The sequence below is a fragment of the Spermophilus citellus genome (genome assembly GCF_964194105.1).
Source record: "Spermophilus citellus genome assembly, chromosome: 6".
NCBI lineage: Eukaryota > Metazoa > Chordata > Mammalia > Rodentia > Sciuridae > Spermophilus > Spermophilus citellus.
This window is the reverse complement of record NC_138187.1, coordinates 105,565,985-105,638,073: the sequence shown is the minus strand read 5'-3', so window position 1 is coordinate 105,638,073 and position 72,089 is coordinate 105,565,985. Positions and strand designations below refer to the sequence as shown.

The 72,089-nt window shown below is 37.6% G+C and overlaps 1 protein-coding gene across 2 annotated transcripts; it reads right to left on the bottom strand.

The window, feature by feature from the left end:
* Positions 1 to 31,898: 31,898 nt before the first annotated feature.
* EXO1 (exonuclease 1) lies at positions 31,899 to 69,030 on the bottom strand (the record flags this gene model as incomplete). Of its 2 annotated transcripts, none has more annotated exons than XM_081299995.1 (14): positions 31,899 to 32,034; positions 34,664 to 34,857; positions 35,952 to 36,053; positions 38,799 to 39,179; positions 39,294 to 39,480; positions 42,215 to 42,461; positions 45,847 to 46,072; positions 58,261 to 58,357; positions 59,022 to 59,209; positions 61,994 to 62,206; positions 63,252 to 63,389; positions 65,097 to 65,220; positions 65,682 to 65,801; positions 68,870 to 69,030. In XM_081299995.1, the coding sequence occupies 14 exons, from the start codon at positions 69,028 to 69,030 to the stop codon at positions 31,899 to 31,901; spliced, it is 2,514 nt and encodes an 837-aa protein (XP_081156121.1). The 2 variants fall into 2 exon arrangements, with proteins under 2 accessions (XP_081156121.1, XP_081156122.1); XM_081299996.1 differs by having other exon boundaries at positions 38,799 to 39,191; positions 39,306 to 39,480.
* Between the last annotated feature and the right edge of the window lie 3,059 nt (positions 69,031 to 72,089).

Here is a 72,089-nt window from a genome sequence, read left to right as displayed (position 1 = left end):
CCTACATTAACTCCTTTCTCTCAAAGTCAACAATTTTCAGGCTCTTCACTACTTCAAAAACTTACCTTCTAGTTACATCCTTCCACTAGATTCTTAAAACTGACCTCTACCGTCACTGGCTACATATTCCCACTCCCTACCTGGAGCTCTGATTACTGCTGGGCTTCTTCTCCATGGTTTGGTGAAAATTCTTTGACAAGATTCACCTTGATCTTCCAATTGCCAGCATCTTCTTCTCTTGAACTTTCATAGCTACCCCAGTGTTAGAGCAATTGTTTTGACAGACTCTTTCCTTTCCCAGACCTTCTGGAGCCTGGTCCTGTTGTCCAGGCTCCCCAAAGACTGACCAACTCTGGCAGGTACCGCTCATTTCCCATCCTGAGGTCCTCCGTGGCCTTTTCTCCCAGTTCATCCTCTGTACTGCTTCTACTGTGCATTTTATTTTTTTATAATCCAATTTTGCAGATCTTTTCCCATAGCCAAATCTCTTGCTTTGTTTTAATTTGCAATCATAAACCTGCTTTGTAATAATGAAGAAGAAAACCTGCAAAACATAAGTTTCATAGTTTAGGAATTTTACAGGAAATGTGGCTATTATTTTTGGTGTGGCACAATAATTTCCTAAAATGTGTTTCAATCTAAACAGAAATATTTTGGGGGAAGGGGTGGCTGGGATTGTGGCTTAGCGGTAGAGAATTTGCCTAACATGTGTGAGGCACTGGGTTTGATTCTCAGCACTGCATATAAAAATGAATAAGGATAAGTCTAACCTAAAGCCCTTTTCCACCACCTTTATCACTCTCTGCTCTCTGTACTGCCACCACACAAGTGGAGTCCTACCCTAGCTAACCCACTCTTCTCTTTACAGTTCACACTGCCCCTTTATGCTCCATTTGTTCTCTCTACCAAGAATTCATTTCTAGACCCTTCAACATCTTCAGTTATCTCCTCACCTTGGAAGATTCTGCTCAAGCATCATGTTCTACATGAAAACTCAACTGCCTCTCTACCCAACTCCAAGCCCAGGTAACACTGGCTGCTTTTTTCTTGGAGTCCCCCTCCCAGTCCCCTGTCATCCTACCTAGAACACTACTGCAGTGAGCTGATGCCATGCTTGTTTTCTCCACCAAATACAGGAACCCAGCACAGATACTTAGGCTGTTTTCTGCTACCATAGCCTATAGTAAGTGCTTAAAAATGGATCTTTCGGCAAATGAATCAATGAGCATCATTCAGCCAGTAATCTAATAATAACACCTTTTGTGTGCTTCCTTGCATATCAGCTAGCCTGCCTTCCCAATGCTGATCCACCTCCTCCTGGCTGTCAGCCCCTTTGTCTGTTGACTTCTAGTTGAGTCAGAAGCTCCAGAGGAGGATCAGAGACTGGCTGTGGGGCTGCCATCCTCCTTCTTCTGCCCAATATATAAACTACTGGATTTCCCCATTCCATTCCCCAACCCTCCCCAATACAGTAGTGACTCTCTTCCAGAATAAATTTAGGTCTGTGAGCCTTCACTCAGTTTGGTAGAGGACAAAGTTCACAGATTCTGTTAGTTAACCAAAGCCAGGAGGATTTACATTGTGGGCTTAGTCTATAAACAATAAGAGACTTCAGGCAAATGTCCTCACACCCATCACACACAGTTCTGTAAGTGGTGTGTGTCCCTGGTGACTAGCTGGATCCAACTGTCCCACTCAGCCTGTGCCAGCATACATGTTTTCTCAGGTGCCCATGCTATGATTCTCATCCAGTGTACACTCATGAAAATAAAAACCAGACTTGGATGGATCTTTGAGTGTGACAAGGTCCTGGTCTGATGTAAGAGTCCCAGAATCACTTCATTTGCAGGAGTTATCAGGTAAGACCTGGGTGTGCCTTGTCCCCATTGCCATCCTGCTGTAGAAAGACCGCGAAGGACTCCCAAGGCTGCTTGAGAGCTGGAAAGGCCATGGGGCATTTTATTCAAGAAAACATCACATTTTACTTGGATTATATAGAATCCAAAGAAAATGCATGTTAAAGATTTCACAGAAGATGCATGTTAAAGGTGAAGAGCAGAAAAGTGAGAGGTTTTCGTTGTAGGAAGATGAAGTTGACTTTATCTCCAAAGGCTGATTCTTCCTGGGCTAATCTCTCTCTGACCCTCTGCTCTTTCTAAAACTCAAATGACTTCTTCGGAATGTGCTTTTGGAGTGTGATGTGGGGAGATGAACATATAAGAGAGTTAAACCTGCAGTGTTCACAACAGAATGAGGCAGAGACTGCAAAGCTGCTTTGCAGCTCTAATGGGACTCAGCCTCTTGAGTCATTGCCATAAAGGAACATGGAAGTTCAAGATTGGTTACATCATTATAAATTTTAAAATTCATTGTAAAATGGTTGAATTTTGCTATAAAATATCCCACTGTATAACTCAATGGGATTTTGACTCTGGATTTTGTGGGCTCTGATCACAATGACTTATTTGTCTTTGTCCAGCAAAATTATCTTCGAGAATACAAATTTACTTTGATCTCAGAATGTTAACTGTGTTCACGTGTGCTTTTAGAACTCTTTCAAATAATACAGGTGATAGATAAGGGGTACCTCTGGTGTGTGTGAGCCCTAGCAAATATTTTGGGAGGACTCCTATATATGTAAACAATATTATGAAAAAAAATTCAGAACATAGATAGGTAAGAACCAGTGCGCAAGGTTCATGGGGACTCAATGTAAGGCCCAGGAGTCAAGTCCTGAACTTACCCTTTGCCCTGTGTCCAATTCGAGATTTACCCCAAACCAGGCATTAGCAGCTTCTGGTGACCTAATGTTGCACAATTTCACAAAAGCAATGATGCACCAGGCAATGGGAATCCTTTGTTTGCAAGTTACTCTTTTGGAACCAAGGCCCAGGCCAGTGTAACCTCAAAGACACAAATCATGGAACTTCTGTACCACCCCTTGAGGAGGAAGGTTGCAGAAGACTGAAGAATACCTTGAGATCTAGTCTGTATCTAAGACATCTTGCAACAATGGTACTGCTAGCTCTGGCTGGTTCCAGCTAACAGAAGGGTCTTAATCTGCTTTTGCAGAACAGAGGATTAAACCTAGGTGTGTTCTACCACTGAGTTACATCTCCAGCCTTTTTCTTTTTCTATTTTGAGACAGGAACTCATTTGTTAAGGATGGTGCACACCAATCTCAAACCTGAGATCCTCCTGCCTCAGCCTCTCTAATTGCTGGGGTTACAGGTATGAGCCAATGCATCTGGTGGTCTTAGAAAGATTCCAGAAAGCCTGGGGCTTCCTGAAATGCAAAGCCAACCTGGGGCAGAGGCTTCACTTGCTGGATCTAAGGGGTCTATTGCATCGGAATCTTTTCCTTCCACTTAAAAATTGTATTTCTGATTATAAAAATTTATAGCAGTACATGAAAGAATATTTTTTAAATTACAAAATAATTTCTTGATTCTGTTGCAGATGTTGTACTGGAGGCTGTGGGCAAAACTGCATACGAGATAGACACAATGCCTTACCTCTAAGAAGCTTATGTTCTAGCAGTTTTGTAATATTATTATTACTTATATTTATTTATGTATTTATTTTGGTACTGGAAGTTGAACCCAGAGCGCTTTACCACTGGGCTGCATTTCAAATCCTGTTTACTCTTTATTTTGGGACAGGGTTTTGCTAAGTTACTGAGGGTGTCATTAAATTGCTGAGGCTGGCCACGAACTTGCGATCTTTCTGCCTCAGCCTCCTGAATTGATGGGATACATTTTTTTCATTTTTTTAATTATAAATTTTACTTACATGGTTCAAATTTAAGAAGTACAAAAGAGTACATAATGCAAATATTCCCTGTTCCCACCCATTTTCTCATCTTAAGACAAGCACATTTATATATATGCTAAAACACATAGAAAGCATGCATATTCATTCACCCCTCTTATTTAAAGCAAATAGCCTAGAAAATGCAATTTAATCCATATCCATCTGTTTTTCCATTTGAATTTTGGAGATTATTCCATGAGTTTCTGAGAGAGAGAGAGAGAGAGAGAGAGAGAGAGAGAGAGAGAGAGAGAGAGATCCTCTTTTTGCTTGTATTCAATTATTTTAAAAGTTCCTACTGACAGGTGTTTTATTTTCAAACTTTTTCATACTGTACTGTATTAGTAAGTTTGCATGTATATTGTCTTTAAAATGTGTGAGCATGTCAAAAAATATGAAATGGTTTCGCTGCCTCAAATGATGTGAATTTATAATTTGGATAGGGTATTGCCAAATTGTTTAATGATGTTTGTATCAAATGATGCCTCAGTCAGCAATGCATGAGAGTCCTGATGGTTGGTGGCACTGATGTATTCCCTTCCAGACTTATTTTCCTTTAATAGTCTTCAGATCATGTGCTATCTGTTATTTTATTTTGTTCTTTTATATAACCATATTATTCTCCAAGTAGAAAAAAAGTGATCATCTCTTTCCATAGATGTTTAAACCTGTATTAAATCCACCCCAGGTTATAAAAAGCTAAGCTGTGTTAAAGCTTCCTTTTATATTCCATTTTCATGCATTGGCACTACTGAGTCCAAATATTTAGTAACCAGGACTTCACCAGCTAACGAATCACATTCACACTCATAGCCTTCAGACCATGGCTCCAGCCCTAGCCATTTATCTCTGCATTAGACCAAAGGAAAGAGCAGATGTCAGCAGCAGGTCAACAGTGAGAGTGAGAGAGTGTCTGTGCTGTCCTGGACACATCATTTACTGTCATTAGAACGATCCAGGATGGAAACTTGGAAAGAAGGAAGATTTTGTGTGAACTATAGAGACAAGTAACTTTGCTCAGATTTATACATACAGACTTCTACAGCCCCCAGAAAAGAATGCTGCCTTCATTTTTGTTTTGTCATCTAAATTAAAAATGTTCAGGAATATCATTGCTCCATAAATACTTTCCTGAATTCCTTATATTGCATATTTTAAAAAAATACATTAGTACAAATTACTAATTAGTACAAATTAGTACAAGCTGGGGACACCTGTTATGTGTGTGTGTGTGTGTATATATGTTGCTAGGGATTATACCCAGGGCTTCAAGCATGCTAGGCAAGTACCTTGCCTCTGAGCTATACCACCTACCCAAGAATATATGCTTTTAGAGCAGTGTCAGGTTCACGAGAAAATTGAGTGGAAGGTACAAAGTTTCCACATACCCTCTAACCTTACATAGAATCAGCCTGTGATCAGCATCTTCCTCCCGAATGGTACATTTGTTACAATTGATAAGATGACATTGACACTTCATTATCATGCTGTCCATAGATTACGTCAGGATTCACTCTTGGTGATGTATATTCGATGGGTTTGAGGAAATGTACCATTGCATGTATAGCACACAAACTATTTAATAACTTACTTTTTTCTCATTTAATGCATCAAAATCATATTACCATGTCATTAAATAATATCCATCATCATTTTTAGTGGCTGAAATTTATTCCATTGGATGGTTAACACATAACTTATTTAAGCAATCCATCATTGTTTTGGAGGGCTTTTAATTTTTTTTTTTTTTTTAGTAACTGTGACAGTAGTGTATTACCTAGGAATAAAAGGTAATTTTTCACATCCCCCATAATAATCACATGTGAAAATAAGTTTAGGTTTCTTATTATTTTCAAGGGTCAGTTCTATGTACAATATGGAAAACAAAGCTAAATTATCCATAAAATAATTTATATTATCTTTACAAATATGGGGTATTTATAAATTTCAAGAACTGATTGACACACAAAGCACTGAATGATTGACTCAAGAAGAGACAGGATTCTGGGAGAGATTGCTGTGCCTCACTGTGTCGTGAAAGTCTTTTTTTTTTTTTCTTTTCATTGTGAAATTCCTTATGAACCGAGATTCTCAACTCTGCTGCTTGGAAGGATGGAGAGTCTGCACCTCATCCCCCAGAGATCCTGATTAAATGGTTATGGGCAAGGATCACACATCTACATGTTTGTAGTCATCATGAGGGCCCCTTATGTAGATGTACCTGCATAAGTCGTGAAGGATATGTAGATTCATTAAAAAAAATGTTGGATATGTGAATAGCAGAATATAATGTGAAAACTCACATAAATGTTGGTCAGAGATGAAAAATATTCATGCCAAAATACAGACTTTGGGAATTTTAGAAGTGGAAGAAACAAACACAGCCTAATTTCTCAGCTCACATCTCTTCTCTAGGTGATATCTGATAAGTTTATGGAAACTTTTACCTACAATATCTATGACTTGTACACTGACAATGAAGGATACTAGAAATGATTAACTCTGTATTAGAGTTGAGTAAACCCAAATGATTTCTTGGCCTTTGACGAGCACTGAATTGTGCTGACACCTGATAGAAATTAGGGGGAAAAAAGTAGAAATATAATAAGGGGGACTTCCAGTTTTCTTGATTTTCTTTTCTTTTTTAAAATCCCTTTTGGGGAGACTGGGGTTGTGGCTCAGTGGTTAAGTGTTTGTCTAGCTTGTTCGAGGCCGTAAGTTTGATTCTCAATACCAATATATATATATATATATATATATATATATATATATATATATATATATATATATATATAAAATAATGGTATTGTGTCCAACAACTAAAAAATAAATGGATATTTGTAAAAAGAAATCCTTTTTGGGACTTCCATTTCTGATGATAGCAGGTTTTATTACTTGAACCACATTCCTATTGAAGACAACTTCAAACAACAGAATGTGGAAAATGTCTTAAAAGTCTCTCAGAAAGACAGTTCAAAATTTGAAAGTTGTGTTGGTCAGCTTTTAGTTATCATAAAAGAAAAAATAAACCCTGAGATGATCAACTTAATAAAAGAAAAGGTTTATTTTGGCTCATGATTTCAGAGGTTTCAGTCTGTGGTTGGTTGACCATGTTGCTTTGGGGCCTGTGGAGAAGCAGCATGTCATGGCAGGAGGGAGAAGTAGAGCAAAGCTCTCACATTGTGGCTGGGAAGGAAAAAAGAGGAAGAGGAAGGAGTTGAGGTCCCAACCTTTCCAGTAGGTCCCACCTCTTAAAGCTTCAACCACCTTCCAATAGTGCTATGAATTGGGACCATGGGCCTTTGGGAGACATTCCAGATTCAAACTACAGAAGAAGTCAAGAAATAAGAGGATACTGGCACACCTCAGCCCACTCTTTCCCCAAGGTATTTGCAAATCTGTCCGGAAACAGGTGGGAAACTCAACTGAGGCTTAAGGGTGGGCTGGACCAGAAGGGCATCACCCCACTTTTCCTGTTCTCTTTGAGTGGGAAGAGTTTGGAGTCTAGTGATAAAAGATGTTTCCTTTTAGTCATCATGAGGACCCCTTGAAAAGCTAATACTGATCCTGGTGAGCACTTGCCCCTCAAATTCAGTGTCAGGTACAAGAGATGGTTAAAAATCTAAATGGTTAGATTTCTAGTGTTCAGGTGCTTGGCAGCTTCAAATGCAAAATCTCTCTGAATGAAGGCACTTTCATTCCAGGCCTCTGGAAAATCTCACAAGTACATTCTTAAAAGCAAAAAGTCACATGAAATCAAAGTCAAATTAGTACAAGCTGGGCACACCTGTAATTGCAGCTACTTGGGATGCTGAGGCAGAAGAATTGCAAGTTCGAGGCCAAATGGTATTTCAAGTTTTTACTCTTATATTCTGTGATAGAGAGGAGTGTCCAGGCATTCTAAAAGGGTCACGGTGTTCTCCTCACACAGAGATTGATTCAAGTCTTTTTGGACTGGGAAGATGTAGAAGATGTCCCCAGTGACCTGAAGCCTCCCCGAAAAAAACATCTTCCATCAGGTTAGAACTGTCAGGTCATTCTGTAGGCAGTATCCCAAACTTTGAGAAGAGGCCACAGAGACCCCATCCTATAGCCATTTATCACTTTGTCTTCCTCTTGAACTTCACCTGAGCTTCATAGGACAATGGAACAATGAATGTGTCCTGCATGTTATCAGTGTCCAGTTTCTGCATGACTTGTCCAGTTTTAGAGTGGGGCTAGCTAAAGCTCTTTTGCTCAAGGAAGCTCCCAGAGGACACAGAGCTCCTGATGCCTGGATTTTCATTTCTATCCCAAATCTGCTCCAGCTGCTAATGTTCTGTTAAGCTTCTTTTAGAACATTATAACTCCAGAATACACATTTATTTTTTTTTTTCTGTCTTCCTTATGACCTTTCAAAGACACATTGAAATAATATCCTTGGTAACTTGCAGACAGTGGGCTTTCTAAAAAGGAAATTGAAACTTCCAATGGCTTCCTTTCTTATGTGGAGTGAGCTTTCTAAAATGGAAACTGGACCACTGGTAGCACTCCCAGTCCCAGAAGCATAGCCATCCTGTTCAGTCTTCTCAGGATGGAGTTCGCTCTTCTCAATCAAAGCCTTGGCGTCCTCTCCAGCCTCATCTCATAGTTCTTACTTGCTCCACTCACTTCTCAAATTCCAGCCACACCAAAATTTTAGTTCTTCCAGTATTCCATCTTGTTTTCTTTGCCTGGAATGCTTTTCCTTGTCTTGGTCTGGCTAATTCTTCTCATTATATATTTGCTTAGATGTTGCTTCCTTCAGGAATTATTCCTGGAATCCAAATCTGAGCTTGATGCTGTAGGTGCTACCAAGAACACTGCCTCCCCTTACCACATCTTCTTTGTAATATAAGCATATAATAATCATTATATGCCCATTTGTGAGCATATAATAAAAAATTTATTAAATAAATAAAATAAAGTTTGAAATGTATATATTTACTATGAGACTATGTTATGCCACTTTCTAAAACCTACTTGAATTGGTAGAGGAGAGAGAGAGAGAGAATATGAATATGTAGTTAGGCACTATATTGGAGTATATGAATAGGCACTATATTGGAGTATATGAAGATATTCCAAAGCAGAACCCATCTCAGTTTTGGTATTTGAGGATGTTGGGGTGGATCACAAAGGTAAGGGCTAAAACTCCGTGTACTTCGTAAGAAAGAATATAATTAGTTCTTTCTAAACAGGCATACTCACCAAGAAAGCACAATCAGGGTGGTAATCACAGGGCATTCTCCCTAGAATCCATCAGGAGTCAGTGAAGTTGGGAGGCTGGCGCTTCAAGTTACTAAGGATGTTATTTGAAAATATGGGAAAAAATCATGGGAAGGTCTTAAAGAATGTAGTGACAAAATTAGATGTATATTCTGAAATTATGATGTTCTAGAAGAACCCACCCCTTGAATCTGGCCTTGACCAAAGAATGTGGCAGAAATTATACTGTGCAATTCCCAGGGTCAAAGTAATAGGAGAACTTGCATCTTTCACTTTTGTCCCCTTAGAATGAAGCCCTGAAACTACCATGTAAGGAGCTAGTATAGCCAACTGAGAGACGGCCATGTACAGGACTCCTGACTACACTCGTGGTGAAATCAAACCCCTCAAACGCCTTCCCATGTACCCTGCAAGAGACACTTAAAAGATATTTCCAGCTCATCACACAAACAATTTGTATTAGTTGTAGTAGTTCCATTATTGTGACAAAACATCTGAGATAATCAAATTAATAGAAGGAAAGATTAATTTGGCTCCTGGTTTCAGAGGTTTCAGTCCACAGTCAGTTGGCTTCACTGCTTTTGGGCTATGGTAAGGCAGACAGCATCATGGAGGGGAGAGTGTGGTAGAACAAAGCTACTCTCTTCATAGTGGCAGAGGAGCAAAGAAAGAGAGAAGGGGCCAGGGTCCCAATATCCCCTCAAGGGCATGCCTGCAATGACCTAACTTCCTTCCAGGACCCACTTTCCACCACCTCCTGGCAACCAAGCCTTCCACACATGGTCTTTGGGGAACATTTAAAATTAAAGCTATAACACCATTTCTTATGCAAAGCACAATTATGCCCTATAAAATTTCCAAGAACAGTTTAAACCCAAAGAAAGAACATGAGAGGGGAAACTGAACAAGAAATGATCCATGACTTCAGTGCCATTTCATAAGGCTGTCCATCCAAGCCATCTTTGCTACCCCGGAACCCCTCAAAAAGTTTCACTGAAGAGCCGTCTATTCTGCTAGTTTCTTGCATAGGTCAAATTACAGGTTTTTCTGGACATGGGCTAGTGAGGATTGAAGATATGTTCCCCAGGCTGCTTCCATTACGGGATCACTGAGGTCTGCCGATCCTAAGGAACCAAATGTCTCCTGGGAGGCATAGGCCATGTACGCGAAGCCGTCCTCATCCTTGTAGTCCCTGTAGATCTCTGCCATGGTCACATTCATGCTGACCAGGCTCTTGTTGTTCACCAGCAGGTAAAAGGCTTCAGTGGCCCTCAGGACCATGCAGCTGAGGAGGGTGGTAATGGAGAGGAGGGTGGAGAGGAGGGAACAAGGATAAGGCTCTGGACCACAGCTTTACCTTTGTTTGGCCAATAAAAAATATATTTTCCCATTAGATGAGATGTCCCATGTTCCCAACCCTAAAGACTCAGTTTTTCAGACTTCATGGTGCAGTCAGAGTTCCCAAAAAAGGAATTATTGAAAATACAAATTTCTAGATGTTACCTCTCAGTGTTTGAGTTAATGGATCCAAGGGAAGCAACCTGGTAATCTACATGATTGTGAAGCAATCATGAACATTGCTTTAGAAGCACCGGCAGCCTGGTTTCCACTTGTTTTTATTCAAAAGTCTCATTTAAATCTATTTGGCTACCTACACCAGTTACTGGGGAAGTAGTAATTTTTTTTCATTTTTTTTTCTGAGCTGGAGCTCAAACTAAGGGCCTCATATATACTAACCAAGTACTCTACCACTGAACTACATCCCCAGCCTAGAATTAACAATTTATATCTGACCACTACTTAACTTTCTATACAAAACCATAGCCCATATTCCATATGGTTCCCTACTGACAGTTAAACCAAGGCACAGAGTTAAAGGATCTGATGGAAACAACCCAAGTATCCATGGACAAATGAATGGATCAACAATATGTGGCATATCCATACAATGAAATATTATTCAGTCTTAAAAAGGAAGGAAAGTCTGATACATGCTAGACCATGGTTGAGCCTTGACGACATAATGCTGCATGAAATAAACTCCTGACCACACTCTGTGGGGAGGCAGATGAATTCGAGCTATCCAGTGAAATTCACAGGCACGGAAACTAGAATAGAAGTTTCCAGGTGTTGAAAGAAAGGAGGAATGGGGAGTTGTCATTTAATGAGTACAGTTTCACTTTGGAAAGATTAAAATGTTGTGGAGATGGATGGTGGTGATGGTTGCACAACAGTATAAATGCACTTAGTGCCACCCAACTGCACGCTTGAAACTGATTAATGTGCTAAATTTTATGTTAGCGCTATTTTATCATAATTAAAATAATAAAAATAAAAGATGTTAAAAGACCCAAGTGGCTCTTTGCAGTATCCCTGTGGCAATGATATAGAAACCGACTATACGATTCCAAACACCTTCCTAAAGATTTAAAATGCTCGAGGATTCTCAGTTGGGTTCAAAATACAAGGCCTTCCTATCATTAACTAGAAAATGTACTCATAGCTCAAAAATGCTAAGCAAATATGTCTGTTTGCTATTAATTAAAAGTTAAGAATTCCCTACATGATGCAAAAGGAATGCATAATATCCTATGTTCTAACACATTGCTTAAACAGCTTGGGAGTCTAAAATCCCTCCCCATGGGTTACAATACCACTGCAGCAACTGCAATTGGCTGGACATTGTAGAGATTCTGGATCATTGTAATAGCATGGCAAATCAAATTCCTTAGTAACAGCTGATCCTCAACTGTAGCACCTTCCACCTGAACAACCAATCCCCCTCAAGCTGTCAGTGTCAGGAGCATGTCCTGGTTCTCTGCTTAATTCCAGTACCAGCCTCCAGGGACTGGAGGGGTTAAGTTTACATGGTGGGTAGGAGAAGCAATCATTTTAGAATCATTAACTAACGCTAGATAATCCAAAGATCAAGCCCTGACCCTTCCTCTGTTTTTGTGTTTGAGCCAATGCTAGTTCCACATTGGAAAGTTGGGGCTGAAGATAGACTGCTTCGTAATTGGCTCTTGTGTCCAGAAAATCCACCTCTGTTTGCTCTCCTCTTCTACCAGGATCTCCTTGTATCAAGGCTGTTGAGACCCCCCAATACTGAAAACTGTATGTTGGATGCTATCTATGTGCACAGCCTAGCATGTCTGGTAGCATGTAAATATTTATATGGGTACTTAATATAAACATGTCTAAATATATTAATGTAGAAATGTATATTGCAGGGATGGAGAATGGGAGGTGCATGAAATCTGGATGCATATGATATGGAAAAAAGGAGGAAATTGTGTCAAAATTCACTTTTTGGTGAAGCCACTGGAACCCTCACATTATCCTGGAGCCTGATAGAAATTGAAATGTAAGTGTAATTTTGGTTTCTTTTAGTTGGTCCTACTTCCCACTGGATTAACCTAACTTAGATGATCTGAAGAGAATGCAGAGTGTTCTAGAAGAGCTCATTAAAAAACCCTAATGAATGCTCTGAAGAAGCTGTCTGCATCCGCCAAAAACCTTCAAGAGGTTGCTTCCAGCTCAGGGAGACTTACCAGCCACCTGCACTTACTGAGTCCTATCAGTTATTTTTAGTTTCATAATATTTTTTATTGAGTCCAGCTGGCAGGTGACAGTCTTAATCCCTTAAGCTTTATTTGTAAATAGTCAGCAGCATTTGCTTAGCTTTGCATGGCCTTGTCCTGAGTGGTTACAGGGACGGCCTGGTTCCTCTGCTTAGGGATTTCAGGAGGTCAGCTGAGCATTTCCCTTTCCACCCTGCCATCAGGAGGTAAAAGAAATAGTAGGAGAAAAATGCTCTTACTGGAATTTAAAAATACCTGAAATTAGAGGGCTCTTTGGGATTGTTACCAAATATTCCTTTGGAAACTTCTTAGAGAAGTTCAATAAATTAAAATACCAGTTAAATGTTGAAATTAAATAGAAAACTGTTGTTAGGTCAATATTGGGAGCTCTCATGTTTTTTTAGGGGTGCTAGCAAGGTACTTCCCACCTTTTCAAAACAGGCTCTTTGAAGGGTTGGGGATGTAGCTCAGTGATAGAGTATTTGCCTAGCCATTGGTGAGGCCCTGGGTTCAAACACCAGCATCAGGCCCAGCCCCCCACAGTTATTCATCTTTTTTAAAGGTGCATTTGAAGAGAAATTATAGAATGTAAATTATTCCTGTTATCCCTCTGCCAAACATGCACATGCATTACCACCTACTGAATGAGGCTGAGGAACTGGGTCATGGTCAGCTCCTATGGGACCAGTAATTTGGTTTTGTCCATCAAGGACAGGACTTGTTCTCTGCTCCTCATATCACCTGTCAAGAGTTTCAGTCCTGGGGCTGGGATGTGGCTCATCGGTAGAACGCTCGCCTAGCACGTGCGGGGCCCTAGGTTCAATACTCAGCACCACAATAGGTTGCTTATAGCCTTATTACTTTGTGGAGCCTGGCTTTGAACATGGGATCCTCTTGCCTCAGCCGATTACAGGGGTGTACCACTGTGCCCAGCTATGTCTATCTTTTAAAATAATAATATAATAAAAAAATCCCACACTGGACCTGACTCACTCCTCCACCTACTTCCAAATTGCCTACAGGGCACATGCATGGATTAGGGCTTTGCCCCTTTTCTGTAAGTCTCTTGGGAAATATTTCTAAAAACAAACAAACAAACAAACAAACAAACAAACAAACAAAAACAAATTGCCTGCAGAAGCCTAAAAGAGGACATTATGTAGGGCTGAGTGACATCAGGCTCTCCTCCGTTTCCCTTCTCCCCCCTCAAGCCTCCTGGGCAGCAAGAGGTCAGTTCTGAGGATGGAAATGAAATAGTTACCTGATCACTGGTCAAAGAAAGTCATTTTGTTCATGACCAGTCCAAGACATTTCTTTGCTAAAGATCTTCACTATCACAAAGTCCCAGGCCCTAGATAAGGAGCTATGAATAGAAGTAGCCCCAGGTGAGAATATTTTTAATACCACAGTAATGAAGCAGATACAGGATTGAGTCACCTGAACCTGAACTATGTTACTGTTTTCCACAGTAAGAAATAGAAAGGTTGAGTAATTTGCCCAGATAAAAAGAAGTGAAACTGGGGTTAAAATCCAGGCATGTATTAAAATGGTCTTATGCTCTGAAGTTTTCCAAGAAATTTTGTTATATTTATATATGTCCAGGAATGTGGGTAGAACAGTTATTATTAACACCAAGACTTTGCATTTAATAGATGATGAAACTGTGATCTATACAAAGTAATTCACCTGCCCAGGGTCCTATGGAAGGTTAGTCATTCACAGTTCTTATTCCAAGACCAGGGTGTTCCATCCTTTGATTCAGTACCTAGAAAATAATATTGTGATTGATGCTGACCACTCCCTTACCTCAGACCCAGGAGCACAGTGGCCCCTGATGGTTTTTTGGTGGGGCATGGGAGACTGGGTACCAGGGATTGAACTCAGGGGCACTCAAGCACTGAGCCACATCCCCACCTCTATTTTGTATTTTATTTAGAGACAGAGTCTCATGAGTTACTTAGCGTCTCATTTTTTCTGAGGCTGACTTCAAACTCACAATCCTCCTGCCTCAGCCTCCCAGCCGCCAGGATTACAGGCATGCACCACCGCACCCAGCCTTGGCACCTCTTTATGATACAGACTCATCCAGTCCTGAGAATATCAGCACCATTAGTGTCTCCTGCATTGTTAATGGAGTTCTCTTGATTTCTGGGGCCTTCCCTGGTACTATTCCATGCCAAATCATTTGATGGTTTATTGAGGGATAGAAGGAAAAGTAGTAGGCCCTTGCCTTTGACTGATTTAAAATATCTTCCACTTAAAAAAAAATTGCCTTTCTTTCTGCCTGAGAAGCTGGGACAATTCTGGGAACTTGGGAAGAAAACTTGACCTCAGGAGGTCAAGTTTTGTAGTGGGCCTCCATCTCCCCAGCCTTCACCATGGACAGTGTCTTACCTGGCTCTGACTGGGCCCAGTGGTGAGTCAGGGCAGTGACTTATTTAATAAAGCTCTACACCAGGTCGAGATAGCCTGTCTGGATGCTGAAGTCTAGGAAGGAGGCTGGTATATCGTCCACAAAGACATGATTGCTTAGGGGACCCTTTTCTCTTTCTTTCTTTTTCTCCTGGCTCCTTTCTCCGCCAAGTATCATTTAACCAATTCCTTGAACCCTGGGGCTCTCCAAATGTTCTTTTAGTGGCCCAAGAAGAAAAAATTCTACATTTTTAATATTTTTTTAAAATATTTCACTATTTTCTTTTTATTTATTTATTTATTTATTTATTTTTTTTTTCTTAGTTCTCGGTGGACACAACATCTTTGTTGGTATGTGGTGCTGAGGATCGAACCCGGGCCGCACGCACGCCAGGCGAGCGCGCTACTGCTTGAGCCACATCCCCAGCCCTACATTTTTAATATTAACTTCACAACATTTTCCTTCCATGGTTATCTGTATCATCTCCTTCTCCCCCTCCTCCTCCTCCTCCTCCTCTTCTAGTTATCTGTGGTCTATTTTATTTGAGAAAAATAAAGATAATAGTTTTTACCATGTAATAATTCAGTCAGGATAGGCTATGCTACAATATCAAATACACCACACAATTCAACAGTGAAACATATTCTCACCCACACTGTGGTTCAATGCATGTTGGAAGGCTCTCTGATTTGGCTGTTTGTGACAAGAAATTCAGGTACACAAGTTGATTCCAACTTGCAATTTCGTCATTTCTGAGTCATTTGTTTCTAGAATTTCAGAAGAGAAAATAGATGGAAATAATGTGCTCTTGACTGCCTCAGACTTCAAGTGCTTAAAGTGGCACCCGATGAGACCCACTCACCTTCCACTGATAAACATGAATCATACCACCCTACCTATGATTGACTATTGGTGAGTACAGTTATTCTCCACTACAATGATTATTTTCCAGACACCACCTCCCCCCCTCACCAAAAAAAAAGAGTCTGGGCTCTGGGGTTGGAGCACTTGAGTTTGAACTCCAGTTCTCTCACCTACTAGCTGTATGACCTTGGGCTAATTGATACACTCTATTTCAGTTATCTCGTGGGTAAAATAATAATAATATCTACCTTGTAGGGCCGTGAGCATCAAATAAGTTAGTTATGCTGCATAACAAATCATCCCACAACTTAGTGACTTAAAACAATAATAAATTTACTATCTCACATAGCTCATGTGGGTCCAGGTAGCAGCTTAGCTGAGTGGTTCTGAGTGGAATTTCTTGTAAGGTTGCAGTGAATATATTATCTGGAACTGTAATCATCTAAATAATTGACTGGGGCTGGAGGATCTACTTCCAAGATGGCTCACTCACATGGCCAGGAAGTCAGGGCCAGCTGTTGGTAGGAGACCTCCATTCTTTTCCTCTTGAACATCTTTATAAAGGCCGTTTCAAATGTCCTCATGACATGGCAGCTGGGTGCCTCTAGAGCAACTGATCCTAGAGAGAAAGAACAAGGTGGAAGACACAAAGTCTTTCATAACCTAGCCTCAGAAATCACACAGTAGTTACTATTATATCCTATGGTTTAGACAAATGAGCCCTAGTCAATGTAGAAAAGCACTATGTAAAGACTTAAATACCAGTGGGAGGGATCATTGGGGACCATCTTGAAGTCTAACTACAATGGCAGTTATTTTCTCTGAACTTCTGTTTATTCTTCTGTAAAACTGAAAAGAACTATTTTGACTTCACAGCAATGCCTTTTTCATTCATTCAATCATTCTCAAAAAATATCAAAGATTTATTAAATACCTCTACTATAACAGGCACTGTGGTGGATGGTGAGGATTCAATGAAAAGCAAGAACCAGTACATTGTAGCTATTGTCTTTCTGTCCTCAGGGCCATTATAGCTTACTGAGTAGAAAGGCAACGATAAAATGAACATACAAGCAAAAGTAAGATTGAAGGGCTGGGGAAGTAGTTCAGTAATAGAGCACTTGCCTAACATGCACAAAACCTTGGGTTCCATCCCCAGTATGTGCACGAACATGCGTGCGTGCATACACACGTGCACACACACACACACACACACAAAGATTAAATTTGCAACTATGTTCTAGCTATTAATTATTGGTCATACCCATCCCTACTGTTTTCTACTCACTTACATACAATAAAAGCTCAATGAAACTTCAAATTTTCAAAATTAAGACTGGCGATAGGAAGACAAATTAATCACTCAAAAACCTTTACTGACTCTCTCCATTCCAGAAGCGGAGTTGCACTCCATGGAAGACCTTTCAGTCTGATATCCTACCTGAATTTCCAACCCTTTTCTTACTCTCCATGAAGCAAGTTCTCTGATTGGGCTCAGTCAGTCTCCTCAGTTGCTGCAAACATATTTTGTGCATCCCCTTCTCTAAGCTTAGAAAGCAGCCCTCCTCCTTGCCTTCTATCAATCTCAAATTCATGCATCCCATCAAGCCTGGTCAAGTTTCAAATACTAAAGGGTCCCTTTCAGGACTTCTCCTTTTCTTCAGGAACATTTGACACAAGTACAGCTAATTTTACATTAGGATTGTCAGACACAATTCAATTTAACTTTTCTTATATGCATGAGATAGGAGTGGCTCTGGCTCATTCCCAGCAAATACTTCCTTAACACTGTGGTGGGTGCAAAGGTAACATCGCAGCCCCCACCTCCCTGGATCATTTCTTGTTTCTGCTCTCTTCATTACCTGCACCATTTGTTGCTTTGGTTCTAATCTGGTCTAAATGTACCCGGTAAATTGCCTTAACAGGAAGGGCATCCTGGCATGATTTACATCATGGAATGAATTAAACCTAAATGATTCCAAGGAAAGCTGCCAAGTATTTCCTCTTCTTCTAGTCTCTTTTCTGTAAATTGACTTTATGTATTTTTTGGCCTGTAAAATTATTAAGACATTTTTATTTTTAAGTTTATTACTTTGGAATGTAATGAATTAGCTTTAAAATAGTAATTGTTATGAAATCTTGTGAGACTTCACATTTTTTTTCAGAATGCAGTATTGAAATACTCAATACAGCACTGAGTACTAAGAAAAATAAAAATAAATCTTATTTTAGCTTATTTTTCATTTTTAATTAATTAATTAGATACTGAGGATTAAACCCAGGGCACTTAATCAACTAGGCCACATCCTCAATCCCTTCTATTTTATTTTTTATTTTGAGACAGGGTCTTGCTAAATTGTGTAGGGCCTTGCCAAGTTGCTGAGGCTGGCTTTGAACTTGCTATCCTCTTGCCTCATCCTCCCAAGTTGCTGGGATTACAGGTGTGTGCCCCTGTGCCCAGCTTATTTTAAAATAATTAAATAAATTATGACATGCATTTTAATTAGAGAAATTAAAACAAATTAATCTGTTTATTAAAATAAAAATATTTAAATCATATATGTATTTTAAAAACTCATTGCAGAAGTGATGTTTCTAAAAAGTCAGATAACAAAACTTCATGAAATATAAAATTCTAACCAACCTCATAATAGGGAATGGGATGAGGATTAAAGATATTGATCAAAAGAATGAAAATTGATTTATAATGTTGGAATTTTTATACATGGGAATGTGTTGTAACTTACCTAAATAAGTAAAAGAAATAAACCAGTATTGCTGGACATGGTGACTCACACTTGTAATCCTGTGACTCGGGAATCTGAGACAGAAGGATTAGAAGTTCAAAGCTAGTCTACACAATTTAGAGAGATCCAGTCTCAAATGAAAAATAAAAATTGCTGGGGATATAGCTCAGTGGTAGAGCACCCCTGGACTGCAAAAACTGAACTAAAAAAAAAAGAAAAGAAAAGAAAAGGAAGGAAGGAAGGAAGGAAGGAAGGAAGGAAGGAAGGAAGGAAGGAAGGAAGGAAGGAAGGAAGGAAGGAAAGAAGGAAGGAACCAATATTGTATAAAAAGGTGATTTCATAATAAACTTGAAGGTACTCAGAATTGCTCTTCAGACATTGAACAGTGTGAAGGAGCTGCCCTCTTGTGGAGATTTTGGAATAGTCTTTAAATGGTTATAAATCAAAGAACTTTTTGAACTTGGAGTGGCAATTTCAGAGTTAGAGGTCAATACCTAACATTGTGAGTAAAAAGAAGGAAACAAATGCTCAGCTTGCAGTCCCTGAGAATAATCAGCAAGTCATAATTACAGACTATGTCTTCTGGTTCCTATGAAGAATCCTTTCACTTCCTTTTTAAATTTTTTATTGTAGTTGTAGATGGACAGAGTTCCTTTATTTTTGTATTTTTAAATTTATTTATTTATTTATTTTTAGGTGGTGCTGAGGATAAAACCAGTGCCTCATGCGTGCTAGGCTAGCAGCTCTACCACTGAGCTACAGCCCCAGCCCATCCCCTTCATTTCTTCTGTCTCCCCAAACCATGAATCAGCAAGTGTTGAGTAAGCACGGAAATGTGTTTAGAAAGACGTGAGGTGCTATTCAGTATACAGAACTTGGTAGCTAGTAGTCACTGAAAAGGAAAAATGTGAAATGCTGACAATGTCTCCAGGATCTTATTGGAAATTTGAGAAACAAAGAAAGATAATGCTTCTATCATCGATTATAAAGTTTAATCAGCATATTTAATGATGGTACCCTCAAGGCAATTAAGCATTATCTTAACATAAAATGTTGGGTATTGGTGGGAAATAAGTAATGGCTAAGATATTATTGTTAGTTGTTAAGTAACTCATTTACCAGTTCCAAATATGTGATTAGGAGGTGCCGGCATGTGATTAGCTGGGGAGGCTGAGGCAGGAAGATTGCAAGTTCGAAGCCAGCCTCAGCAATTTAGCAAGGTGCTAAGCCACTCATTGAGGCTCTGTCTCTAAATAATACAAAACAGGACTGGGGATGTGACTCAGTGGTCCAGTGCCCCTGAGTTCAAGCCATGGTACCAAAAAAAAATATATATATATATATAAAATAACTGCCATAGGAAATAATTCTTCTGATGAATTCAGGCGAAGTAAATAGAAAATCCTCTGGAAAGGAGTCACCATACTAGATGCCACTAAAAACATTCTTGATTCACGAAAGGAGGCCAAAACATTTACATTAATGGCAGTTTGGAGGAAGTTGATTCCAACCCTCATAGATGTCCTTGAGTGGTTCAGGACTTTAGTAGAGGAAGTAACTACAGATGTGATGGACATAGCAAGAGAACTAGAATTGGAAGTGGAGTTTTCAGATGTTACTGAATTGCTGCAATCTCAGGATAAAACTTGAATGAATGAGGAACTGCTTCCTATGAATAAGGGTGAATAAGTTTTGGGGGATGGAATCTATCCCTGGTGAAGATGCTGTGCACATTGTTAAAATGACAACAAAGAATTTAGAATATTACAAAAACTTAATTGATAAAGCAGAGGCAGGATTTGAGAGACTTAATTACAATTTTGAAAGAAGTTCTACTGTGTAGGTAAAGTGCCATTAAATAGCACTGCATGCTACAATCTTTCATGAAAGGAAGAGTCAATCAAGGCACCAAATCACGGGTATTTTAAGAAATTTCCACAGCCACCCCAACCTTCAGCAACCAACACCCTAATCAGTCAGTAGCCATCAACATGAGGCAAGCCCTTATAAGGCAAAAATTATAACTTGCTGAAGACTCAGATAAATATTAGATTCTTTTAGCAATATTTTTACAGTTCATATATTCATTTTTTAGACATGCTCTTGCAAGATTATAGTAGCATAAACATAAATTTTATATACACTGCGAAGCCAACAATTTTATGACTTGTTTTGTTGCAATATTTGCTTTATCCAAGTGGTCTGGAAGGGAACTCAGTATCTCCAGTGTATGCCTGTATCCCATACTCAACCTCTTTTACTCCACATTATATACAAGACAGTGTCAAAACAACGCTATCAGACTATCAACTAAACCATTTTTTTTTCTTTTTTTGCATTTGCTTTTATCTACTATACTGCCTCCCTTGTTTGATTGCAGGTTACTATACTTAATGCTCACCACTTATTTTTTATTGGTACTGGGTATTGAACCTAGGGGTGTTCTACCACTGAACTACATTCCCCAGCTCCCAACCCTTCACATTTTGACAGTCTTGCTAAGTTGCCAAAGCTGGCCTCTAACTCAGCATCTTTGCCTCAGCCTCTCAAGTAGCTGGGATTACAGGTACCTGCCACCACACCAGTTTCACCACCAGTCTTTATATCATTATATCTCATTATCTTGGTTTTCTGGAGTTCATTTTTCTGCACATTCCTGAGGAAGAGCTTAAGGGGATATTTCTCCAATTTTCTATGTTGGGTGAGTTGCTTCTGCCCTTTACACTTGAAAGTTTATTGTGTTGAATAGAATAACAGCTTGGGTTGGGTGCTTACTCAGTGGCTGGGTGTTAGTCTAGTGTACGTGAGACGCTGGGTTCCATCTGAGGCTCCACAAACAACTCAGCTTGTTTTCCCCAAAACTATTGTTCCCCCCCCCCCCGAATAGGTTTTATTAAGATTTCATTGGCATGCAATAAACAATTCAGATTTCGATTTAATGCATACACCCATGAAGCCTTTAGTACAGTTTGGATCTTGAACTTGAATGTCCCTCAAAGGTTCATGTGTTAAAGGCTGGGTCCCCACAGTGGTGTTCCTGAGAGACTGTAAAGCCTAATGAGACGTCTTCATGTCCTTCAAGGGAATTGTGGGACCCAGGTCTCTTCCTCACTCTTTTGCTTCTTTTCTATGAGGTGAGTGGTTTTTCTCCCTCTTGTGCTCCCACCACAATATGCCATCTTGTCAGTTTCAGAAAGTGGAGCCAAGTGTGAGCCAAAACAAACCTTTTGTCTTTATAAGTTGATTTGCTCATCTATTTATTTTAGTAAAAGAAAGCTGACAAATAACAACAATCAAGGGAGTGAACATATCCATCACCTCCCAGTTTCTTTGTGCCTGGCTATGGTCCTTCCCTTACCCCTAACCCTTCATACCCAGATAACCACTGATATGCTTTCTGTTCCTAATTATGTTTATGTTTTCTAAACCTTTTTCATAAGTGGAATCCAGTAGGTACTCCTTTTTTTCCACCTAGCATAATTCTTTTTTTAAAAAATATTTATTTTTTAGTTATAGGTGGAAACAATATCTGTATATTTATGTGGTGCTGAGGATCGAACCCAGTGCCGCATGCATGCTAGGCGAGCACTCTACCGCTGAGCCACAACCTCAGCCCTATAATTCTCTTGAGATTCATCCATATTGTGCAGTTTATTTCTTTTGTTGCTAGGTTGTCTTCCATTTTGTTCCCCAAGACTATTTTTAAAAAGTTAATTTATTTTTTCCAGCATAGTGTGTAACTAAAAAACTCTGATAATCATCTACATTTTTTCTTATATATTGTTTTTGCCTACCCAAAGGATTTTTCCCTCAAAGTATACTATTTATACTTGGTGTTAGTATTCTGGCTCAACAATCATAAGTACAAGACTGCACCTTTAAAAATATTTTCATATGTATTTTAAAAAGTTACACAATTACTTTTTTTCAGACTCCTATTTTCTGCATATTGATCCTTCTTTCTGTACTTTCAATTTTGTTACCAATTAAAAATATTTTTCATTTATTATTTTACTAGCAGGAATCGAACCTGGGGGTATTCTACTACTGAGGTACATTCCCAGCACTTATTTTTTGGAATATGGTCTCATTAATTTGCCAAGTCTGGCCTCAAACTTGTAGTACTCCTGCCTGAGGCTCAAGTTGCTAGCATAACAGGTGTGTACCATCTTCTTTCAAATCACTATCTGCAATATTTGTATCCCATCTAGTTTAGGTTTCATTTCTGAAATGTTTTTATTAATGTTTCCTGAACCTTTTCAATGCTAAATTTTCTCAATGAACTAGTTTTGATCTGCTCTGAGAGCCTGATTTTCATTGTAAAAACGTTATTTCTGCTCATTTCCTTTTTAATGAAAATAGCTAAACAAGACTGACCTACAGGGCTGGGGATGTGGCTCAAGCGGTAGTGCGCTCGCCTGGCATGCGTGCGGCCCGGGTTTGATCCTCAGCACCACATACAAAGAAAGATGTTTTGTCCGCCGAGAACTGAAAAATAAATATTAAAAAATTCTCTCTCTCTCTCCCTCTCTTAAAAAAAAAAAAAAAAGACTGACCTAGAATATTTCCTATGGTTTCTTTTGTTTTGGGTACTGGGGGTTGAACCACTGATCTGAATCCCCAGGCTTTTTTTTTTTTTTTTCAAAGTTTTCAGCAGGGTCTCACTATGTTGCTTAGGGCCTCACTAAATTTTTGAGGCTGGGCTTGAACCTGCAATCCTTCTGCCTCAGCCTCCTGAGTTGCTGGGATTACAGGTATGTATACCATACCTGGCCTATGGTTTCTGTTTAAGTAAACTTTGAGAGGTAAGCGGGGTTCATGGGAAATTTTCTACCTTTAAGTGTTCAAAACTAGGGTATCCTATTTTGATTTTCTGGTTGGCTGCTATTCTCCTTGTATACTTAACTTTTCCATATTTTGCTCAGTTTGACTTCTGAGGTACCCTAGCCTGGAAGAGTCTTGACAAACCTGGTGGAGGAATCTCCATCTGTCATGGCTCACAGGGACTGGTTGGCTTCAGTCTTGACTGCAGGTATCTTGCATTAATTCACCATTGATATAGACAGGGCCTCTTCCCATTTCAAATGCTGTCCTCGCTTTGGCCTGCTGTGCACTTGGATGGTCATTCAGAATTTTCAGTTCATTATGTATCTTCTCCCCACACCTATTTCACCTGAATAAATGCCAATACCATCTAGTGCTACTGTAGCTTTTGGTGGCTTATCTTCATACACTTATACTTTGGGACGTAGTATGCCATGTCACCCAAATTTATTGTAAATGTTTATGAGCTTTTGATTTGCTTTCCAATCACTGTTAAATGAGAGTTTGGAAATTGAGAACTATGGGACTGCTGCCATCTTCCCTTTTCCCATGCTATTTTTTCCCCCACATTAAAAAAATTGGTGCATTACAGGCGTATATACTGATTTTCCATGCTATTTTTAAAGGTTTTCAAAACCCATCCTGTTTTCAGTCTTACTTTGAACCCTTGGCTTCACAGGAACCGCATGTCACTCCTTAAGGAGCCCACCTAGAAGTTTACCTCTTGTTGGCCTTTGGAACCAGGAAAAAAAAAAAAAATCATTTCTTTGTAAATCATTTACCCCTTCCCCCCAATCCAGTTTCCATACCTGATGTCTCTTCTTCCATTCTGTTAACCCTTGTGGATTTATAGTATATTATTCATTTTCTACCATTTAAGTTATCATTATGAATGAGATGTTTGTAGAAAATGTGTGATTCACATTTTAATTTGTTCTACAACAGGAAACATTCACAGGGAATTAAAATATTTTGCTCTTTGGATTAGGTCTTTTCCAGACTGGGTCTCTTTAATATTATTTTTTATTTAAAAATTATGGCCGCCGACGAGGAAGCAGCGATTCTAATGTCTCCACAGTAACGGGATCAAAAAGACCCTTTGGAACAGTGGCAGTCTACCTACTGAGGAACTTCTAGCAAAATTCCGTGAAGGGGGTCCTGCCGGGAATTGGTAGGTCTATTAAAAGTGTCAGTTTGTGGCCGCCGGGACTTGGGGCCCGGGGACTGCGGTACTTGCCGGAGAGGGGCTGTCGCCTCCCTGGCCCCGGGCGCCGCCGGAGCTGCGAGCCGGAGAGACACGGCTGCGGTGCGGCCAGAAGCCGGGAACGCCGGGGGCGGAGAGAGCGACTGGGGCAGCGCTGGCAGTGGAGGCTGGCGGAGAGAGGCACGGGAGCCCGAGGCTGAGACACACCGGAGGGAGCGGAGGGAGAGCCCCGCCATCATCCCGAGATAGCGAGAAGAGGAAGATGGCGGCGGGAAGTGAGTAAGCCTCTCTGTGCTCCGTGCCCCGCGCCACAGCGTCTGAAAAGCTGAGACAGACAGCTGTGACTCTGCATTAATCCATCCAGCTGAGGCGGCTGGTCAGCCCTTCCCACCCTACGGAGGTGGATGCCTGCCGGGCCTTCGTGGGTAGTGGCCGCAGGTTCCAGGCGGGGCTTGGGAGAGACAGTGGGGACCTGCCCGTTGTGTTGGTCGCCCGGCAGGGGGAGGCAAACTGTCGCCGTTTGCGGGGGACACCACTGTGGCGGAGGGCTGGCGTCGCAGGACTGCGGCGCAGAAGATAACTTCATTGAAGCCTGCTGCTACAGGTGTGTAACCCCCTAGCTTTCCCTCTCCACGCATCGGGGAAACCTTAAGGGCCCCTCCCAGCTCTCCCGTGAGTGCTACAGTCAGCCCGAGGGAGTCAGAGGTGGGGCAGGACCTGCAGCGCGGAACTGCCGCTCCCGCCAGGGCTGACTGCTGATGTCTCTTGCACCAGCTACGGGGGAGTGGCTACCGGAGGGCAAGTAAAATTCGCTGAGGATTCTCAGCCCCAACCTCTACAAACTTAGGGTCTGAGGGAATGGCAAACTGGAGGAGTGAGCCCAGTCGTTCATGAAAACAGGGCTCCTGGGAGCAGCAGACCCGGCCTGTAGCCAGTATTGTGGTGAGAGGGGCCTGGCTAGAGGAAAAGTGGAAGTGATTGGACACAAGAGGAGGCCCTAGGCACTCAGGATTGGAGACTCGCCCAGTCTGGGAGGAGCTGCTGCACAGTGATTGGTTCCCGCGTAACTGACAGGAGAGACTTGACCTGGTGGGCACAGTGCCACCTAGTGGAAGAGAAGTTACTCAAACTCTAAGACAGCATTTATTAGTTTTTTTTTTTTTCGATTTGGGTTTTTCTTTCATCCTCATTTTTCTATCTTGTTTCTTTTTTTTTCTTCTTCTTCTTCTTTCTCTTCTAATTTTAATTTTAATTTTTTTAATTATTATTATTTTTTAAAATTTTTTTTCTTTTTTCTTTTTAGTTCCTATTTCTTTCTTTTGTCTTTTCATTTTTCTTATCCCCCCTTCCTTGAATTCTATCTGCCTACTCTCATTCTCTTTAGTGACTTCTTCCCTTCCCTTCTAATACCTTTCCTCCCAAGCATCAAATAAATTTATAGGAGTAAACAGTAACTCAGCAGTCAAACAGAACAAGAAGCAACATGAGCAGCTTCAAGAAACAAGGAAGAAAAGGAGTACAAACAATGCAGGACAGCCTAAATATTCAGGAGGACCTAGAGTCATCAGAAAAATGGTCATATAAAGACCTCAAGGAACACCTTAGACAGATGGAATGGAACCTTAAAGAGGATACAAGACAGCAAATTCAAGCAGCGAAAGAACACATTGAGAATGAATTACATAAACAGCTAAAAGAAGAGGTTAAGCATCTTTATCAGGAGATACTTTCCAGAAATAAAAAAGGAAACAGATATACAAATTGAAGATGCATACAGGACACCGAGCACACAAAATCACAGTAGACCAACGCCAAGACACATTGTTATGAAGATATCCAATATACAGAACAAAGAGAAAATATTAAAAGCTACAAGAGAAAGGAGACAGATTACATTTAGGGGTAAACCAATACGGTTAACAATGGATTTTTCATCACAGACACTGAAAGCAAGAAGGTCATGGAACAATGTATTTCAAACACTGAAAGACAATGGAAGCCAACCAAGAATTCTGTATCCAGCAAAATTAAGCTTCAGGTATGACAACGAAATAAAGATCTTTCATGATAAACAAAAGTTAAAAGAATTTGCAGCCAGAAAACCACATTGCAAAGCATTTTGAGCAAAACACTACACGAGGAAGAAATGAAAAACAATAACCAAAACCATCAGTGGGAAGTGCCTCGGTAAAGACAGAGGGCGACGGGAAAGATAATCACGGAGAAACAAACTAAATTTTTTTTAAAAAAAGGATAAACAATCAAACATGGATGGAAGTTCAAACCATATATCAATAGTAACTCTGAATGTTAATGGCTTAAACTCTCCAATAAAGCGACATAGGCTGGTATCATGGATTAAAAAAACAAACCCAACAATATGCTGCCTCCAGGAGACACATCTGATTGGAAAAGACATACACAGGCTGAAGGTGAAAGGATGGGAAAAAATATACCACGCACACAGTTCTCGTAAGCACGCAGGGGTGGCCATCCTCATATCGAATAAAATCGACTTCAAGACTAAGTTAATCAAAAGGGATAAAGAAGGTCATTATATACTGTTAAAAGGAACCATTCACCAACAAGACATAACAATTATCAATATTTATGCACCAAACAATGGTGCTGCGACATTCATAAAACAAATTCTCCTCAAGTTCAAGAGTCAAATAGACCACAACACAATAATTTTGGGTGACTTCAACACACCACTCTCACCATTAGACAGATCCTCCAGACAAAAGCTGAATAAAGAAACTATAGAACTCAATGACACAATCAATAACCTAGACTTAACCGACATATATAGAATATATCAACCAGCATCAAGTGGATACACGTTCTTCTCAGCAGCACATGGATCTTACTCAAAGTTAGATCACATATTATGCCATAGGGCAACTCTTAGTAAATATAAAGGTGTGGAGATAATACCATGCACCATACCTGATCATAATGGAATGAAACTGGAAATCAATGATAAAAGAAGGAAGGAAAAATCCAGCATCACATGGAAAATAAACAATATGGTACTGAATGATCAATGGGTTACAGAAGACATAAAGGAGGAAATAAAAAAATTCTTAGAGATAAACAACAATTCAGACACAACATACCGGAATCTATGAGACACTATGAAAGCAGTTCTAAGAGGGAAATTCATTTCCTGGAGTTCATTCCTCAAAAAAAGAAAAAAACCAACAAATAAACGAACTCACACTACATCTCAAAACCCTAGAAAAGGAAGAGCAAAACAACAGCAAATATAGCAGAAGACAAGAAATAATTAAAATCAGAGCGGAAATCAATGAAATTGAAACAAAAGAAACTATTGAAAAAATTAACAAAACTAAAAGTTGGTTCTTCGAAAAAATAAATAAGATCGACAGACCTTTAGCCATGCTAACGAAGAGAAGAAGAGAGAGAACTCAAATTACTAACATACGGGATGAAAAAGGCAATATCACAACAGATGCTACAGAAATACAGAAGACAATTAGAAATTATTTTGAAAACCTATATTCCAACAAAATAGAAGATAGTGAAGACATCAATAAATTTCTTAAGTCATATGATTTGCCCAGACTGAGTCAGGAGGATACACACAATTTGAACAGACCAATATCAATGGATGAAATTGAAGAAGCAATCAAAAGACTACCAACCAAGAAAAGCCCAGGACCGGATGGGTATACAGCGGAGTTTTACAAAACCTTCAAAGAAGAATTAATACCAATACTTTTCAAGTTATTTCAGGAAATAGAAAAAGAGGGAGCTCTTCCAAATTCATTCTATGAGGCCAACATCACCCTGATTCCGAAACCAGACAAAGACACCTCAAAGAAAGAAAACTACAGACCAATATCTCTAATGAACCTAGATGCAAAAATCCTCAATAAAATTCTGGCGAATCGAATACAAAAACACATCAAAAAAATTGTGCACCATGATCAAGTAGGATTCATCCCTGGGATGCAAGGATGGTTCAACATACGGAAATCAATAAATGTGATTCACCACATCAATAGGCTTAAAGATAAGAACCATATGATCATCTCGATTGATGCAGAGAAAGCATTTGACAAAGTACAGCATCCCTTTATGTTCAAAACATTAGAAAAATTAGGGATAACAGGAACTTACCTTGACATTGTAAAAGCTATCTATGCTAAGCCTCAGGCTAGCATCATTCTAAATGGAGAAAAACTGAAGGCATTCCCTCTAAAATCCGGAACAAGACAAGGATGCCCTCTATCTCCACTTCTATTCAATATAGTTCTCGAAACACTGGCCAGAGCAATTAGACAGACGAAAGAAATTAAAGGCATAAAAATTGGAAAAGAAGAACTTAAATTATCACTATTTGCAGATGACATGATTCTATACCTAGAAGACCCAAAAGGGTCTACAAAGAAACTACTAGAAGTAATAAATGAATTCAGCAAAGTGGCAGGATATAAAATCAACACGCATAAATCAAAGGCATTTCTGTATATCAGCGACAAAACTTCTGAAACGGAAATGAGAAAAAACACTCCATTCACAATATCCTCAAAAAAAAATAAAATACTTGGGAATTAACCTAACAAAAGAGGTAAAAGATTTATATAATGAAAACTACAGAACCCTAAAGAGAGAAGTTGATGAAGATCTTAGAAGATGGAAAAATATACCCTGTTCATGGATAGGCAGAACTAACATCATCAAAATGGTGATATTACCAAAAGTTCTCTATAGGTTTAATGCAATGCCAATCAAAATCCCAACGGCATATCTTGTAGAAATTGATAAAGCAATCATGAAATTCATATGGAAAAATAAAAGACCCAGAATAGCAAAAGCAATTCTAAACAGGAAGTGTGAATCAGGTGGTATAGCGATACCAGATTTCAAACAATATTACAGAGCAATAGTGACAAAAACAGCATGGTACTGGTACCAAAACAGGCAGGTGGACCAATGGTTTAGAATAGAGGACATAGAGACTAATCCACAAAGTTACAACTATCTTATATTTGATAAATGGGCTAAAAGCATGCAATGGAGGAAGGATAGCATCTTCAACAAATGGTGTTGGGAAAACTGGAAATCCATATGCAACAAAATGAAACTGAATCCCTTTCTCTCGCCATGCACAAAAGTTAACTCAAAATGGATCAAGGAGCTTGATATCAAACCAGAGACTCTGCGTCTGATAGAAGAAAAAGTTGGCTCCGATCTACAGATTGTGGGGTCGGGCTCCAAATTCCTTAATAGGACACCCATAGCCCAAGAGTTAACAACAAGAATCAACAAATGGGACTTAATTAAACTGAAAAGTTTTTTCTCAGCAAGAGAAACAATAAGAGAGGTAAATAGGGAGCCCACATCCTGGGAACAAATTTTTACTCCTCACACTTCAGATAGAGCCCTAATATCCAGAGTATACAAAGAACTCAAAAAATTAGACAATAAGATAACAAATAACCCAATCAACAAATGGGCCAAGGACCTGAACAGACACTTCTCAGAGGAGGATATACAATCAATCAACAAGTACATGAAAAAATGCTCACCATCTCTAGCAGTCAGAGAAATGCAAATCAAAACCACCCTAAGATACCATCTCACTCCAGTAAGATTGGCAGCCACTATGAAGTCAAACAACAACAAGTGCTGGCGAGGATGTGGAGAAAAGGGTACACTTGTACATTGCTGGTGGGACTGCAAATTGGTGCGGCCAATTTGGAAAGCAGTTTGGAGATTCCTGGGAAAGCTGGGAATGGAATCACCATTTGACCCTGCTATTGCCCTTCTCGGACTATTCCCTGAAGACTTTAAAAGAGCATGCTACAGGGATACTGCCACATGGATGTTCATAGCAGCACAATTCACAATTGCTAGTCTGTGGAACCAACCCAGATGCCCCTCAATAGATGAATGGATAAAAAAAATGTGGCATCTATACACAATGGAGTACTATGCAGCAATAAAAATGACAAAATCATAGAATTTGCAGGGAAATGGACGGCACTAGAGCAGATTATGCTTAGTGAAGCTAGCCAATCCCTAAAAAACAAATACCAAATGTCTTCTTTGATATAATGAGAGCAAATATGAACAGAGCAGGGAGGAAGAGGGGGAAGAAAAGAGTAACATTAATCAGTGACATGAGATGGGAGGGAAAGGGAGACATGAGGAAAATTGCATGGAAATGAAGGGAGACCCTCATTGCTATACAAAATTACATATAAGAGGTTGTGAGGGGGATGGGAAAATAAACAAGGAGAGAAATGAATTACAGTAGATGGGGTAGAGAGAGAAGAAGGGAGGGGAGGGGAGGGGGGATAGTAGGGGATAGGTAAGGTAGCAGAATACAACAATTACTAATAGGGCATTATGTAAAATTGTGGATGTGTAACTGACGTGATTCTGCAATCTGCATTTGGGGTAAAATTGGGGGTTCATAACCCACTTCAATCTAATGTATGAAGTATGATATGTCAAGAGCTTTGTAATGTTGTGAACAACCAATAAAAATTAAAAAAAAATTAAATACTCTGGGTCCCTCTCTTTTATGCTCTATATCAAAAATACTTTAGTGATGTCTCTACTTCCTGTCATTGCAGATCTTCACTTGTGTAGGTGTTCTTTTTCTAGGCATCTGCCTATTTCTTTGCAGAATGTACCTTTCACAGATCTGCAGCTTTAGTATCTTATGTAGCATTTCAGGAACTAATTTTATTTATTTATTTATCTCAGGAACTAATTTTAAATAAATGTTTTTGGTGTTTTTTAGTCTACACTTAAAAAAAAGATATGTGAAAGAAAACAAGCTATTTTTAAGTTTAAGAATATTAACAATGTAAGTAGTTTCTTTTATCTGAGGCTGAAAATAACAAAGATTATATAGAATTGTGGCTTTCCATTTACTATCTTATACTGGACTTTACAAAAGTCTGTAGATTTTTAGAAACTACAGTGGATTTTCCCAGTTAACATAAAAGCTTCAAAAAAAAAAAAAAAACTGTCAAAGACTAAATTACCCTTCTATTTAGCTTCTTATGAAAATATAAAAAGCTGAGCAATAGAAACAATTACGTAGTTAATATACAAAATGTATTGTATTTAAAAAGGGGCATTTAAGAACCAATCTTTCAGGCTGGTAACTCCCTCATCTTCAAATAGGGAGCTCAAATTGATCAGATTTTCCCAGTAGTCTGAATTTACTGAAATATTGCTCTCTGAACATGTGAACATTCAGCTTTGTTGTATATATCATCTTCTGTTTCTGGAGTTAGTTGGATATTATCTCTGACTGGAGACAGGGGCTTCTTACAAGAAGGAAGCTTTTCAGAATCTCTGCAAAATACAATAAAATAAATTAGGTATTTTTATGGTAATGATTATTAGACAATAAAATACTTGGAAAAAATAGAGGTTTATGGAAAGGATAAAACCCTTTACTGGATAATCTCTCACTCATTGTGGATCACATTCAGATTCTCCTCTAAGTATTTTCAATAAATTTCGAGTTTTTCTTCTTAAAATCCCTTCCTGCCTTTCAATATAGGTGCCAGGCCATTACTAGATATATAGTAGCTAAGGCAGAAAGATTCCAATAGAGAAATTTTAATTCATTTCTCTGTAGGACTCTTCTCAAGTCTGGCTAGGAATCAATATAGGTGAAGCATAACAAATGATTAAACCCAATTTTTTATCCCCTTTCTTGCTTTTAATGAAAGACAGCTATATGTCCTCATAAATTAATCTTATTATGAAGATTACATATTTCTATTTCCTGTTAACAAAATTAAACACCAGTAAGTCTTATTTTCTAAAGGCATGTAATACTGTTGTACCCTTCATTTCTCTCCAACAGCAGTTCTCCAAATATGTTCCATGGGCCATGGAGATTCAAGACACTTTCCGGGAGTTTGTAAGATTGAAATTATTTTATAATAATTTTTAGACCTTATCTGTTTTTCCACTGTGCTGACATTTGCACTAATGCTAAAGCAGAATTGGGTAAAGTGGCCAGCAACTTGGCATGAGTCAAAGCAGTGACATGAAATTTCTTAAGTAATGCTAGTGCTCTTGTATTTTCCATTACTGTGCACTTGCAGTTAAAACAAACAAACAAACAAATAAACCCAGAAAAAGTTTCAAGAATATACTTGATGAAGCAGTAAAAATCACTAATTTTTAAAAATCTCAATCCTTTGGTATACTTAATATTTTGTGACAAAATAGAAAGCATGTGTAAACCAATCACTGGTACCAAAACCCAACAAAAACACCCAACAATTTTTAGGTGTTTGGCAAAGGAACAAAGAGAGCATCGTCATGAAGGAAATAAGTAACGATACTTATTGCCCAGATAAATTTCAAACTCTTAAGTAAAAATTAAAATTCTGAAAAACTTGTGTCCTCTGCTGGAAAGCTTCCAAATGTTTAAGACTGCTAATTGTGATTTTGTTCCTTATATTATAAAATAAAATTAGTCAGTATTTGTAAGAAAAGTAAATTCAATGAACCAATATTTCCCAAACAATCAATGGGTAAAGATGCATTAAAAAAGTGGGTTATAATGTACCAGACAACACAAATAATCAGTGGATATTGAACTCACAGTCTGTTGTAAGTAACCTTAAAAAAACTACTGTTTATTGAAATTTGGTGGAATGGCAAAGAAAGAAGCTTACAATTATCTAATAAACACTTTCCTGGGACTGGGGTTGTGGCTCAGTGGTGGAGTGCTCACCTAGCATGTGTGAGGTACTGGGTTCAATCCTCAGACCACATAAAAGAATGAATAAAATAAAAATTTATCATGTCCATCTACAACAACAACAACTTAACAACAAAAATCTTTTAAAAAGTAAAATAAAATAAACACTTTCCAAATGCAAATATGTGTTGGGTTATATTTTTTCATATACTTTTCAACCAAAACATCTGCAAATGTAAAACAATGCCACTCTTGGGCTGGGTTGTGGCTCACTAGTAGTGCACTCACCTAGCATGTGCGAGGTACTGGGTTCAATCAACAGCACCACATAAAAACAAGTAAATAAAATACAGGTATTGTGTCCAACTACTAAAAAAAAAAAAAAAAAAAAAAAATTACATATTTTTTTTTAAAAAACAATGCCACTCTTTTTAAATTTTTTTGTTTGTTTTGAAAAATATAGCATTTTTTTCATAAAAAATATGGCATGTTCACATGGCTTATTATTGTTATTTAAAAATTGAGTATTTTGTTAAATGTCTTTCCTCATTTCTAGGGTAGTTAAGTGCTCCTGTATAAAGGTTTCCTGAAAATAAATTTGAGAATTTGTTCCTGAAAATAAATTTGAGAATTGTTGCTGAGTTTAATATTAGACTTTACATACATATACACAAAATAAGAAACAATTGTCTAATACTTGAAAAGTATTTCTACTCGTACCAGTTCATCTGACTGTGACAATACTTCTATCAGGTAAAGTTTAATTCTATCATTCCCATGTTTGCTCTCCCGCTACACATATTTATTAAGCTTATTAGCACATTTGCTTTATTGAGAAAGTATAAGAAAATAATTATAAATTAATGCTATGTTGTAGCTTTATTCTGAAGTCTAACAGAAGGAAGAATATGTAGCAATTTTAAAGATCATTTATTTTAAAACAATGCTTACCACATACATTAGAAATCTGGCAAATTCATCAAGTAAACTCTGTGATTCTCCCCATTTTAGATATGATAATTTAGGGAAGTATAACACAGCACTCTCACCCTCTCTCTAAAAGTTTCTTCTCATTAAAATTCTAAGAAATAAGTAATAGGTGAAACAGAGACTCCACTCCAGAAGCCACACTGAAAACTGATGGTGTGAGAAACAGAAATCGATTCACATGAAACTAGAGAGAGTTGGGAGACAGGGATTGGAATTGTGGAAAACGACAATAGCTCATCTTATTTCAGAACAAGGAACAAGACAACTCACTTTTTAAATCCAAAATTTTTCCAGAGCTCGCTTATTTTTATCTGTAATCCTGGCTTGTTCTCAGCATTATGATGATTTCTCTTTTGGATGCTTGATGACTTCTTGCTTAGTCCACTGACTCTAGCAGGTACTAGAGGTTTGATCTTTGTTGTGGAAAGTGAGTCCACAGAACTGGATTTATACAGCCCAGGAACCTAAAGATTAAATGCTCATGTTATCATTACTCTATTAGGCAACTACCTTTAATTAATTTAAAAGTATTATTTATTCATCAGTACCAAAAAATAATGCATAAACAAAGTATAAAAATGTGTTATTTACAAATGACTACTATAGAGATAATCATAATATTTTAATGGGTAATACCTGCACCTAGCATAAAATTTTAGAGTCATAAATTAACAGAGAGGAATGTGTCTCATTCATTTCTACTTTACCTCTAGAGAGGCAACTGCTGTTACCAGTTTTCTGTGCATCCACTAAATTATTTGCATACATGAGCATGCACACAAAACTGACAGCAGACTACACAATAATTACTTTGCTTTCTTTGATTCCACTAATGAATGATATATGTTAGAGATTTTTCTTTTTCACATGTAGAACTGACTTTTATTTTGAATAAGTTGCCTGCTCTTCCATTGCACAAATGTGGCAACATGTACTTAAATTTCTATCAACATTTTTATTTCCATCGAAGAGTTAATTTTCATTCTGTGGACAATATGGAGCCATTGATGTTTTGTTGTTGATTCTCAGTATAGTTAAGAGGTATATAAAATAGAAGGTATATAATCTGGCAAAGAGTGTATAAAGAATGGAAAAGTTAAAAAAAAAAAAAAAAAAAAAAAAAAACCTGGCTTATCCTGGGTCCACAGATTTTAGAAGCATTTTGTAATACATGTCAAAGCATTAAAACATGCATGCATTGGGACCAATAATACCACTCCATGGAATTTATCCCTACAGATAATCAGGGTATGTACTCAACTATTTACCCAGAAGATCTTGGTTGTAATATTGTTTAACTATAGCAAAAAAATTTTAAGGGTAAATGACTACTATAATAGTACTTGGAAAAAGATCTCTACTACCTGTAAAAGAAGTTTCAACTTAACACCTTAAATACCTATCTTTAAGCACAGATACTATTCTAGGAAGTAAGAAAGTCGACTTTTTAAAATAAATCACAATTTAAGTATTTTAATTTATAAGTTTTGCTTATATTTTTCATTTTCTTGTTATAAGCATGTATAGTTTCTGAAATTAAAAATAAATAAAATGTTACCTTGTTCCTTAGAAGTGTGTCTTTCTTTGAGAAATGAGATAAACACTGCTTATAGTTCTGATTACCTTGATTATCAAGTGACTTCATATTACAATCAGATTCCTATATCCCCAGATCAGAAAGAAAATAAATTAGATTTTTACTAGTGGTATTTTCATGACAACTAACCAATACTCAACAGGAAGAAAAATAAGATGTGAAAATCAGTAATAATTTCACAGAAAAAGACTAAAAACATGGCATGGAATTAATAAAATAAAATAAATTTACTATGGAAAGGATGATAGTTGCCAGTTTCATTGAAGAAACTAGGCAATGTTTCACCTAGAGAAGTAAATTGTATAAAACATACATTTAAAATTTTGAAGGCTTTTCCTTTTCTGAAACATTTGAGCAGCTTGTCAAAATTCTGACTCAGATAAAACTAGAATCTTTTACTATAATACTACAGCTTTACCCATGCTAGACTAATGGTTTTCATAAATTATTAGCTATAAAAAGCTGAACCAATGTAGCTCCACATCTCTTCTTTAAATTGTAACACGTTCAACATTATAAAATAAAGAAGGATGAGTAAACACTCAAAAAGCTTTATTTCTTCATTTTTCAAGATTTAAAAAAAAATATTGGAACTCTATGCTGTATTATACTCAAACAACCACCACAATCATAGTGAATAAGACTCCACTGACTTGTACCTTACAGAAACTCTAATATTTCTTCCTCATAGCTAACAGTAGCGGTGACTCTGGGCCAAATCATTTCTTTTTTATTTTTGTGACTGGGGATTGAACCCAAGGGTACTTTACACTGAACTACATCCCCATTTTTTAAATTTTTATTTCTACTTATTGAGACAAGGTCTTGCTAAGTTGCTGAAGCTGGCCTCAAATTTGTGATCCTTCTGCCTTAGCCTCCCAAGCACTGGGATTATAGGCACGTGCCACTGTGCCCAGTTGGGCTAAACCATTTCTTACAATAAAGATCATGAGAAAGATCCTAAGATTACATTGAACTATCAGCCCGAAGATTCCCATTTCTCACAGTCATATGATCAAACTGACACATATTTTTTTGTTTTTCCTGAGACAGGCTGTCACTATGTTGCCCATGATAGCCTTGAACTTGTGATCCTCTTTCCTCAGTCTCCCAAATAGCTGAGGTTATACACATATGCTATAATTAACAATCTATCCTAAGAGGAATTTATTATATCTGGCAGCAAAAGAGACAACTCAATGAATTATTCTTGGTTTGTTTACTTTTGGAGGATAAAGGTTCATATTTCTATAACAGGTCAATATAAAAAATGGTTAGCTCAGACAAGTGTGCAGAGTTCTGTCTGTGAGTTGATAAAGATGGCTACTCAGTAAGACATGGGTAAAACTTTACAAAGTGAAACAAAGATGCACACCATATAAGGAAATAGAATACCCCAAAGGTGCTCAGCAGACTTGCAAGTATCCTCCCTGACAGTAACGTTTTATTAAAAAACATTCAAGTGATAGCAACTGTGGTGGTACTCAAAACACACCAAGAGGAAAAGTAGTATTCGTGAAAGATGAGAAAGATGGCATTAAAATGGAGACACACATTAAAAGAAACAGTCTTCTAGACTAGTTAAGGACAGTACTCAATATGAAAAAAATAAGAGAAAAGAATATTGAAGTCTCAAAGACAGTCAAGGGTTTGGCTTAAAAAATGCTACAGATGAAAGACTGATGATTCAATTATATAAATTTTTGATTTCAGCTTTCTTCAAATGGAAACAATTTATTTCCACATTTTAACTTGGTATTTTCCTTCAACGAGAACCCAAACTCAAGTTTCCTTTGAGAACTTAAATATTTTCTTTTTAAAGAACATAAGCTGTACTGATTTATTAGATGTCATTTGACACTCAGGATTATCAGACATCGAATTGTCAAATATTACTGTGTTTGTAATTGTTCTTACAATGTGGTAATTATTTGGGTAAAAATAAAACAGAATGTTATGTTGGTAAATTTGAGATAATGCCACCAGGTCATTTTAAACTATGTCACTTGGATTTTATGAGCAGTACTTATTAGGAGTTTTGATTTTAATCAAATCAAAGTCAGAAATAAAAAAATCAAAATCAGAATAAAAGATATTTTATACAGAAGAAAAAAGTGGTTAGGATGCTTAATAAAATCACTGATTACTATTTTATTTTATTATAAAGTAAAGTTTAGGAAATAAAAATAAATGAAAGTATATATTTTCTGAAGTACTAAAACTTAACATAGACAACTTCACATTAATAGGGTCATTTCTTTATAAGGTCTCAAATGTTATTTGAATTTAAGCTTATATTAATTTAAGTATCAAATTTATAATAAATTTTTATTCTATAGATTATTCTGCTTAGGTGGTTTTTGTTTGTTTGTTTTTTGGGGATTGAACTCGGGGGCACTCAACCACTGAGCCACATCCCCAGCCCTATTTTGTATTTTAGAGACACAGTCTCACTGAGTTGCTGAGGCTGGCTTTGAACTCAGGATCCTCCTGTCTCAGACTCCCGAGGGGCTGGAATTACAGGTGTGAGCCACTGTGCCTGGGGCCTCTGCCTAGGTATTAACCATGCCAAAACTTGAACACACAGTGTGTAGAAGTATAGAGTTGGTTTAAATGTACAGGAGTTGGAAAAAAGAAAGATAGAGAGAAGTTCTTCAAATCAATGAAATGTTAACTTTCTAGACAGAATGAAAAATTAACATAACCAATAATTAAATAATGTAGGCACATTTTCCTCAATCGTATGATTAACACCTTTTTCTTTCTTACACATAAATTTACAAACAGGGGTCTCATGATATGACTTACCTCTGAATCAGAATCCTTACTGGAAGGCTGAGAAAGTTTTGAAGTATTTAAACTGTGTGATGATAACTCTTCACTTTCCTGAGACTGTGAAGACCGCTCCACGTCATGTAAGGGTGGAGACTCACCACCAGACTCATCACTCTTTGACTGAGATGTCTGGGGCACTGCATTGTTCTCAGGCATAGCAGCGAGGGAATCACTCATTCTGCGCAACTGCTGCAACGCTGTGCCTGGGGTGGGGCTTGGAGTTCTGGAAAAACCCCCAAGACTTCCAGACCAACTAAAACAACTTCTTAGAGTTCCCAGAATTGGTGGTGAAACAGTCTTTGTGAATTTGCTGGTTCCAAGAGACTGAGACTCTTCATCAGCAAACACAGTCACAACCTTTGGAACCTGATCACTTGAATTATGTGCTATGTTTGTTGGTGGTGAAACAGTCTTTGTGAATTTGCTGGTTCCAAGAGACTGAGACTCTTCATCAGCAAACACAGTCACATTCTTTGGAACCTTATCACTTGAATTATGTGCTATGTTTGTATGGACCAGCTTCCTGCCTTCTAGGTCTCGACAATCTGACTCACTGAGATTGGTCACTTTATCTGTGACAGAAGCTTCATCTAGAGGCTGGCTGTTCTCTTTCTTTGATATGCAATCCACAGAATCCAGAGGACTGCAAAAAAACCTAACAAAAAAACCAGGAAGAATAGATTATTAAGTATTTTAGAGTTTTCTCACAAAGATAACAAGATTCAAAATTTTATAAGTAAAGGCAATATAGAGCTGGAATTTCAATCAAAGCTTAATTTTTATTATGCCAACATTCACATTTAGAATTTATTTATACAATGAATTTTTAAACAGGCCTTCCTAAAAACAATTCTCTCTATATATGTATTTGAAATTTCTAGACCTAATATTTAATCTAGACCTAATCATTACATAAGTGTTCTCTCCCCTAACCTATCTATTTATTTATTGCACTGCTGGGAAAGGAACTGAGGGCCTAGCCTAGGCTAGGCAAGGTAACACCACTGAGCTGACTCCTCAGCCCTGCTTTAACTCTTTTAACTCCCAAAGAGAAAGTGAGCTGTTTGAGAGTAGGTATAGAGAATAGCTAACACATGGTTGGCATACACATGAATAACACAAAGGACAATTTTCACCTCTTACCTCATATTTTATAGGAGAGAAAATAAATTAGCCATCTACCTATCATCTTTTACTCCTAGCATCAAATCACCTGGGAACTTGAAGTAGTATTCTAATCTACCAGCTTGTTTTATACCCTATCAACTTCTGCTATTTTAAATATAAAAACTTTCAAATTAATCACTAAATCTGTTATTACTAAAGCAATATTAGTTGTTCAGTGAAGCAGCTTTAAAAAATGCTTCAAAAAACTCCAATAAGGGCTAGAGACATAGTTCAGCAGTAGAATGCTTAACAAAGACCAAACACACACACACACACACACACACACACACACACACACACACACACAAAGACTGTTTAAAAATAAAATAAAAAGTAGTTTGGAATGCAACTCAGTGCATGTGAGATCCTGGGTTCAATCCCCAATACTGCAGAATGAAAAAGGGGGTGGGGTGAGAAAAAAAGGAGAGAATGAAAGAGAGAAATAAAGAAAGGAGGGAAAGAAGAAGAAGGGAGGAAGGAAAGAGAAAGAGAAAAAAAGAGGGAGAGGAAGAAGGAAAGAGAGGGAAAGAGGAGGAGAAAGAACCTTTTAAAAAGGAGAATCTACCTCCTTTACTAAGCATTGGTTGAAATCTAAGATAATGAACTAAATATAAGATAATGAGCTAAATAAACTTCTATTTTTTTTTAATAAATTTCCCAGTCTATGGTATTCAGTTACAGCAACAGAATATGGACTAATACAGTACAACCCTCTAAAGTCAATAAAATGTTATTTATTGTGTGTTTACCATCAGGTCCTGTCTTAGGCAATTTACTTAAAATAACTCATTAATTAATTAATTGTCTCAACAACACTGGGGTTGTTACAACTGTGTTAAAAAATTTTTTAAATTTTTATTTTTGTAGGCTGGGAGGTAAATGAATAGAATAACACTTTCTATCCAATAGTCTCTCCTGGCCTATTTCAATGTACCAAAGTTTAATTAACAGAACAGGGAAGTTGCCTGAACTGAACTCAACACTTTGGAAAGCTCTATTTCTTACAAAAGTAAAACACCCAGAAGTAAACTTGCCCAAATCAAACATCTCATGAACATGACAAGACTCAAATCCAAGAGGTTTGATGCAGGGGTTTAAATTCCTAACCCCCAAATTGTAATACTTTTCTTTTTTCTTTTTTTTTTTAAATATTTTATTTTTTAGTTATCGGCGGACACAACATCTTTGTTTGTATGTGGTGCTGAGGATCGAACCCGGGCCGCACACATGCCAGGCGAGCGCGCTACCGCTGAGCCACATCCCCAGCCCAATTGTAATACTTTTCAAAATCTCATCATCCTTTACAGGGACTATGGGAACAGCCCAGCTGATCTTTGTGTTCCACATTTGGTCCTCTCAAACTTGTTTTCTCTGGGTGTTCACAGTAGTCTATCTAAAATGAGAATCAAATCACAACCCTCTCCTGATAAGAAACCCTCTAAATGTTTCCCATCACCTCTAAAGAAGACTAAAGGTTTTAGCTTGACATACAAGCCTTTCATGAGCTGGCACCCACCTACTACTGCTGCCTCTTCACCTCCCTCTTCCAAGCTTTCTTTCTGGTAGTAATAACAGCAACTATCCACAGTTAGTTGTGCCATGCCCCATGCTGCTTCCCATCCCCAAACCTCTGCTCAAGCTGTTTGGCTCTACTGGGAAGGTGTTTGGCTGCAGTCTTTGTCAGCTTCACCCTACCAGGAACATCCAACATCGATGCTTTCTAAACACTGCCCTTTTGATGCTCTCAGAACACTTTATATGTGTTTTAATGACCACACTGCCACAATAAATGAAAAATTTTGTTTATGTACTTATTTTTCCACCTGGACCACAAATGTCTCAAAAACAAAAAGCATGTCTATCTCATTTTTGGAATCACAACACACAGCATGGTATTGGATTCGCAGTTAATATTCAACTCTACAGTTATCTATATCTTAATATACTTCCAAAAAGACTCACAAAATTGCATAAAGCCCTCCGAAAAAAATCAAAGTACCATTTATACTGAATACATATCACTTTCACACTATCAAAGTCCCAAAATCCTAAGCTGAAGCCTCATGTGTTGGGAGATGTCTGTATATGATAAAAATGGTAGACATACTAAGGCAGGTCCTACGCCTCCCTGGCTCTAAAGCCAATTTTAACTCAAGACAAAATAAATATGAACCCATTACATAATATATCATATAAACAACATTCTGAAAATATATCTTTACCTGCTTCTGGTCCCTGGAACCACAACTGCCCCACTTTCTTTGTTTTTTCTCTGTAAAAATGTTGCAAATTTATTTCTTGTCTGAGGTGGTGTGCTTAAGGTTTTTGTTTGAATAGTTCTATCTTCCAGGACAGGCACAAACATTTCGGAAGATTTCAATGATTCATTATTTTCACAGCTATTTTTCTTGATCTTCTTTGTAAATGAGAGGGAATACTGATTCAATAGATCATCTTCTGACAGCTCTTCTAAATAAAAACAAAAGAATATGTAAGTCCTAGAGATTTGGCTTTGACTTCATGGTCTGTACCCACTGTCCTAACAGTGAAGTCTTACTTTTTAAAAACTATGCTTCACAAAAGAAAACAGGAGAATGATTCAAAAACAATTACCTGAACTGTGTTTTACAATTTCTAAATTGGTTAAGATTCAATGTCAATGATTTGTACGATTTAATATGAAAGTACCCTACTCAAAATTTCAGGACACATTTCTATATGGTTATATGCTTATTATAATAAAGGCCTAATTTTGTATATAAATAAAATGAAAGGCAATTCACAGATAAATATATAAATAATAACTTATTTTTAAGTGTTCCAATAAAACCAGCAGCTATTTATCCATACCATTTATGTTTTATAGTTTTTAAAGTATATGTGGCTCACACATTGTCAAAAGTGATTTTTGCTTTAAACATCTGATTGTTATTACCTAGATAAGAGGCCCAAGAAGATTCCTGTCTATCAAGTGCATTCTGTGGTACTGTAATAAGTTGAAAGACTGAATGATTCTAATACATTTAGTAAGTCTGAATAAGCTTAATAGATTAAAGCCTGAGAATTAGGATATAGAAATAGCACTAAGGTACTACTGAAATTTCAAAAGTTATAGATCAGTAAACTTTATCTTGATCCCTGGCTAAGTTTGCTCATTATGTGGGGGATTATGAGTCCTTCAGAAAAAGAAAAATCAAGTATTCTAGGATACCTAGCAAGGCTTCTTCAAGAAGAAATAGCAGTTTAGTCTGCTGACTAAACTCATTTTCTTGTTATGATGAGTCTGGTAGTCTAGTTGTTTAGGGGAATTCCAGAAGGTGTGCATATCTTGAATTCAGCAAGATACCTCAGTATCTCTCATACTATCCTAGGGGACAATGTAGAGCAGTACCTGTTATGTATTAGTTATGTGGATCTGCAGCAAGTTCTACAGCCAAAGAGACTACTGTCAATGCTTAGTCTGAAAAGAAGCTGGTCTCATACGCTCTAGATTCCTATACTTTTTCCAATTCTGGTAGACATTATATAAACAAGTTTTAACATAAACTTTAAAACATAGGAGACCATGTATATTTTATAATTTTCAAATGACCCATACACTAGATGGTAACACAAAGATTAAAAACTAACATGAATTGAAATTACCACAACAAGGGTAATGTAACCCACACTTGAGTTTAAAATATAACTGTACTTGGTTCAATAGCAACTCAAGGAACTCAATTATAAACTTGGTAAATGCCAGGAAAATGTCAAGAATGCTAATAAAAACTAATGCAATCTCAGTTTGCATATGAAAGCACAGTCTCTGGATGAAAGACTGAAGGAATGCTACAACTATAAGTAGACCGAATCTCAAGAATTGTACTCACTGTAGCAGTTATACAATTATTAAAAAAACTATATTTCATCTAAAACACAATTTTGATAAAGAACTTTTAGCTTAGGAAATTTATAAAAGTCATAACTGTTATCAATAGTATCTGTAGGACTGTCATAAAAATAGGGATTAAACTTATTCCAGTATTTGTGGGTATGTGTGCCTGTGCACACCTAGGAGACAAAGTCCATCGATAAATGGTAGTTATAAAGAAGCAGACTTAGTGCAACATAAAGAATTCACTGATAATGAGCCATTTACAGAAAATAAATAGCCTATCTGTATTGAAGTGGAAAAAAAAGGGGGAAAAAAGTATGGTTTATTTGCTGTTTCACACGTATTTTTATGCTATATAACATATATCATAATTCCCATTTCATATGAATAGAAAAAGGTTCAGAAATATCATGAAAAAGACTTAGCTTCATAAGAAATCAAAATGTCTTGGCCAAATGCATATAATCTATACCGAGCTTAAAAATAAGTATGTACTAAAATTTTGCAAAGGTCATTGTTTTGTTTTTGTTGTTAGTCTTCCATTCATCAATGTAGCTGAGAGAAGGAAGTAAGAGAGAAAAAAGAGATTATAATAATTATTTTTCCCACTTTTGTGGTGAAAAAAACTTCTGTGTTTCTCAATACCTAGTACTCTACTTTTAGTGCTTCCCTCCTGCCATCCTGATACTGGGGATTGAACCCTGGGGCCTGGTATATGCTAGGCAAACCTCTACCACTGAGATACATCCCCAGTCCTTCTTATTTGAAACAGGATCTTGCTAAATTGCCTTGAACTCAAGATCCTTTTGCCTCAGCCTCCAGAGTAGCTGGAGTTAGGCATGCCCTACCATGCCTGGCTCCCTCTTAGTACTTCTGTTCAACATCTTACTGGAGTTTCTAATATTCCAGAAAATATTGGGGCTGGGGTTGTGGCTCAGTGGTAGAGCGCTTGCCTCGAATGTGCAAGGCCCTGGGTTTGATCCTCAACACCACATAAAAATAAATAAAAGTCACTGTGTACAACTACAAAAAATAAAAAATAAAAAAAAAATTTAAAAAGGCACCTAAACTGCAAAAGGAAAAGCAAGACTGTCTTTATTCATAAGTGACATGACCATCTATGTAGAAATCCTAGAGTCTATAAGAAATACTAGAACTAATAGGCAATTTTAGCAAAGTTGGAAAACAGCAGATTAACATAAAAATTAACTATATTTCTATATACTAGCAATGAACTGCAAATTGAAATAAAAATACGATTAAAGCATTATTATTATTAATCATTTAATTAAGGATAATTAAAGATTATCCTTATAATCTGAAATATAAGGATAAATTTGACAATAGATGTGTAAGATCTCTATATTATAAATTAGTGAGTATTAAAGGCTTAAATGGATTAGAAAACTCAATATTGTTAAGACACTAACTTTCTCCATACAGATAGATCAATCCAATTAAATTCCCACAGCTTTTTTTTTGTTTCTTAAAAAACTTAACAAGCTAGCTCTAAAATAAACATGGAAATATGAAGAACACAAAATAACATGAGCAACTTTTCAACAGAAGGACAAACTTAGAAGACTTATACTACCCGATTTCAAAATGTACTACAACTATAGTGGTAAATAATATATTTGATCCTAAGTTGAGATTAATAGCACATAATAATAGAGTTCAAAAAGACACACTCTTATAGGATCAACTGATTTGGAGTAACTGTGGCAAGGCAATTAATTGAGGAAACAATAACTTTTTAACAAATGATACTAGAACTTGACTACCACATGCAAGGTAAGGAATACCTTACATAATATATTTAAAAAATTAGATCAAAATGGATCACAGGCTTAAATATAAGAGCCAAGACTATAAAACTTCTAGAAAAAAAAAAGATTTTAGCAATCTTAGGTTTGACAAAAATTTCTTAAATATGACCAATACTCACTAGTATTCTATGAAAAACTAAATACATACCATTTCTTGGTCTTTTCACCATGGATGATTTCCTTGAAAGATTTAATCCTTTAGTACTAATCACTTGTTTAATGCCCACAGTACTTGGATTTTCCTTCAGTTGTGTAGCACCTGAAACATTATCCAACTCAAGTCTAGGGCAATAATTCCTATGCCAGATGCTGTTAACAGTAGAAGACTTTTGACAAGTTTTGTTGTTCCAACTATGACTTCTTGATAGGTCAGACTACAAAAGAAAAAGGTTACTTGAAGAAGAAAGATAATCAATTCTTTTCCCTCTGTAACGATATAGATTAGAATTAAATAAATTATCCTTAAAAAGATCAGCTTTGAAGTATCTGTCCCTTAACAACATTTTATACTTTTGGCTAGCCCTATATTTTCTATAAATGTGTCTTGTGTTCCCAGGTCTGTGTTTCTTCTAATGAGACTTAAGCCATTCTATTTTTTTTTTTAATATTTTTTTTTTTTAAAGAGAGAGTGAGAGAGGAGAGAGAGAGAGAGAGAGTGAGAGAGAGAGAGAGAGAGAGAGAGAGAATTTTTAATATTTATTTTTTAGTTCTCGGCGGACACAACATCTTTGTTGGTATGTGGTGCTGAGGATCGAACCTGGGCCGCACGCATGCCAGGCGAGCGCGCTACCGCTTGAGCCACATCCCCAGCCCAAGCCATTCTATTGACTCATTTGTAAGAAATAAAAAACAAAATTTCCTAAGATGAATAGTGTAAGAAATGAGATTGCAATTGACAAAGTGTGGTTAGGAAAAAAGTCACCTTTAAATTGGAATACTATTTCAATACACAATATTAATTAGTTAAATAATTAACTGGCAATATGTCTACAAATATGTAACCTTTAAAATGCACCTGATCATAAAATCATGTACTTTAATGTAATCAAGTATCCTACCTTAAGAACATGGCTGAGTTCAACCCAAAACATGTGAAGGTTACATAACATTAGTTTCTATTAGATCCACACCAGATGCCATCTTTAGTGGACAATGGTGAGAAATAAAAAGTTACTGTGGTCTACAATGAGAGTTTTTGAGAAAGGGCGTGGCTTGATGCCAGTTGGTATTGGCAATCACTTTTAATGCCAATATGAATTCTTCCCAATTATGACACATTTTCAAAGACAATGATCTGCTAAAAGGATGTCAATGATAGTCTTATTTAAAAACGGACAGGTAAAGTGTGTGTGGGGGTGGGGGGGGAGTAGGAGATACAACCAAAAAAATGTCAACTGGGAGGCATGAATCCCAGGTGATAAATTCCCACATAAACTAAAATCTAAATTTTGCACTTAAATAAAAAGGAAAATAAGTATAAATCAACCAAGATGACATTAATCAGGATATTGAGAATTAACAAGGAATATAACTTAATTAAGGAAATGAGTATTAAAAATTATTTTAGCAGTATTGTTCCAGGAATTATATCCCACTGATGGTTTTATTGAAAAAGTAGAAATAGGTGAGCAGAAAATCAGACAGGGAAGAATAAATTTAGATGAAAAAAATTAGTTTGATGTATAATGAATTTCTCTATGTAAAAGGGAAGGATTAGACAGGGATTTGGACTTATGAAGGATGGTTGTTTTAATAAACCATAACCTTGCTGTTCAGAACTAGACATATTTAATACAACTACATTTGACTTTCTGAAATGAAAAGCTTAATAATTTCTGGTGAAATTATAGTATCACTAATTCACATGCTGAGCAGAGTGAACACTTTCAGACCCTTTCTTCCAATAATCACTTCACAAAATAGTAAGGACAAGAAATACAAGCACAAACTCTAGCTACAATAACATTTTGAGGTACTTTTGTCCACACTCTATTTTCTGTAGTAAAGACAATTCCATACTACATCAGATACTTCCACACTACAGAAGATAAAAGATAAATGTGTCAAAAGACTTAGCAGAAGAAATACCAAACCTAAGTATCAACAGAAGAGAATACCAATGAAAGGCAAATTTCACCTGCAAAAACCTGAAGAAAAGCTCAGGAATTTAAGGCACGAGGGACTCTGAAGGCCAAAGATGGGGGAAGGTTGAAAAGGGGTTGTTATTTGCTGGATCCCCATCACCAACCTGACCATACAGTCAGCTAACACTACCGACTTCACAACCACATGATTGGACTTTTGAAACATAGAAGCAAATATAAAACAGTAGGCATTTAGAAGATGAAGATATTCTTTTTTTCTAGAAACAACATGAAATGAGAAGCTAAATAATAAATGGTAAGGAATCACTCAGCTTGCCCTAATTCACTCTCAGTATCCTGTTCTCAAAATGCAGGGTCAGGTTTATATACTTTAAGTAGACACTAGAGGATTCCCTTTTGGAAAAATGTAACTGTGCAGAGAAAACATTCTCTGACACCAAAGAATTTACAAAGCAAAGCCAGCTTGTTACAAATGAGAGTAAAGTCTAAGACTATAAGCCTTTCCTCCACACACTAGTTTCCAACGAGCTTTTCAATCTCTCTCAAACATGATTAGAAAAAAGAAAGTCTCTACCATAAAAAAAGACCAAAATAAACAGAAAAAAACCTTCAAAGCAAACAGAGATGATGCAAACAGCCAAAGAAAATGTCCTAGAAATTATATATTTAATATTCCTGGAGAGTGATTCTAGGTTATATTCTTAATACAAATCAGTTTTTAAAAAGTACAATTATAGGAATACTTAGATGTGGTAGAAATTTAAAAATTCAATAGAATTTTCAGCAATGATAGAAATGATAGCCACTACACACGAAAGGTAGCCAATGTAACTGAAAAATTAAAATACGAAGTGATTGTTTTTCTTTTTCTTTTCTTTCTTTCTTTTGCTTTTTTTTTTTTTTTTTTTTTTTGGTGCTGCTGGAGATCAAATTCAGGGCCTTACCTATGCTAGGCAAGTGCTTTACCACTGAGATATATTCTTAGCCAAACTTTTAATTTTAATTAATGTGAACTTCCACATGTAGTTAGTGCCTACCATGCTGGACAGCAGATTAGAAAACAAAATGAAGAAATAACAATCAGAGTATGAAGTTTACATAATTTGAGTTGATGAACATACAGCTCTTTTTGGATCATTATGATGAGGACTATGGTGCTCTCTTTCTCTCCTTTTTTAGTACTAGAGATTAATTCCAAAGGTACTTTAACACTGAGCTACATCCTTAGTCCTTTTTATTTTGTATTTTGAGACACAGAGTCTTGCTAAGTTCCTGAGGCTGATCCTCCTAAGGATTTGCCCCTGCCTCTACCTCCTGAGTTGCTGGGTATAAGTGTGCGCCACCTCACCTGGCATGATTACTTTTAAATGCTCAACTTGTCACCAGTTTGTTAGTGAGCATTTTCTTCAGGTTCACTGCTTTCTCCTTTGCAAGGAGCTCTGATTCCTTTACAAGGTTAACTTTAAGTCATTCTTGGTCTGTCCAAAATGAACAACACAAAAATTCCCTTACCATTTTATCTTCTACTACACGTGCTGTTTTCTTTGGCCTGAAATCACTCACCCTTGAAAACCCTTGCTAATCCATGCAGACCAAGGACACACATTGTTTTCTCTGTGAGCAGACAGTGGAATGTCTGGTTTAGAATCACAGTTCTCCTATTTATTTAATGTGTGACTTGGGCAAGTTACCTAATTTTTCTCTAATTGTCTACAAAGTGAGAATAGTACTGACTTCAGAGGCTTGTTGAAATATAAATCAGTTACTATGTTGAAGGTGCTTAAAATACCATTTGAAATATAATACGTGGTCAAAAACTGTTATTATTATCAGGAAGCATTCTCTTCTCATGTGGAGTTAGGGCTATGCCTTTTGCTTTCACAGATCCTAGAAAACATCTATTATAGCACTCTCCACATTTCTCTCTATATAATCACATTCCTTTTTCTAGAAATGAGCACGTTATGGGCAAGGAGGGTATTTTACTTTTCTTTATATTCCAGAACCCTAGCTAACTTAACTATGTCATCACAGTACTTAATAAATGCTTAGTAAAGGACTGAATTAGTAAGTAAGGGGAAAAAGACCTATGCTAGACTGGAAGCTAGGAGAAAACAGAAAATATCACCAAAAAAAAGAAAAAGCTAAAAGAAGCAAGAAGCTTTAGCAATCAAAAGAATGCTAAACTGTGCCCAGCTCTTAGCCACGCGGCCGCAGCTGCCCAGCTCTAGGAGCAGCCCCCGGCAACCCAGCTTGGAGGACAGCCCCCACCATCCTGGCTCCCCTGGCGGCCCCGCTCTCGCTCTGCGAACGGCCACCCCGCCCGCCCAGCGCTTAGCCACGCTGCCACAGCTGCCCGGCTCTGCAGGCAGCCCTCGGCAGCCCGGCTAGGGGAGAAGGGTCCCCGCCCGGCTGGCAGACGGCCCCGCCTTCCCGGCTCTTCTGGCGGCCCCGCCCACTCTGCAAACGGCCACCCCACCCGCCCAGCGCTTAGCCACGCTGCCACAGCTGCCCGGCTCTACAAGCGGCCCCCGGCGGCCTGGCCCAGCGAGAGAGGTGTCCCCGCCTGGCCCGGCAGACGGCCCGTGCCCTCCCGGCTCTGCTAACGGCCCCGCCCACCCAGCAAACGGCTCCCACCCCCCCAGACGACGTGAAGGGAATCTAACCAAGCCTTTATGAAATAGCGAACTGGGAACTAAAACCAGAGATTGTGTCAGACCAGAAACAAGCCAGTCCTACCCTTCCCTTCGGACACTCCGGCAAGGAGCCAGGGGCCCGCCATAGCAGAGAGGGGAAGTCACCAAAGTTCGGCCAAGAGATTCCTTCCCAGCGGAATCTACTTTAGCAGGTGTGTGACTCCCACCCACACCAGATACAAACAACCGGGAAACTTCAAAATCTCTCCGTGGGCGTGACCATAAGGGCCAAAGGACTCTCGACCCCCAACTCCCCCTACTGCCAGAGACGTGGGCGTGACTGTAGGGGCAGAGGGAAGCAGAGAAGACTCCCCACCCCCAACTCCCCCAACCGCCAACTGAGAGGGAGTGATGGTAGGGGCGGAGGGAAACAGAGGACACTCCAGACCCCCCAACCCCTCCTACCGCCAGCGGAGTGGTTGTGATTGTAGGGGCTGAGGGAAGCAGAGGGGATCCTCAACCCCCAACTCCCATTACCACCAGCGGCGACACCAATGGTCTTAGCCGCCAGATTCTGAAGGTGTGCCCACCAAAGGGGTCCGGAAAAATTAAACAATTGACTCCCAGACCACAGCTCCACAGCACTGGGGCTTAGATGAATGACAGAGAGAGTGCTCAGTCGTTAGGGAAATAGAGCACTCGGTGGGGCTGAAAGTGTAACCAAATCCTTGGGGAACTGCCTCCGGTGAGCAGGACCTGGCTGGCTGGCAGGAGGAAGGGGAGGAGGGGCCATAGAAGTGAAACGGCTCTGGACCAACAGGATTGAGAGACTCCCAGGAACCGCCTCACAGGGATTGCTGTTGACACATTGAGGGCAAAACTCAGCCCGGAGGGCACAGCTTTGCCTACGGGAAGAGAAGAAAATGGATCTCTAAGACCTAATTTTATTTCCTATTTCATTTTATTTTTTTCTCTCCCTTTTCCCTCTCTCTCTCCCCTTCCAAGTTTTATTGTTCTTTCCATTCTCTTCTATGCTATCTATCTCCCTCTCCTTCTTTCTTTTCAAGAGCACCTTCCTTCCCCTTTCCCCCAACTTTCATCCCAAGCATTACGTCCTCAATTTCGTGTAACTGTCTAAATGCAAATAGGTGAATGTTTCGAGGCCGTCTATAGTGCTCCTAAACATCTAGCTTCTACCAACACCCTGATCCAATCGACGGTTAGTATCCCCCTCAGTAGAGCAATCTTCTAAAGTAGCCAAGACATACTAACCCTTATACCTGCATAGCACCTAACCTAAAGTCCTAAGAACAAAAAACAAACCACTATATGCATACAAAATCCAGAAGCCCTTTATAAATTGAATGAATCAGCTCTAAAGTACAATAAAGCCCATCATCTATAGGCATAATCTCCCACCACAAAGAAGAGACAACAGAGATAAACAAAGCCAAAACAAATGTATAGGAGAAAGCAGTTACAAAGCAGTCAAACAGAGCTGGAAAGTAACGTGAACAACATGAAAAAACAAGGGAAAAAAGGATTACAGATAATGCAGGACAACTTAAATCTACAGGAGGACCTAGAAGCATCAGAAACATGGACAGGGAAAGAAATCAAGGCATACCTAACTCAGATGGAACGGAATTTTAGAGAAGACATGAGACAGCAAATCCAAGAATTGAAAGTATATTTTGAAAACGAACTAAACAAACAAATTCAAACTGCAAAGAACGAGCTTTACCAGGAGATAGAGATCTTAAAAAAAAACCAAACAGTAATTTTAGAAATGCAAGAAACCATAAACCAGATTAAAAACGCTAACGAGAATATTACAAATAGACTAGATCAAGTAGAAGTCAGAACATCAGATAATGAAGACAAAGTTTATCAACTTGAAAAGAGTATAGTCAACACTGAAAAGATGCTTAAATCTCATGAGCAATCTATCCAAGAGTTATGGGATTTCGTCAAAAAACCAAATTTGAGAGTCATTGGGATAGAAGAAGGCACAGAGGTTCAAACCAAAGGAATGCACAACTTATTAAATGAAATAATCCTAGAAAACTTCCCAGAGATGAAAGATGGAATGGATTGCCAAATCCTGGAAGCCTACAGGACCCCAAACATCCAAAACTGTAATAGACCAACTCCAAGACATATAATTATGAAGACAGCCAACATACAGAACAAGGAGAGAATATTAAAAGCTACGAGGAAAAGGAGGCAGATTACATTCAGGGGTAAACCAATTAGGTTAACGGCTGATTTTTTATCACAGACTTTGAAAGCGAGAAGATCCTGGAACAATGTATTTCAAATGCTGAAAAATAATGGTCTCCAACCAAGAATACTGTATCCAGCAAAATTAAGCTTCAGATTTGACAATGAAATTAAAATCTTTCACGATAAACAAAAGCTAAAAGAATTCGTAGCCAGAAAACCAGCACTGCAAAGCATTTTGGGCAAAATTCTACAAGAAGAGGAATGGAAAAATAGTGCCCAAAACCAACAGCGGGAGGTATCTCAATAAAGGGGGAGAAAAAAAACCAAAAAGTAAAAACTAGCCAAACTAAAATAAATAAATAAATAAACATGCCTGGAAGTACAAATCATATTTCAATTGTAACCTTAAATGTTAATGGACTAAACTCACCAATCAAGAGACACAGGCTAGTAACCTGGATCAAAAAAACAAACCCAACAATATGCTGCCTTCAGGAGACTCATATGATAGGAAAAGACATACACAGGCTGAAGGTGAAAGGATGGGAAAAATCATACCACTCACATGGCCCTCGGAAGCAAGCAGGAGTGGCCATACTCATATCGAATAAAATCAACTTCAAACCTAAGTTAATCAAAAGAGATAAAGAAGGACACTATATCCTGTTAAAAGGAACTATCCACCAACAAGACATAACAATTATCAATTTATATGCACCAAATAATGGTACAGCAACGTTCATAAAACAAACTCTCCTCAAGTTCAAGAGTCAAATTGACCACAACACAATAATTTTGGGTGACTTCAACACACCACTCTCACCATTAGACAGATCCTCCAGACAAAAGCTGAATAAAGAAACTATAGAACTCAATGACACAATCAATAACCTAGACTTAACCGACATATATAGAATATATCAACCAGCATCAAGTGGATACACGTTCTTCTCAGCACCACATGGATCTTACTCAAAGTTAGATCACATATTATGCCATAGGGCAACTCTTAGTTAATATAAAGGTGTGGAGATAATACCATGCACCATACCTGATCATAATGGAATGAAACTGGAAATCAATGATAAAAGAAGGAAGGAAAAATCCAGCATCACATGGAAAATAAACAATATGGTACTGAATGATCAATGGGTTACAGAAGACATAAAGGAGGAAATAAAAAAATTCTTAGAGATAAACAACAATTCAGACACAACATACCGGAATCTATGGGACACTATGAAAGCAGTTCTAAGAGGGAAATTCATTTCCTGGAGTTCATTCCTCAAAAAAAGAAAAAAACCAACAAATAAACGAACTCACACTACATCTCAAAACCCTAGAAAAGGAAGAGCAAAACAACAGCAAATATAGCAGAAGACAAGAAATAATTAAAATCAGAGCGGAAATCAATGAAATCGAAACAAAAAAAACCATTGAAAAAATTAATAAAACTAAAAGTTGGTTCTTTGAAAGAATAAATAAGATCGACAGACCCTTAACCATGCTAACAGAGAAGAAGAGAGAAAACTCAAATTACTAACGTACGGGATGAAAAAGACAATATCACAACAGACAGTACAGAAATACAGAAGATAATTAAAAAGTATTTTGAAACCCTATATTCTAATAAAATAGAAGACAGTGAAGACATCGATAAATTTCTTAAGTCATATGAGCTGCCCAGATTGAGTCAGGAAGACACACACAATTTAAACAGACCAATAACAAAGGAAGAAATAGAAGAAGCCATTAAAAGACTACCAACAAAGAAAAGCCCTGGACCGGATGGGTATACAGCAGAGTTTTACAAAACCTTCAAAGAAGAATTAATACCAATACTTTTCAAGCTATTTCAAGAAATAGAAAAAGAAGGAGCTCTTCCAAATTCATTCTATGAGGCCAACATCACCCTGATCCCAAAACCAGACAAAGACACTTCAAAGAAAGAAAACTATAGACCAATATCTCTAATGAACAGAGATGCAAAAATCCTCAATAAAATTCTGGCGAATCGGATTCAAAAACATATCAAAAAAATTGTGCACCATGATCAAGTAGGATTCATCCCTGGGATGCAAGGTTGGTTCAATATACGGGAGTCAATAAATATTATTCACCACATCAATAGACTTAAAGATAAGAACCATATGATCGTCTCATAGATGCAGAAAAAGCATTTGACAAAGTACAGCATCCTTTTATGTTCAAAACACTAGAAAAACTGGGGATAACAGGAACTTACCTCAACATTGTAAAAGCTATATATGCTAAGCCTCAGGCTAGCATCATTCTAAATGGAGAAAAACTGAAGGCATTCCCGCTAAAATCTGGAACAAGACAGGGATGCCCTCTCTCACCACTTCTATTTAATTTAGTCCTTGAAATACTAGCCAGAGCAATTAGACAGACAAAAGAAATTAAAGGCATAAAAATAGGAAAAGAAGAACTTAAAATATCACTATTTGCAGATGATATGATCCTATACCTAGAAGACCCAAAAGAGTCTACAAAGAAACTACTAGAACTAATAAATGAATTCAGCAAAGAGGCAGGATATAAAATCAACACGCATAAATCAAAGGCATTCCTGTATATCAGCAACAAAACTTCTGAAATGGAAATGAGGAAAACCACCCCATTCACAATATCCTCAAAAAAAATAAAATACTTGGGAATCAACCTAACAAAAGAGGTGAAAGATTTATACAATGAAAACTACAGAACCCTAAAGAGAGAGATATAAGAAGATCTTAGAAGATGGAAAAATGTACCCTGTTCATGGATAGGCAGAACCAACATCATCAAAATGGCAATATTACCCAAAGTTCTCTACAGGTTCAACGCAATGCCAATCAAAATCCTAACGGCATTTCTTGTAGAAGTAGATAAAACTATCATGAAATTCATATGGAAAAACAAAAGACCCAGAATAGCAAAAGCAATTCTAAGCAGGAAGTGTGAATCAGGCGGTATAGCGATACCAGATTTCAAACTATATTACAGAGCAATAGTAACAAAAACAGCATGGTACTGGTACCAAAACAGGAAGGTGGGCCAATGGTACAGAATAGAGGACACAGAGACCAATCCACAAAATTACAACTTTCTTATATTTGATAAAGGCGCTAAAAGCACGCAATGGAGAAAGGATAGCATCTTCAACAAATGGTGGTGGGAAAACTGGAAATCCATATGCAACAAAATGAAACTGAATCCCCTCCTCTCGCCATGCACAAAAGTCAACTCAAAGTGGATCAAGGAGCTAGATATCAAATCAGAGACTCTCCGTCTGATAGAAGAAAAAGTTGGCTCCGATCTACAGATTGTGGGGTCGGGCTCCAAATTCCTTAATAGGACGCCCATAGCCCAAGAGTTATATACAAGAATAAACAAATGGGACTTACTTAAACTAAAAAGTTTTTTCTCAGCAAGAGAAACAATAAGAGAGGTAAACAGGGAACCTACATCCTGGGAACAAATTTTTACTCCTCACACTTCAGATAGAGCCCTAATATCCAGAATATACAAAGAACTCAAAAAATTGAAAAATAAGATAACAAACAGCCCTATCAACAAATGGGCCAAGGACCTGAACGGACAGAGGACATACAATCAATCAATAAGTATATGAAAAAATGCTCACCATCTCTAGCAGTCAGAGAAATGCAAATCAAAACCACCCTAAGATACCATCTCACTCCAGTAAGATTGGCAGCCATTATGAAGTCAAGTAACAATAAGTGCTGGTGAGGATGTGGGGAAAAGGGTACACTTGTACATTGCTGGTGGGACTGCAAATTGGTGCGGCCAATATGGAAAGCAGTATGGAGATTCCTAGGAAAGCTGGGAATGGAACCACCATTTGACCCAGCTATCGCCCTTCTCGGTCTATTCCCTGAGGACCTTAAAAGAGCATACTATAGGGATACTGCCACATCAATGATCATAGCAGCACAATTCACAATAGCTAGACTTTGGAATCAACCTAGATGCCCTTCAATAGATGAATGGATTAAAAAACTGTGGCATTTATACACAATGGAGTATTACGCAGCACTAAAAAAATGACAAAACCATGGATTTTGCAGGGAAATGGATGGCACTAGAGCAGATAATGCTAAGTGAAGCTAGCCAATCCTTAAAAAACAAATACCAAATGTCTTCTTTGATATAAAGAGAGCAACTAAGATCAGAACAGGGAAGAAGAGCATGAGGAAAAGATTAACATTAAACAGAGATGAGTGGGGTGGGAGAAAGGGAGAGAGAAGGGAAAATGTATGGAAATGGAAGGAGACCCTCATTATTACACAAAATTACATATAAGAGTTTGTGAGGGGAAAGGGGAAAAAAAAACAAGGGAGAGAATTAAACAACAGCAGATGGGATAAAGAGGGAAAATGAGAGGCAAGGGGAGGGGGGATAGTAGGGGATAGGAAAGGTAGCACAATACAACAGTCATTAATATGGTATTATGTAAAAATGTGGATGTGTAACCGATGTGATTCTGCAACTTGTATTTGGGGTAAAAAAGGGGAGTTCATAACTCACTTGAATCAAATGTATGGAAGATGATATGTCATGAGCTTTGTAATGTTTTGAACAACCAATAAAAAAAAAAAAAAAAAGAATGCTAAACTTTATTTCTAAGTTTTCTGGTTTGAGAAAATAAGAGATCACGTAAAAGACATTCGCTCATTCCAACAAAGAAATATGGTAAATACAATACAGCAATGAAGATCACAAAACTACACCTTTATAAAGACTATAGTCTATTGGGGAAAAAGAGTAAATAAACAATAAAAGAGATGTATTATTATGTGGAAATAAATATGCAAAAACAAAAACACAAGAAATGTTATTAAGAGAAACTGATAAACCATGCAGAGTTCAGTTTTGACTATGGGATACATTCTAAGTTAGTGGAAACTATTTATGTAGGGACCAAATCACAAGGGAATTATGAGGCTGGTACATAGGCAAGCAATGGGGGTAAAATTACAAACACATGTGAGCTCTCTGCATAAATGGCATAACTAAAAGAACTTACATGGAATAAATATGAACACAAAGGAGAACAGAATATGAACAGGAATATGAAGAGTAACAGGACTGCATCTAAAGGGATAAATACAATGAAAAAAAAACAGTAAAGGATTCAAAGACAGCAGGGGTACTCAATGACTTCACTCAATTACAAATGACTGAAAAAAATAGTTTATATTCTCAAAAGCAACGTGACTAGATTTGGGTTTTCAACAATGCCAAATGCCACAGAGGGTGAATAGGGTGAGATTACAAAAATGGCACCAAATGTGAACATATGAGTACTAAAGTCTACATTTGGTAATACACAATGTGGTTACTTACAAAATTAAGAAAAACAAAACAACAACAACAACAACAACAAACCTTGCCAATATACCTAGGTTCTTTATAACTTTTCTAAGATCAAGTTGATTCAATGAATACTCTGCATAGTGTCTTGATACAAAAATGCTTCAGAGATGTTTACTAAACAAAGATAAATCTTTAATCATGGTTTTTGAGATATAACTAAAATGTGCTTTTATGTAGCAGCCATTAAAATCTTACCATAGCAGTGTCTGGATTGTAGTTGTCTATCTGTTCAAAAGTATTTATATCTTTATTTCCAAGTGCTATTTGAAGAGCTACAGAGTCATCAACATACCTAGGTTGATAAGATTAAGGAAATATGTCTACATTAACAACTAATCAAATGAAACTGAACTATGATAGGAAAATGTTTTTGATTGTCCTTGAAAATATTGAAGATTTATGATTTAAATGGATCCTTCTTTCTATACCAGCATTACTGCAATCACAGGCATAGTGTGCTGGTCTCAATCTGTCTCAGTAGGAGTAGAACATCTTCAATGGCAAAGGCCCGGGTCAGCACTTGCCCCCTTTTTAGGGAGATATGGGGGAAAATTCAGGGAATCACCTAAAGACTCAGGGATCTGCATCAGCCTGAGTGCCAGTGGCTGTAGGAGGACATCCTCTCCTGGTGCACTCATATGTCCAGATAAATTGTTTGCAATGAGGGGTTCTCATTGTGGAATGAGTGCCATAAGTGACTGACCCAGTGCCTAGCCCTGTCAAATCAATCTAAACAATCAATATACTATTGTAGGTGAGCATCAGATTTATAAAGAAAAGTTTTCACCAGCATAGTAATAAACAAAATACTGATATTTTCATTATTAAAAAAAGCAAAAAACAATACACAATTTTCTTCTTTTTTTTACTGAATGTCTCACTTAAAAAAAATTATCATTGTCATAATAATGAAAAAAGAAATGAAAAATTCTATCATTGTGATTCAGAAAGGATACTGTCCAGCATAACTTAATGTTTCAGGATCAATGTCATCTTCGTAGGCATTCAGAGGGACAAGTTTCCTTTTGATGGGATCAAAAACTAGTTGATAAAGGAAAGTATTGTTAGCTCGAATAAATCCTTTGATGTACTCCTCTGGCACTGTTATATTCATCTTGAGATAATGTCCAATTTTCTTGATAACCTAACAATGGAAACAAAATTATTTTATCTGTGACTAAAGAACAGACAGCATGTAATCCCCAAGACTGACCGATTTACATCAGAGAAGCATGAGCGGAGACCAAAAAACCAATTGCTTTCATCTACATTAAAAAACCAACGGCAAACACAACCACGTCTTATCACTTAAAATTTGGTCTCATAACTAGCATTTTCTTTGGTTTTTTTTATTGTTAACCCGAATGACTGAAGATTCAGTTATATATCATGTTCATGTTTCCAAATTGAAACAAAAACATGAATTGTAATTCATCTTCAAAGACCCTTTCTTTTAGAAAACAAAATACAAACAATACATGAAACTTTAGAATAAAAACCACTCAAGAGGGCTGGAGCAGTGGTTTAGTGGTAGAGTACTTGCCTAGCGTGTGTGAGGCACTGGGTTTGATTCTCAGCACAGCATATAAATAAATAAAATAAAGGTCCATTGTCAACTTAAAAGTATTTAAAAAACACTAAAATATTCTTAGATCTGGGCTGGGATGTGGCTCAATCGGTAGCGCGCTTGCCTTGCATGCGTGCAGCCTGGGTTCGATCCTCAGCACCACATACAAAGAAAGATGTTGTGTCCGCCGAAAACTAAAATAAATAAATAAATACTTAAAAAAAATAAATTTAAAAAAAATAAAATATTCTTAGATCTTTTTTTTAAGATCGTATTTTAAAAACTAAGGTGACATTTAACTTCTATCGGTCATGGATGCTTTAGGATGGGAGGGATCTTAAATATTATAGTCATACACTGCACAATGATGTTTCTTTTTTAAAAAACATTTTTAATTTATTTTTTAGTTGTAGATGGACACAATACCTTTATTTTATTTAGTTATTTTTATGTGGTGCAGAGGATTGAACCCAGGGCCTTGCCCGCACTAGGCGAGCACTCTACCGCTGAGCCACAACCCCAGCCCCAATATTTTTAATTGTAGATGTTCACAATACCTTTATGTTGTTTATGTATTTTTTTTTTAATGTGGTGCTGGAGATTGAATTCAGTGCCTTACGCGTGCTAGGCAAGCACTGTACCACTGAGTCACAATCCCAGCCCCCCAATGATGTTTCAATAAGAGACCACATATATGTTATCCCACAAGATTATATCATCTAGTGACATCAAAGACATCTTAGTTTGTGTAATACTCCATCATGTTTGCATAATGACAAAATTGACTAAGACATTTCTTAGAATGTATCCCTGTTGTTAAGAGGTGCACATCAAGCTCAGAGATAAAGAAAAGACCCAGAGAACCAAAGATCCTAGAGTCACAGGCTAGCTGAGGTATGTTTCTCTATTCCCAGTTAGGCCATTATCTCCCAACCCAAAGATCCTTCCATTGTGCTATATCACCCTTTGCCCTGAGGACTCATGCTTGTACTCTTGAAAATAGAACATGAGATTTCTAAGGGAGGGAGAAGGGGAATTGCACGGAAGATAGAAGGAGACTCTCATCATTATACAGAATACATGTATGATGAAGTTAGGAAAAAGAAAAAAAAAAGAAGTGTGTCACATTAGATTGGGTAGAAAGAAGTGATGGGAGGGGAGGGGAGGGGAAGGGGGAGGGAAAGGAAGGACAGCAGAATAAAATACACTTTATTATTGCTGTATGTATGTACGGGACTGCATGACCAATGTGATTCTGCAACCTGTACATTCAGAAAAATGAAAAATTGTACCCCATCTGATTCAAATGTATGCTATGTCAAGATCGTTGTACTGTCATGTGTAAATAATTAAAACAAAATAAATAAATAAATCATATGCTTACCACCCCCCCAATGAGATTTCTCCTCTTTAAACTCTAAGGGTTTTAGAAAACTATCTAAGTGAGCCTCCTTTAATGTAGGGTTATTTGTTTATTCATTTTATTTTTGAGGTACTGGGGATGCTAGGCAAGTTCTCCCTGAATTACACCATCTAGCCCAAATACCAGTTTATTTTTTAAGATAAAGGTATCAGAGAATCTATATAGTGGTGATGTCCACTGTTTTAATTTCTCAGAAGATACCTTCCACCTGATATAAAATGAGATTAAATATAAAGATGTAGATGAGAATTCAGCTTTTTTTAAGCCATGTTACAGAGATTTGATAAATGTATAATCCCTCTCTCTTAACTTTTGTCTTAAAAAATATGATTATTTTTCATAAAGACATGTGATTTATGTTAACCTTTAATGAGTTTATTATTGAGTTTAAGTTTGAAAACCACTACTACAGGACAATAGAACAGAGGTCAAAAAATTATGAGTCTTGCACTGGGGTTATGGCTTAGTGGTAGAGCGCCTGCTTGCCATGTGTGAGGCACTGGGTTCAATCCTCAGCATCACAAAATAAATAAATAAAGCTATTGTGTCCATCTACAACTACCAAAAAAATAAAAAATAAAAAAATGTGAGTCTAGCATTAATCTCACATTTTTTTATTTTTTACTTTTTTGGTAGTTGTAGATGGACACAATAGCTTTATTTATTTATTTTGTGATGCTGAGGATCCTACCCCAGATGTTAGCATGTAGTCTTCATGCTAAAAATTACTAATTTTTGAATTGCTAAAAACATGGGTCTTCCAATGTTAATTAATTGCTAAAAGCAAAGTTTTAATGTTTTATTCAGTTGTTCCTTTCAATAACATTTACAGGACACTGACAGAATAGAATACTTAAAATTCATATACGGAGTAGTTCATTCTATTATTTTAAAAATGCTTTAGAAATTGAATAGGGAACTTGGTGAATCACTCTTACCTTTACAATATCAGGGTTGTTGGCCAGTCTTAGTACTTTGCATGCCTTAGCTAAACCAATTCCACGCAATGATGAGAGATAGTCACAGCCTGAAAGAATGCACATGTAACGGAACTTCTCTTCTGTGAATACATCCCCAAGCTGTTTGCACATGCCTAGCCGAGCCTGATCAATTTCTAGTCCATTTCCAAACTGGTCCATTTTTAAAATCACCTTCAAATGAAAGTGAAATGTTAATACCTAGAAGGGCCATTTTGATTTATTAGTATCTAATTTACTGTAATAATTCTAAGAAATCTTTCTTATCCCTCCCTTTAACACTGAAAAATAGAAGCTGGGTAGAACTAGACAGGTATATAGCCAGGACCCGATTACCTCAACTCTGGCAAAAATAAAACCCTCTCTCCACCTCTTTAACACAGATCATAATGATGACCAAATAGTAATGCCTTTTTTTTTAAAAAAAAAAAAAGCATTTTCTCCTTCTTTTATATTTTAAAGTAATCAACCTTTTCTTATTATTAAAGTAATACATGTTGGGGCTGCTGTTGTAGCTCAGTGGTAGAGTGCTTGCCTAGCATGTGTGAGGCACTGGGTTCTATAAATAAATAAAATAACGGTATAAAAAATACAATATTAAAAAAATAAAGTAATACATGTTTATTTAGAAAAGAGATACATAGAAATTGCCCATAATTTCTTATTTACCAGTTACCAAACATTAGCATTGTGATATGGATCCTTCTAGTCATCCACAAATAATATATCATGACGAAGTTTTCCATTAAACAGTTTTATGCCTAGTTACAAATAACTGTATAACATGTTATTAGTAGATAAGTTACTTAATTTACCTAACCAATTGAAAAAAAATACAGCTTGTTCTGTTAAAAAGCGAAACTGGTAAGTTTACATTCTACTAAGGACTTTATAGGCTGGGGATATAGTTCAATGGCAGAGTGCTTGCCTAGTATATGCAAGGGCCTGGATTCCATTCCCAGCACTGAAAGAATAAACAAATAAACAAATAACTTGGACAAAAGAACAACCATTTCCAATTTTAAGTACATACTCTGAAAAAGTGTCCTGACTATCTGAACTCTTAAATCATCTTAAATAAGTATGAATATTATATAAACAGATGTGAATTGCAAATTTTAGATAAACCAATTATTCCTGGAGAGAAAAAACTTCAGCTTCTTAATTTATACTACTCCTATAACATAGAAAAGTAACATGTAGCATTGCAGTTAAGTACCTTCTTACAGCCAAAGGCTAGGAGATCAGAATCTTCTGTTATTATAGCTTGTACAATACCAGCTTTGTTAAGATAGGCCAACTGTGCATCAGCTTCATATGGAGCCACGAGGCAATCCACCCCCTGAGAGCGAGCAGCCTGTATGAAAGAGAACTCAGTGAATCTCCAGAAGGCATATAGAAAGCACTAAATGACTTCCACTTCAAACCCATGTTACTACTAGCTTCAATATGCCCATGCTAATATTATTTTCAGAAACCATTCCATTGAAATATTTCATTACTTTTAGCTCTAGCATATTTTATACTAAGCACCCAGTCACTAAGAAATTTGTAAAAAAACAATTTACAAATTTGTAGAAAAGAAATATTTTTTGGGGGAAGGGGAGTGCCTGCAAACTACAAAATTATTTCAAATTATAAAAAGCTTTCATCTTAAAAATGTTATATGTATGTTCTAAAAGTATTTATGTTTGGGGATTTGCAAATTTTTTCCCCAAAAGTGATAGGTTGTTCTGTCAGGCTACAAAAGTTTGCCTAATAATATACTGATAAAACTCTAAACATTAATCATTATATTTAAAACAAATTAATGAGGGGGAGAATACTTTTTAAATGATATTGCCAGGAAAAACAGTCCCCCATCACAAACAGCTGGAACACAACCTTTCTTGTTCCAAATCAAAGGCATAGCTCCCAAGGCCCAAGGAGAGGCTTTGGGAAGTTAAGAAAGGTAGAAAGATGCATCAACATCCTGGTACTATTAATTTCAGTAACTCTGCAAATTGTTTTTTTTTTTTTTTTCTCCTTTCTTTTTCTTGTCTATTAGGTGTCCTGCTCTTACCCTTTGGTACTATAATGTGTATTCAATCAGGCTTCTTCTCTACTAAGCACAAAAGAAGTCCTCTCTTCTTTGCCCTCCCATTAATGAATAACTTATAACTAGCATGTGCTTCCTCTATATTTCACATCTTTTCCTGCAGCCCATCTTTACTTTCCACTTGAACCCATGAAGACAAAATAAATGGCCACAAGACTTTAGTGCTTATTTTACTTCAGAAACTGGATAGTAGACCTATATCCTAAAAAATGTTGATACCACCTTTACCAAGTAGTTTGAACAGCAGTAACTTAGAGAGGTCCTAAGGACTCAGGGAGACTCTGTCTCTAAAGAAAAATCTCCAGTACAGAAAAAAAAAGGGAAAGGTTTGGGGGCCTGAGGGCTGGGACTGAGCAGCTGACACAAACATTCAGGAAATAAGGAAATAAGCTTCTAAGCAGATTAAGGATAATAGGAGTTGGCATAGTGCCTGAGGCACTGAGACAGGTTTGAGTGTAGTCATTGAAAGTAGAACAGTGATTAATAGGAACAGAGCTGGGTGTGGAAAGGGGAGTGGGCCTGGACATGATCAATGCATGCTGTATGCATGCATGAAAATATCATAGCGAATCCTATAAATTTGTACAATTATGATGTGCTAATTAAAAAAAAGTGCAAGTTATAATAAGTGCTGAAGATTTTATGAGTCGGGTGAAAATGAAAACCCCCAGGAATTCGTCCCTTCCATTCCTACCAAACAACATGCCAAGATGTTTATATACCCAAGTCACTTACCTCAAGAGGAAAGGCCTTACTCATTCCTTGGGATTTCTCTCTTAGAAACAGCTGGACTCCTCTCCTCTGATAGTACCATTCATCTTTTCCTCTAACCTCTTTACTTGATGTTAGGACTAGAGTAATTTTTCTCCTGTGATTTTCTTGCCCTTCCATTAATGAGCAACTTAGAAGTAGCTTAGATGAGCTTTAGCCATTTGTTCTTTTAGTTTTATTTTTCTATTCACTTACCTTAATTACTTTGTGGGCCATGGCATGTGTAATATTGATGCAACGGGTAAAACATTCTCGGGCTTCTGAGACTTTCCCCTCTCGGAGAAGCTGCTTTCCCTTAAGAAGATTTGCTTGTCGTCTTCTGCAAGGTAATAATATATTTTTAATATTAAAAAAATATATATTTAAGAGGCTTCCTTGAAAAACTGTAATAAGAGTATAATTCAGGAAATTTTGCTACAATTAAAAAAGTTTGACTCATTTGAAAATGCATAACCAGATGCTCAAGAATATTAACCCAGATCCTTTGGGCTTCTAAGCAAAAACAAGTGATTTAAAATATAGACACATGTGCATGAACACACATATAATTACTGTCAAACCTTTTCACAGTGATGTTTTATATCAAATGAAAACACAGTAACTGAGATATTTATTTAAAAACTAAGAATGATCTAATACAGAACATTTTAGGAAATCTGTTCATGTGCTAGATTATAAAACAAGCTTCAACAAGTTAAGATTTAAAAAAATATGGTATACAGCCTATAACATCTAACTTTAGCACAGTTAAGTTAGATACTAAGTATAGAATCAACTTACTCTCTTCTAGACCTCTCTACCTCCTTTTTAGAAGGTAAAGTACACCCATCAAATACAAGAATAGGTGTGACTCCATGAGATAGCAGCATATTTACAAATTTCATACAAAATCCTACATACCTATGGGGAAAAAGAAAAACACATTTAAATGCTTGCAACTCTTAAAGTAATACTTTTATTCTATTTAAGACCAAATTAGACAATTTTGATTTTACCTTATTTTTTAAAACAAGTGTTTTTATATGAAATGGAAACTTGAACTCATACTTGGGTTCAAATCTTGCCTTAGACATTAAAGCCTTAGTTTCCCTCATCTTTAGATTGAAGGGCTTTTACCTTTCTGATTCAGACATTTTGTTGATTCAATCTCACACTTTTTCTCTCATTTAAAAAAATTTTTTTTGAATCATTTAAAATCTAAAAAAGTTCTAAGAACAATATAAGAACACTTGATTTTTCCAACAACAGCATACCACCCCCAAGAAATTTAGCAGTGATACAAAATACTATCTAATATATAGTCTACATTAAAATTTATCCAACAGTTCCAATAAGGCTTCTTCATACCAGTGATGTCCTGGTAAATGTTTAACAACCAGTTCTGGGGAGTTGGGGTGCCTGCTTCCCCAAAAGTGAATATTCACAACAGTGGGAAAGCTACCAATATAGTCAGTCAATGCTGAGTTGGGAAGAGATTATGTATAGCTTGTATGTGTTGGATCCAGCATACCATTGCTACAGTTTTCTAAACCCAGGATCCAATCAAGGATCATGTATTGTATTCAGCTTTTTATTCTGACAACGCAATTAACAACAAACTTCTACCCTTCATAAAGAAAGACATTTTAGCTCAAATATAGTAGAAAAACATATAGCCTTTGAAGTTGAATCTTACTGAAAGACTCATTACATTATCCTTATTTTCAATTTGTTGTAGACCAATGATAATCGACCTACATTGGTAGAGAACAATGATTGGCACCTGCTGATTAAAATATTAAGCAAAAATTAGGAGAAAGCAAATACAAAATGATAATTAACTTTAAAGAACACTTTTTTTGTTGTTTGTTTTTTGTTACCAAAGGTTGAATTCAGTGTCTCTCAACCACTGAGACACATTCCGAGCCTTATTTTTTGTATTTTTATTTACAGACAGGGTCTCCCTGAGTTGCTTTAGGGCCTCACTGTTGCTGAGGCCGGCACTGAACTTGTGATCCTCCTGCTTCAGCCTCCCCAGCTGCTGGGATTATAGGCATGAGCCACTGCATCTGGTCACTTTTTTTTTTTTCTTTTTACTAAACAGAATACAAGCCATCCTGTTTTAAATATTTCACACACATCTTTCCAAGTTAGTGCACGCTGATCTACCTCAACCTTTATCATCATAAAGATAAAGGTTTATTTCAGGCTTATCCCAATTTTCTGAAGTGGTAATCTTTTTGGCTAATACCTCTCTCCATTCAAAGGTGGAAAAGAAAGATCAATTATACCAAATGTAACTTTTTTTTTTTCCTGGTACTGGAGACAGAACCCAGGAGAGCTCTATCACTAAGCTACAACTCTATCCCTTTTTATCTTGAGATTGGGTCTCATTAAGTTGTGGAGGCCAGCTTTGAACTTGCAATCCTCCTGCCTTATCTTCCCAACTTGATGAGATTACAGTATGTCCCACTGTGCCCACTTCTAAATGTGACTTCTTAGTTGCTAGGAGAAAATTAAAACACACAGTGTGTACTGTGTTGAAAATCCAAAAACTTTTTACTTCAATTAATATTCACCAAGCACCAACTACAGGGCAGGTCCTGTGGATTTCATCTCTCATCTTTATTAATAAAAGATATTGCCTGTATTTTCAACACCTCTTCTAATTAGTAATCAAAACTTACAAAAAACTAGATATAAAGCTTTTTTTCCCCATGAAGATTCAAAGAAACATTGAAAGTAGTAATAAAAAACTTGTAGACATTCACTATTGTAATAGTTTAAATTTAAATAGAATTGCTTTCAAAAAATTATCTTGGGGCCAAGTACAGTGATTCATTCCTGTAATCCCAGAAACTCAGGAGGCTGAGGCAGAGCATTCCAAGTTTAAGACCAGCCTTAGCAACTCAGCGAAGGCCTAAGCAAGTCAGTGAGACCCTATCTTAAAAATAAAAAATAAAAAGGGGTAGGATGTAGCTCAGTGATAAAGCAGCCCTTGGATTCAATCCCTAGTATTAAAAAAAAAAAAAAAAAAGTTATCTTGGAGCTGAGGGTGTATGGTCAATGGTTAGAGTACATGTCTAGCATGCATAATGCCCTTATGTTTAATCCCCAGCATGAAAAAGGTCATTTTAGCAATTAGAGTGGTAGAAGTACCTTGGCTTATTCAGATCCCTCAGACACTGTTGTTAGGGGTTACTGTCGTTGCATTAACCTGACAGGCCTGAAAGTCCCAAACACTCATCATTCAACAATGATTATCTCCCCCACCTTTCTTCAATGGAAACTAACAGGATTAACATAATTTATCTACTATACATTATGCTTAATTAATTAGTATTAAGATCCATGAGTTTTTCCTCCAGGAGATAAATTATATACTTAAAAGAAAGGAAAAAAAAAAAAAAAAAAAAAAGAGTCCTCATAATATTGGCCCAATCCCTGTGGAAAATCTCTATCCAAAAATTATACTTGCTTGATTTTCTAATATTTCTATTTAAAAAATAGAGGGCATTAGTACATTGAACCTGCCTCAAATGAGATCACAGAACTGGGACTGGATGTGTACATTCCCCCCAATTTTTGGCCATAAGTGAAATAAAAAGGAAGTCAGAATATTCTGTCCCTTTGCCTTGTTTTGCTGCCAGAGATTAGCAATGTGTTGTCTGTACTCTTTAAGAGTACAGAGTGAACATCATGGATTTTCAAAACATTGTTAAAAAGTTTGTCTTAGGTAAAGAATAAAGGAGACAATCTCATATCTGTCAATTGGTGTCCTGATACTCTCTGGCTTATTACAAAGAACTAAAACTAGGTCTATGTCACAGAAAGAAGTCATCCATGGTTTTGCAATATTTTCAAACACACACTCTTGTTTCTTAATAACTACTAACACTGAATAAAAATCCATTCCTAGAAGGAATGGGCGTAAGCTCTTTAAGTCTGATTCCAAATTCTCAAAGAATTAATATAAGGTCCAAACTTACCTATCAGTAGGTTCCCCTTTGGCTAGCTTTTCAGCACAAGCAATAGCTCCTTTGTGAAGCCAACAATAGGTATCCACAGCCACTACCTGTCCTTTATATTTCCTCACATTGATGGGTTCAGAAGCTTCTTTGATAAATTGTAGCAGTCCTTGTATTCCCATAGTGCCAAATTAACTACATGATATGAAAGGAAAAAGAGCAATATTTAAAGCAAAATGCTTACCAAAAATCTTCTGAAAAATGAAGAAAAGGAGCTTGTAATCGAACACAGAATTTGTTATTATTTAGCTAATAACTGGCCTGTTCCCTGTCAAATTCCATAGGTTATAATTTACCTTAATCAACAATATTACCTCTAATGCCACTTGATAGTTGCTTAAGATTTATTCTTTCCAAAGTGCTTTTATATTAAGAATCATAACTTGTGTTCCAAGATACTAACAGTCCTAAGCACACAGAACATACTCAAAAATGGATAAACCTCTGCTTTTATCAAAAAAGGCATTGTTAAAAGTCTACAAAATATGCATGCTGTGGTTTTATATTGCCTCCACAGAAGGCATTAAAAGGCCAACATGCAAAGTCACATAAGAGTAGAAACAGTTTGTAGGAAGGTAGGGATTTCAAAAAATAAAATACATAAATAATCAAACAGAAATACAGAAAGAGATCTGTACTTTTTTAGGACTAAAATTCACTACCACCAAACATTCTGATAATAAGCAGTGGTGATGCCTAGGGACAAGTCATTAGACTATTAAAAAAGTTACTCCCCAAAGAATCTAAAACTATGCTTGCTGTACAAATATAGCTCTAATGACAAATGATTTAACTTCCCATTCCCTCTCATGAGGTTATAGAACACTAAGACCTACATGGAAATTCCTGCCACTGTCCTTTCCAAAGCAACTACTCCCTCTAATTCCAACTCCACAGGATAAAGACAAGATAGCAATGGGCACCAAGCATTTGCTTGATATTTCTTAAGACAAGTGTCTACTATGAAACATCAAATTTGGAAGGCAGAAAAGAAAGTACAGGATCAGAAGTCATCCTTACCCTCTTGCCACCCTGTTAGAGCTGATTCTCTAGTCCAGCAGTTTTCAAATTTCAGATATAGGCAGATTTTCAACTCCACTCCAGTGACTGACTCACTACTTTTGGAGTGTGATAGGATAGCCTGAATTTAAACCCAGGTGATCTGGATGCAGGCGGTCAAGTCAGTTTCTGACCATTAGTCTCCTACCTCTCAGAAATGTCTCTAACAGGAGTTGTTGCTCATGCTGAGGAAATTGGAGATGACATACATTTCATGAAACAGGTAACTTTCTTCTAAGCAAGGTAAATACCCTCCAGTAATCATTTCCTCTTTGACATAGTAAGAATGCGTGCCATATGGCACATGTATCAACTCATAGAGATCACCGGTGGCAGTTAGCAGAAACGACTTCACTACTTCATCCTTTTCTCTCCGGGATGTGCAGTCGTGGACGCAAGCCCATTCCAGATACCGCGTTTTCTTTGGCCTGTACATTAAGGGAAAAAAAATTACTTGTCACAATTAGAAATGGGAACAGTGCATGTAAACCTGGACTGCCCGCCCCTGCTGAGAACGTGAGATGTGGTACAACCCTGGCGCCTGTTCCCCGGGACCCGCCTGCAGGGAGCGCGGACTCTTCCTGCATCCACCAAAAGCATTCCTCCGCTGACCTCCCTGGGTCTAAGGGTTTTGCAACGTAGGCGGAAAGACCGCTCCAGACGCTTGCCACAACCCACCTCCAGCCGCAAATCTTGAATCCGGAGCAGGGAATCGGCGTGACGTGTAGATCGAGCCCCGCGGGGACCATCAGCTTCCGCACAGCCAGCTCCCCTGACTTTCGGAGAAAGGCTCTCCACGCTCGCCTGTGGGCAGTAGAGCCAGATGGCTTCTCCGAAGCCCGCCTGCTATGCCCCTCGCTTACTTGGGCCAGGGACGCAGAACACCGGCAGCCCAGCTCCGGTCGCACGTTGAGAGCCGGCCCTTTCAAATTGCGCGGGAACGCTGCAGCCCCACCCAGCGGACGTGACCTCAGCGCACATCCTGCGACGTGGCTCCGCCTCCCGCGGCCTCCCGTTTATCCGGGTCCTGAGACGGGAGCTCTGCAGGCCTCCGTGGGGCTGGCAACTCCTTGGCCAGTGCGGCTGCTGCCTTATCTGACCTTGTGTCCCTTCTTAGAGGCATGAGCTGGGCTAACGCTGCAGGCTGACGGAGAACGGCGCCTTGGAAATTGGAAGTTTCGCCTTCGCTAGGGCTGCTGGGAGTTGTAGTTCTCCCGCCGTCTGCAGAGTCAGTTTCCAGAGGATGAAACCCTGGGAGCCTTGCGTGTTTATGTTGAGGTTCTTAAAACAAGGGAAAAGAACCCAGTTGAAATTAGTCCTTTGGTTTCACACGCTTGCTCACCCCCCAGTTCCTTAATTCTTTCTTGAACTTCTGTACTAATTGAAATTAACTTCAGCTTATGCCCGATTCCGTATTGCAGTAGTATTATTGATTAAAGTCTGTTTTTACCACTTTACCTAGAGTTCAGCTTCAAAGACATAAATTGGGGAGAACTTTACCTTTATAATCAGACAGTAACGTGGGCCTTATGGTGTACAGGCTTTTATAAGGGTATTTGAACTTCTGGTGGCCACTTGGGGCTAGATTTCAGTACTCCTAATATCTGAGAACTTATTACTCTTCCCTTTTCTTTGACGGGTGTGTGTGTGTGTGTGTGTGTGTGTGTGTGTGTGGTGTTGGGGATCAAACTGTTAGAGCTGGGGCCTTCTGGAAAACTGAGGCAGTGCAAAGATACTGACACCCCTTTTCAACCACAAGTCTTGCAATCAAGTTAGAAAGATTTCAGATATGTTCCTCAGAGTAACAGAAGTGAGTTTATTAAATGGATAGGAAAGGGGAAAAGGTCACTCCAGGGAGAGAATGGGTCCTTTCAGGAGAGGGACAGTGTACCTCTCCTGCACTCCAATTTTATTAGGGATCCCAGAGAAATGACTAGAGAATCCTGCCCAGGTCCACCTCTTGACTTAGAGCAGAATGACATTAGACTCAACTCTCCAGGCTATAACAACCCTAGGTCACTTTGGCCCATGCTGACTGGTTTTAATCATAAAGAGATTCTTAACCATGCATTCTTACGGATTTTATGGTCAGAAGGAATTACCCTTATCTCCACCAAGTTTC